The following is a 72,089-nucleotide window of genomic DNA, read 5'->3' on the forward strand; positions in this document are numbered from 1 at the left end:
TGTAATAAAAGTACACAGTAAAAAAACATAGAAAAAGTGAACAGAAAAATACACAATAAAACATGGAAATATAAAATGTCAACTTCTTACAGGAATTACTCAAACACCTGTCTAAAAAGGTGTTTTTTCAGCTGCTTTTTAAATGAATAAGCAGAATCAGCAGATGTTAAGGGTGCACACAGAGCATTCCAAAACTTAGGTGCCTCGAAAAAGCTTGATCATCATGGGTATTAAAGCGGCTGTTTGGAACAGAGAGCAAATTTTGCATGTTTGACCTAAGAGAGCAAGCTGATGTGTATGGGTGTAGCAGATCAGCAACATAGGCAGGAGCCTGACCATGCAGAGCTTTGTATGTATAAGAATGTATGAGAATTTTGAACTGAATCCTAAAAGCAACAGGAAGCCAATGAAGAGTTTTAAGTATAGGTGTAATGTGAGACCGTCTATTTGACCTGGTCAGTAGTCTTGCGGCAGTATTTTGGATTGTCTGCAGACGATCGACAGCAGAGATACTAAGATAGGTAAATAGTGCATTGCAGTAGTCAATGCGAGAAGAAATGAAGGCATGTATAAGCATTTCTAGTTCAACTGTTGAATCTACAGATCTCAGTTTACCAATATTTCTCAAGTGGAAAAAGCAAGACCTGGTAAGCTGCTTTACATGGGTGTCAAACGATGAGGACTGATCAAATATTACCCCTAAAATGCACAGGCTGGATTGGGCAGTGGAGGAAAGAGGCCCAATATTTTTTATGATCACAGAGGCAACCATTTCTTGGGTGAAAACCAGAACCTCTGTCTTATCAGCATTGAGCTGAAGGTAGTTTTCTGCCGTCCAGTTTTTAATAGTATTAAGACAGTCCAGGAGCCTGGATAACCTAAAAGACTCACTAGGTTTGAATGAGAAGTGCAGTTGGATATCGTCAGCATATAAATGACAAGCAACATCAAAACTGCTGATTATCCGTCCCAAGGGTTGCAAATATAGAGAGAATAATAGGGGCCCCAGACACCACAAGAGCGTGGAGAGGATTCACCAATAAGACAGATTAAACAGGAGAATAAAAGTTACAGTGCAGTGTAACTAGGGCTGGGCGATATGACCAAAATCTCATATCCAGATATAGGTCATTTCATATCCCAATAACGATACCTATCCCGATATAGCACATTTTATAGTAACATGCATTAATGGTACATGAATGCATACAGATGGAGAAGAGGAGGAGAAGAGAGGAGGTCAGTGCGTCACTGGAAGTTTTAAGCAAAGATAAATGCATGGACAAATACGTTGACAAGTTTTTCCAAATCCTACTGAGACATAAGACCTTCAATTCTTGATATACTTTTTAGGTGACAGTAGGCTGACTTTGTCTTATGGATGGTTGGAGATCTTTTCTTACCAGAGACTACCTTCACTTTAGTAGGTGCAATGGCATCAATAACATTTGTAATTTTAGAGCTGAAATTATCTACAAGCTCATTGACTGATCCAAGAGAGGGTGGGTGTGGAAGAGAAAGCCTGAATAAATATTTGACTGGTGTTTTCAGTGATATACCGTTTTGTGATTATCTCTGTTTGAACATTTGTGTGCATGGAGATAGCACTCTCAAAGAAAACACAGGAATGATCAGAGAGACCAACATCAGTCACCACAACCTTAGAAATGTTTAGACCCTTGGAGATGAATAAGTCCAGAGTGTGGCCCTTATTGTGTGTGGGCTCCGTCAAATGAGTCAGTCCATAGTAATCAAGAACACAGAACAGTTCTTTAGTCCCGCTGTCCTGGGGGTTGTCAATATGGATGTTAAAATCACCAACAATAACCAAACAGTTAAAATCAATACAGATTATAGACAACAGTTCAGCAAAGTCATCAAAAAGGTAGTGCAGTATTTAGTTGGCCTGTAGATATTTAGAAATATAGTTCAAGAGAAGAAATTCAACTGAAGAGCCACATATTCCAAAGAATCTGAAGAAGATGGAGAAGAGGACGAGAAATCAAAATTTCCATTAAGACATCTGTTTGCATTGGAGGGAATCATTAAACAAAATGGCAACTCCACCTCCTTTCTTATGCATGCCAGCTTCACTCAAGAAACTGAAGTTGTGAAGGGTTGACTCAATAAGAACAGCTGTACTGCTATCTTGCTCTAAACAAGTTTCAGTTAAAAACATAAAATCAAGGTTGTAATTGATTAAAATCATTGATTAAAAATGTTTTTCTTGACAAATACCTGACATTTAATAAAGCTAAATTTAATATGTTAAAAGCATTATCTGACCAATCTTTTGTGACAAACTGTGGCTGACAAGGAATGGATGCTAAATCTGATAAATTTGCAGAACCAGTCGAGTGATTCCTATTTCTTGAACCTTAACCCTTTTTAACCCTTTTCTTTCCTATATCTTCTGTGATTATAGACAGTCGCGGGGTGTACAATTCTTTTACTGTGCTGCTCGTTGCTCTCACAGCATGACTGTACCCACCATTCAATTTTGGAGTATTTCGAAATTCAGCCTCCTTTATAGCAGTAATAATTGTCCCAAAAGTCAACCAGAAATTTAAAACTTTTGCCTGCTACCTTGCAGGGTCATTTCAGGTGTCAACCTTACAATCGCTTACCTTGTCACATTGAGCATTTCTTTAAATCTACTGTGTGTGTTTGCTTGCTTCATTTGGCTATCTCTGTGCTCAGTGTTCTAGGATCATATTTTTTTTATGAAGACCTAAACGTGTCAATTTGCTAACTGTCACTCTCTTATCTGTGCACTATGCCCAAATTACACACCAGATCTTGTTCCATTTAGATTTACTGGACAACATGATGACAAGAGTAACTGAATCTCTTTCCATCCTTGTCTTGTACTGGTAAAGGAACAGTCTACCATTCTCTGACAGACTAGCTCCCATTGTTACCAGTGTTCTCCAGCTTTCAAAAAATCATACCTCTTGCAGTAATTACTCTTCTGTTGTCCCTGAGTTAACAAAGCATCTGTATTGTCAGTGTGGGTGTAACTTGGTAGGCTTCATGTAAAAACACTTCAAAACTTGGTTTGTCTGTGTTTTTGCTCATTAGATACTCTCTTTTTATCTGATGTTTTAATGACTTCTTGAACTAATTATGTTTGTGTTAAAGTCCGTGTTTGTGTGAGTGTTTGTGTTCTCACTATGTCTCTGGTTTTCTGGGTCCTGACCTTTCCCCGACTTCGCATACTGAAAGGAAGGATGTGTGATGATATCGTTCAAAGGAAGAGCTGGCGACGTTTATTAGACGATGGCCATCGGGTCCATTCCATGTACAAAGATGGTCTGGGCAACGTACCACTGTCGGTGCATAGCTTATATAGGGTTACACATCTGTATCTTATCACATGAATAACATAGGTTTTCCATGGGCACTAGGTCAGTTGGGAGCCATCCATCATGTAATTGACAGCTGCCTCACAACATATTATGTGTCACAACATACCACATCTGGAACAGTTCCAAACTTGACCATGGATCCATTGTTTGTATTTCTAAGGTCCCCCTAAAGGGCCATACCATGTTACCTAAGGTGACATGCAGACTCTGAAATGTTTATGTCACATGTCCAACACTCAAAGTCAATAACATACATAGGGTCAGATAAAAATCATACTAACACATACCTTCAATGTCCGCCTTTTTCTTTGTCTTCTGGGTTTGACTGCTTCCCGCGTCTGCCCTGTCCTCCTTGCCTGTAGCCTTGTCCCTTGCCACAGTCATGGGTGTGACTATGTGCTTGGTACATTATCATCACTCCCTGTGACTGACCTTGGAACATGGCCAGCTGCACTATCTGGAGCTTTGCTGCTGTGCCTTCTCTTTCCTTGACCTTTTTCTTTTCATTGTCTCTGAATCTTACTCCAGAATGTACAGCATACTGTATCTCTCCACAGCTGCCAGTCTTCCTGTATAACAACCAATACAAGAGAGAAACAGAGAAGCAGAACAACATATGCAGTAAATAGAGTGAACTTCTTTCTTGCTTTATTTGACATCCCTTCTGCTTTCTTTTTATCCTCCAATTCCTTTTTTCCCATATGCTTTTTTAAATGTTCCAGCTTCTGGAGGAAGACAAAAAGAAACAACAAAACAGCAGGTTAGATTTTATTCCAGAGCTATTCAATAGTCAAATATGTACAAACTGTTTCACAATTTTTAAGCTACTGCAAGTTAGCACAAAAAGTTGAAAAATGATGAGAAAAAATTATTATGACAAAGTTCTATAAAAAAAAATTAAATAAATATTGGATCCTAAAATGTTGTCAACATTCAGAAGTGAAATTCTGATAGTGATAACACCTACACCTCATGTTGGGATAAGTTTACAAATGACTTGGTTCCAGATTGTAAGACCCCTATTAGAAAATGTAAATTGGCCATTTGAACTTTTTGAAGATTTCGGCTGAAGCTGATCCAAATCTTTTTATTATTAGATAGTTTCTCTGCCTGCAATAAAATGTTATTTTTAATTCAAAGTTTTCTACATCTGTATGTATGCAGATTAATGAGTATGTACAGATTTTTTCACAACATGAATATGTTAGTCTTGCAGGTTAGCCAGAAACTCCTCTACTTCTCCACACATTCGGTACCTGTTTCTTTCTCTAATCCTTTCCAGAGTTCTGATACTGTTCTCACATTTTTCATATTCTCAGATAATTGTGGTATCGCTGCTGCCATCATATGACATTTTATTAACTTGTGGCTATCATTTCGAGTGAAGTGTAAATATTTGGCATAGAAGTTGTAAAGTATCTGTCTGTCTGCAGGTTCCAGATCATTTTCTAGCAGTTCCTGGTAAATTTGACCATCGACTCTGCGTGTATGTTTGCAAGAGATGTTTTTATTTTAAGTGAAAAATGAGGGTAAAGAGAGGTCACCTTTTTATGGAGACTGATTGCTCTGTCTATCATGCTTTTCTGCAGGAGACTGTCCTTGTGTAAAAAAATCATCCATTTGTAGCAGACTGCAGCACACCACTTCAGATAATATTCATCTGGATGTCTTTCGAGAGCCTCCTCTGCCAAATCAATAGCCTCATCCATAGATATATAGGTTATGTACAGCCTTAGTAATGGTTTTATGCTGCTGTAGCTTACAGGCTTTCGCAGAACCCTTTTGGCCAACTCACGTGTTCCAAAAAGTACATCTTCAACTTTTCTTCCTTTTTTTGCACATTCCTCAAGGTACAGATGTCACTCGATTCATTTGTCTGCTTTATCGCCGCATTACCACGGTGCTGCCGCTGCAGTAAAAGAGGTGGCTGCACTAGATAACTGTAGACACTAGGTGGCAGCAGAGTGCTTGAATCCTGCTGGCAGCATTTTAGGATAATACCATAGACTGTAAAAAAAATAATGGATGTAGCCCATGGATATAATATAAGAGCTGGAGACCGGACTAAAAATGGTGCCCATTCAGTCCTATAGGAATTGCTCGGCTGGTGCATACGCCAAAAAAAGTTTCTAGCTTCTGATTTTGCTTCTGTGTTGTGCGGTCCACTGAATATGCATAATAGTGTTTCCCCCGCTGGCCCTGCCAGCGAGTTCACACTCAGCCCATAGACTTTACATTGTGATGACGTCACAGATTTTTAAATCGCTTTTCTCGGTTTGTTTGACAAGTTTGACAAATATAAAACCTCTGTGGATCAAAAGTTCATCATAGAAAGAGTCATAATTGACTTTGTTTGCAGTTCGAGGTGTCCTGTCAACAATTTTACAGACGTCTCTTTTACAGTGGTAGTCTATGGGGTACATTTTTTTGGAACCACAGGGGGATTTTTTCCGCTGTAATACCGCGAGTGACCACTGGGAAAAATTGGCTGCAAGGCTGAGCAGCGATGCCCTATCCATCTCTTATAATACATCCATAATGTGGCCTCATAGTTTGTGGACTCAAGTTGGCCATTTTGACCATCGCCATCTTGGAGTTTTGGAGCTATAAGTGATGAGGAGTGATTATATTTAGACAAGAAGGTGGAACTGACCCTAATGCTAACTGCTAGCTTGGTTAGCATGGTGGATTTAGAGTCTATGGTTAACTGTGATAATGCTAATGCCAATATTAAATTTTGCAAGTGAAAAACAGGCTTAAAATCATTAAAACAGAATGTACTGAAGAAGAACTGAAGAAGAAACTAGCAATTGAGATCATAAACTCTTTAGGAAAATGTATAATGAGAGGAACATTTTCAGCTGTGTATATGATCACATTTTACTAGTATGTGTGAAAGCTTTTCAGTAGTTTTTATGAGAGCATTTCAGTTGTGTATGTAAGCATTTTTCAGTTTTTGTGAGAGTGTTTCAGCTGTGTATGTAAAAGCATTTCACTTGTATGTGTGTGTGGTTTTCAGTATAGTATGTGAATGATTTTGGTTTCATATACATAAGTGAGAGGAAAAGTACATGTATATGCATGGTAATTCTGAATAACGTCCCTAACGGCCCCTCATAGAATAATGTCTGTAACGGCCCCTCACACCTGACTCCTACAGTTGGCTTGGAAAGCTCTCTGCAACAACAAAAAGACCTGTATCATCCCCCGTCACCTGTAGCTGGTACAGTGATAGGCCACTAAAACAACAAACTATTTATCACTGTGTTGGTAACAGGGCTACCAAGATCACGTCAAAAAAGACCTTCCGTTAGTAACCTTCTCACAGGTGTATGCAGGAATAAAAGTCAATAACTTCATGGTCACAACAAATTGGAAATGTTGAATGAAAAAATCAAAGATAACAAATCATGTTTTATTTTTAAGATCAGAACAAAATCAAAACAGCAACAGCTGTTATTTGTTTTCTGAAATTTGGATTTATAAATGAATAATGAAATAACAGGTCATTGTTCTCTGATTTTGGATTCTAAATCGGACATAAAATGATTGAATGATATACAGGTACTGTTAGAAATCATTTGGATCACTTGACACAGTTGTGATGGGCCTATCATTGAGAATTGCTTCGACCTAACATAGAGCTGACTGTAGCATGTGATCATCCATAGTTTGCCACTTCAGAACTGAAGAAAATATCTTTTTCACAAGCCTGATGTTTCCCACACTCCTCCAAAGTGGGCTCCAAATGGGGGATTTAACAATCATTTGACTCGATTGGTCAGCAGTGCATCCTGAATCATTTGGTGAAGTAGCTGGCTCAAAGTGTCCTCTAGTTCTTTCTGAGCACCTGTAAAATCGGTACCACAATCTGTTTGAACGCTCAGTACTAGTCCTCTCTGACACAAAAACCACCGTATGGCAGTGATGCAGGAGTCTGTATCTAATGTGTCCACCACTTCCAGATGAACAGCTTAGCTCACCAGGCAGGTAAATATCACTCCCCATCGCTTCACGTGAGCCCGACCTCTTTTAACCTCTAGAGGTCCGAAATAATTATTATTAATTACTATTATTACTAGTTTATTATTACCACATATTTCTATTATTATTATTGTTGCTATTGTCATTATTGTTGTTATTATGCTTCTCCTCTTCCCTCTTTTTTCTCTATCAACCCAACTCGTCAGATGGCTGCCCACCTAGAACCTGGTTCTGCTTGAGGTTTCTTCTTGTTAAAGGGGAGTTTTTCCTCGCCGCTGTTGCCAAGTGCTGCTCATGGGGGAAATGTTGGGTGTCTGTAAATTAAAGAGTACGGTCTTGACCTGCTCTATGTGAAAAGTGCCCTGAGATAACTTTTGTTATGATTTGGAGCTATATAAATAAAATTGAATTGAATAATCAATGCCCACATGAGAGAAGGGTGGCAAATCAGGAGTTATATAATCCTTTGGTAAGGATTATATAACATTTGATTGCAGGCATCTACAAAAAACACCAGACTTGATGATTTTTCTGGCAGATGAGTTGGCAGAAGGTAGCCTGAATTTCTGTCCAAGTCTGGAGAGCATATGGTTCCTTCCTGAGTGCCCAACCTGCTGGTGGATATCACACAATATCAGTTTGGATATATGAGTTTTGGGAGGGATAATCAGGTTTTTCAAGCTCAGTGGCGTGGCTGCTTTACTTATCTGTCCTCCAATCCATAGGATACCTTCATCAACAATCAGATCCAGTTTGCATATGGAACTGTCCATTTTAACTGGTTTACCATTTTCCAAATAACTGAGTTCTGAGTGGAAGTAATGCTGTTGTTCATAGCGAATTATTGCCTTCTATGCTTTGTCCAAGTTCTTTACAGACAAGCCTTGTTCATCTGTAGTGATCGATTATCTTGCTAGTTGCAGCATTCTTTGTGTTTGAACAATTTATAGTGAGGTCTCTTTTTACCTCTGGATCATTTGAAGAGATATGGACAAGAACCTCTGGTAATTCAGGCCATTCAGGTCATTCAGTTTCAGGGCCATTCAATCATCTAGTGGAATTTAAGAATGGTTCTATATGTAGTCCATGTGACACATCATCAGTATGGATGTACTGTCTGTTCAGAAAGTAAATCTCCTTCTGTAGCACACAGAGATACACACACACACAACTACACATTCAGTGATGTGCACGCATACATGTGAAAAAAAGTATCTCTTACATACTACTAATAAACAAACTACAAGATCTCAAAAGAGTACAATCTACTAAAAAGCTGCTCAAAAACTCCAGAAAAGTAAAAAAAAACTATCAGAAATCTATACGCTATACATTTAAATTCAAAGCATTTCATTGGTTATATGTAAGCAGATAATACTAAAAAAAGGATATTAAAACAAAATATATGAATAACAACAAGGGACTTAATGAAGTCTTGACCTCTGCTCTCCACCAGCAATAACCTCAGCCTTACTTTTAATATTTGGAAACTGCGGAGGAGTTGAAGGACTGTATGTGTGGTAGGACGGCAGGATCACACTAGTTAGTCAGTAAAAACACACAGAGCAGGATTCAGAGTTTTAACTTTAATCAAGAAAATCAGATTGACATGGCCAGGCCCCCCCCATCAGAATTAGGGGAGCCTTGTCGGACAATTTCTGTAACTTTATTAAATCAACAAACTGACATTTGTACAACACTGTAAATTTCTCAAAGAACTTTAGCACAAAGTCAAGAGGTTGATATATGTAGCATAACAAGCTAGTGGCGTCTGCTGTACAAGGAACTCTCCTGAGACTGAAACTGTGATCACTGTTATTAGTCTTTGAAGCAGTTTCCAACAACTGTGACCATGTCACCCAGTGCAGCGGTGTGGCTCACTGACATGTTTTTAATAGTTTTTGGACAACGGAGGTCTACGGCACAGAGGAATAAGATGTATTCGGTTTTGGATACACACACATAATACTTGTAAATAGGATGAATCCATTGTTGGTTTGGCTCTGCTCATGAAATTTGTTGATAAGAAAAATATAGGAAATAGTCAGCCTTATCCTTTAAAGCTGAAGTAAAGGTTTGATCTTTGTAATGTTCCTTTGTTGGAAAAAGCAGGACTGAGATTTAACATGGATATCACACTAGATTTAAAATTCTGGGCAAGCAGGCGACTAAATTTAAATAATCTTGCATAACAGTATCTGGACAAAGAAAAATAATTTTGTTGTCAAAGTTAAGTTGTAGAAATATTTGAGACATTGATTATTTTATTGTACTAAGGCAGTTTTGGATTGTGTCTAACTTCATAGAGTTATTGTGATTAAAAGAGAGATGCAGCTGTCTCGTTAACATAACACTGATAAATGATATCAAAGCAAGAAATGATGCAGCAGAGAACAGGATTGAACCAAGAACTGAACCAATATACTCATTAATTAGGAGTTTTCATGAAGTTACTAACTACTCAAAGAATCTTCACTGATTAGATATTCTTTCCATCTGCACTGCAAGCACTTATTTTGATGGGTACTTTTACTTCTAAATTTACTTGTTACTTCCCATAAAGTAACAACATTACTGTTTTGGGTTACTTCAAATAACTCTAGTAAGGAAGTTTATCATTTTGTAAATAAACGTATTTGTAACTGAACCAGACAGGATTATCATTAGCTAGCTTTTTTACTGGGATGCTCCGGTTATGATTAAAATACTTATTTACAGAGTGAAAACATTCAACATGTTCAAGATATCTCACTGTGTAAATGAGAAGATGATAGACGTATTTGGCTTATTCACACACACTACACATGTCCTTGGCTATTTTTTGTTAGTTTCTCTTTGTTCTAGTAGATGATAAGAGTAAAGAGTCCAAACAGCAAAGGGATCACATTCAGTTTGACAGACCAGGCTGAGTTACAGAAGCTGCTTCCACAACATTTTGGTCCACTGAGGGATTTAGAATCCTTAATCGGACGAGACAGGTACTTCAAGAAAGGAGCAACTTCACAGAGGTTTGCAGAGACACATCCAAAGGTATGAAATGTTTTGCCCTCCGTATCTACCCCTGTTGATGACAAAATCATTGTAAGACCACAGTTTTTAAAAGTTTTTTGTTTTTTTTTAAATTTAATCAGCAGGAAATGGTCACTTTGAAGGCAGCAATAATGTGTTTTGAGGCACAAAATGATCATGAGGGCTCACCAGTCCCATTAAAGCAGCGGTCCTGCTCTCCCAGACACTTAAATGCCTTGTTACACACAGCAGATGATCGATCGTTACAGGTGAAACACTTTAGGTTGTTTTGCTTCCAATCAGGGTCTGAAACAGAACAGGAGACATGGCAGAAACTGTACAAGACACAAAGTGACTTATTGTTCTTCACTGTGACCAACATTAGACTGATACTACATGTGAATGTGATTTTGTGTCTTTTAAAAGGGAAACCTTTCTCTTTACTTACAAGGAATCGCTTGATCATTGCAGCCATCTGTGTTGCACACATGAACAGATTCAGACCTAGCTTCAAAACCAGCATAGTATGAAAATGTGTGCTTTCCTTCACTAAAAAGGGAGGATGGCAAACACGACCTGCTGGTGTTTATAGTTGTTTTCCCATTCTCATATACTGTGAAGTGAAACACAGACCAAACACTGTAATGTAGAAATCCAATTTAAAACTGAATAAGTGAATGACATTAAGGTAAAATCAGATTTATTTTTATACTTTTCACAGATACCTTGAAAGATAACAGTTGCACACAGCTCATCAGAGTCACATGGAAGTAAGGCCTGTTGCTTTGTGTCAAACCCTCGACCATGCCAACACTTAACTGCTTCAGCTGCAATTTATGAAATAAATCAGGGTGAGTTGAACAATCAACATGAATCCTGTTTGTCATATAAACACAGGTACAGTATGCAAAGTTAATCTAATGAGAGACAACCCCAAATTACAACACACTATGACAGAATGATATTTAAGCCAAAGTAAATCCAATAAGTTCTTCTTAACAAATACATAAAATCAGGCATCAAATTAAATGGCTGCAGCCTTTAGATGTACAGTTTTCTGTCATGGCGATGCCTGCATTATCTCTCTTTCTAAAAATGTTTAAAGAATGAAACGGCACTATGTAAAATGATGGTAACTGGAACATTTCTGGGGCCAATAAAGAAAAACTAATGTTTGGGGAAAGATTGTGGTTTTATTTCAATATTGAAAAAGTAAACATGTCCTGTTCTTCAAGTCTGTGTTGATGTTTTTATTATTTAACCAAGACCATCATCTTTCCTTTATCTTAACAAAGTACTTTGAGTCCCTAAACAACTATAACTATGTTACTATAAAAATATTAATCATGCTTTAGTTGACATGAGTGAATATTGTAGGAAAAACACATTAAATATATTGACAGTGAACTTTTTGTAACTTGATAGCTCCATAAAAGATGTTTCTTCATTATGCTGATAAAAAAACAAAATCTCTGCAGCATGAAGTTTCTCTCTACACATATTTGCTGTTGCAAATTAATCTTTTTAGTGTTTTATATTCATTTGTAGATTTCTGTGGTTGCTAGATGGTATAAAAAGAAAAACATAAATGATGATGATAAACATGAGCAAACTACCTGACATGACAGGTACCTGCAGAAATGCTGTTTTAAGAGTGAGTCAGGTTACCTGTGCTGGAGAGTGTCCAGATGAGAGTGAGAGACAGGATCAGTTTCATCATGATGAGTAAATCTGCAGATTACAGGAAATATTTTATATAGTGAACCTGTGTTTACAAAGAGGATGTTGCAGGAAATGATTAAATATCAAAGGAACTGTATTCCTTCACTTTCAAACCAGCTAAATTAATGAACTTTCTTGCTTTAAACAGCTGCAATACACAGTTCAACAAGCCATCAACTCCTCGTCTTTTTCACTTGCAGTAATGTTTGGATGAATACATATATAAATTATTATCATTTACTATATTATTGTTATAGCACGTCATATAATTATTATATGTAATTATAGCACTATAATTTCTTTAAAAATAAACAATATTTTGAACTATTGGAAAATAAAAAATTGTAAAATAAATGACACAGTAAAAAAAATCACAACAAAACGGCTGGTTAGATTTTATATTCCAGAGGTATTAGTATGTCCAAACTGTTTCACAATTTTTAAGCTACTGTAAGTTAGCACAGTAAGTTGTATGATGATGAGAAAAAATTATTATGACAACAAAGTTCCATAAATAAATATTGGATCATAAAACATTGTCAACATTCAGAAGTGAAAGTCTGATACTGATAACAGCTACACCTCAGTACAGAAATGAGACGACAGATCAAGGCCTTCAAGGCATCAAAATGAACATCAGCATTGAACGTCATATCAATAATATTTCAGAATTATTTTAATAAAACTCACCCAGTTAAAATTCAACACACCCAGTTTGTCAACAGAAAAAGGAAAACTTATAAAAATGTGTTGACTTTGTTGTTAAATGTCTCCAAGATAATCATTACTCTAAACTGAAAATTGTCCCAGAAGAAAAGTCTGTTGTTCTTCTCTGGTCAGAATGAAACTAACACTTCTAAACCTGTTTCACTTATACCTCCCCCAATGACGTCTCAACTTCTTCACTGTTTTTTCACAGCCCAAAGACACAGTTTCATTTCTCTACATGCTGACAGTTAATAGTTTCTGGTCACACACAACTTACATAGCAAAAAGTGTTACTAAAAATACAGGTCTTTGTGTGAGAGTTGGAGAGTGTATGTAAAAACAAAATAAAGAGAGAAAAAAATTGTACCAAGAAGAGGCATAATAAGTGATGTTCATATGAACAATTGTTACACAATGTTTAAAGTGGAAGCAGGAAGTCGTGTGAAATCAACCAGCTTCAACAAGCTACACAACCTTTCACTGATCTTTACTTTCTGTTTCACTACTTCCTGAATTGTCATTGTAAATATTAACTATATACATTTATTCATATTACGTTGCTATGGAAACAGCTTGGAGTCAGGTTTACTGAATGTCAACGGCTGACAGCACTGGCAACAACTGTTTGTCTGAACATTCCCAGTGATTTAAGATGTCTGAGTAACCCGATCATCAGACTAAAATGTGTGGCTCGTTTTCACATCATTATTCAAATGTTGACATACTCACTGTTTTTGTTTGTTTGTTGATTTGCAAAATATTGAAATAGAAGAATATACAATGTTACATAAAAAATGAAAACAGATTAAAACAAAAGGAAATATTCATAATATCACCAGAGATGTGCAGGCTGAGCCAATAAAGCTCCCTTAGAAGAGAATCAAATCTCACGAGGAGAAAAATATGTAAATAACATTCATGTGCTCACCTGTGTACAGATAGTGTGATGGTGTGAAAGATACTAAAAGTTGTGGGCAGGCCTCCTTCTCCCTCGTTCTGTTCAAAGGTCAACTTCGCATTCAAATAAATAAATATGAGTCAGCACTCAAATAATTCCAAAACAGTTCTTGACACATGTTTTTGGTGTGGAAATCATTCCACTGTGTTTTGTTGAACAAATACACATTTGTTGCATCTTTGTTAAGACAATAAGGTGCTAACATCTTCTTATTAAGTGCAGTTCAGATCTTCAGAAAGTTCAATGAAGGCAAAACAAACAAACAAACAAAAAACTTGAGTGCAGAAACCTATTGTGGAGTAAGTTTAAAATTGGTTTGGAACTTGGCTCTGTATTTTAAGCCAGGATTAGGTTGCCAGTAATCCTGAAACCAAACTGAAATAAAATAAATTAAATTAAAGTTTTAATTTCCACAGTGTTGTTCACCACTCCCCACCTGCTTTTGATTGTCATTGTTTATGTTACTGATTTCATATTTTTCATTTTCTCATTATTTTGTATTTCAGTAACTTAACATTTATTATTTGTTTTGGTATGGACCATTCAACGAACGCACTTTGAGTTGCTCCAAGTATTTTTGTTTTTGAGTTCACCAAATCTTACTGTCCGGCTAACTGTTCCTGTACAAGCATGCTGAAGGTGACACACTGAATGAAGTAAACCCTGATGACATTAACTATTGGTAAGATACACTTAGTAAAGCATTGCTTTCTAAAACTATGTACACACTGGCATTATGTTGACGGATCATAATGTGACCTCTTACTTCATATTTTTTTGACAAAGCGGAGCCTTTATCAATCTGATAAACCTTGAATTTCAACAATAAATTATGCTTAAATGTTGTTTAATACACTTTTATCCTTGTCTGTCATAAGTGTTATTCTTAAAAAACAAGCAACTCATCATTTAGATTTAATTTCATCTGCAAAACTTTTTCTGACTCCGTGATGTGACACTGTAAACATCCATATAAATTTTCATTTGTAGAAATCTGGGATATGAGGACAACTCCTCGTATGGAAGTGAAGGAGGTCACCTTTAGCATACTTGTACAGAAACAAAGGCAAGCTCAACTGTTAAATATTGTATATTTGTAGTGCTTAGTGAATGATTTGTAATAATAGTCCTCTAGCACCACAATCAGGTCTAGATTTACACATGTAAGCGAGAAATATAGAAATCCAATTCGCCATGAAATTTCCTACATAATTTTATCTACCTCTTGGGGACATCTGTTTTTATTTCGGAGCGTCCATACGCTTTACTCTTATGTCAGGCCAAAATGTCAGTATTGTATAACTTTATTGTGACTGAGCTGATTGCCACTGTATCTGCTGAGCACAGTGATGCTCCACACTTGCATAGGATAAATATAGGACAAGATATAAAATTTACTGTTTTATTATACACTACTTAAAAAGTGTGTTTTTTCATGTATGTGCAATGTGAAATTGTTTTTCTCTGCTGTTGTCCTCTTCTGTCTCTTCTGCTCTCTTGTGTGCTGCTTTGTGTTTCTTCTCATGCTCCTCCTGACTTCTATTCTCACAGATTCCACTGATGCTGTATTAATGTTGATAATATTAGTTTTAGTCAGCCTATTCAACAAAGGACATTGTATGTTAAAGTAAGTAATAATTCAGTCATTGCATTTAGTCTGTGGGAAAAGTATAACAAGGCAGGTTATGCATCAATAATTTAAGAGAGACAATTCTTAATAATGAGCTCTTTTGCTTTTGATGCTTGGTCCATTTTGCTGTAGACTTAAAATTGTGAATGTTGAACTTTTTACTTTAAGTTTTTACTTTTTCTTTCATTCAGATAAAGGATTTAAGTACTTCTTCCACTGTGTCCAAGTGGATTGTAAGAAACTGACTACTGACTTTGTGCTACTTAATTTACCCTAAGTTGCTCTGTTGGGAATATACTCACCATAATTGATTGGGGAAACACTGTAAATTCATTGATGTATTCCATGGCGTCTTCTGAAAGACCCTTCTAATGGGGTCGATATCTGGCAGACTCTATCTAACCTTTGAATGCATAACCCACGTGACCTCAAGCTCCAATGCATATATCATTCACCTGCATTTGTGGTAGACTGAAGAATTTCACCAACAACTCTGTTCAGCTTGTCATTTGATAATGTTGCATGTCAGTGGCTGAATGCCTAGCTGCTGTCTGTGCCTGTAGAGAGTCCGACAGCTTACCCCTAAACATGTTGCAATGCTTTGCCAGTTCATTCCAAGTGATACTAAATGAGAGATTTGCTCTCCTGAAATGCTGTATCGAAGTCTGCCTTGATGTCAGGAAATACATAAAATAAAATACAAAATACATGCATGTGAGTGTCAAGCATATACATATGTGAACATTACAATATATGTATGTGAGAATATGGTATATGCTTATACATGTGAGAATGGAAAAAATGTCTGTGTATGAGTTAGAATGTATGCATGTGAGAGTAAAGAATACATTTATGTGTGTAAGTGTAAACATATGTAAGCTGTAAGTGAGTGTTAAGATACATGTATGTGTTGAAAAGTATATATATACATATATATATATATGCACACACACACACACACATATTTATACATACATATGTGGGTAGAAATATATCTATGTGAAAGTAAAATATATGTATGTGAGATGGCCAGAATGAACTTTAGACTCTCATACAGGCTGGGAACCTGCAGACCTGTGGTTGGGATGTGGTTTACAATTGCAGAACAGCAAGAGAAGAAGATCAACCACTCTTGTTTCTCACAGTGTAGAATAGTTTCTGTTTTACAGACGTTTGACCACACTTCTTCTCTATTGTTCAGATGCATGGCTTTCAGGCATGTAGCTACTGTTGAGGACACCGAGTTCATGACCTCAGTATTTCTAGAATCCTGCCTACAACCCTTATTGCTTTCCGTTGTGTTCTAAAGCTGCAAATGCCCTGATGCAGTGATCAGAACTAACAATTAGAGAATGGGTGAAAAATCACTAAAATCTGACCCTGTCTTGGGATGTGAAAAACAGTGAAGAGGTTGAGACCTCATTTGTGGAGGTAAGTAGGTTTAGAAGCAGTAGTTTCATTCTGACCAGAGAGGAAGAACAGACATTTCTTCTGGAACAATTTTCAGTTTAGAGTAACACAATAAATTCAACACATTTTTACAAGTGTTTCTTTTTCTGTTGATAAACTGCGTGTGTTGAATTTTGACTCTGAAATTCTACTGATATAACACTCAGGGTTGATGTTCATTTTGATGTCTTGAAGGCACTGATGTTATCATTATAGTAATTTATTGTCACGGGTTCGCTTTCAAGGAGGTACCAATGATGGCTCAGACGACGAGAAAACTTCAGTGTGGTGAGTTTTTATTCACACCAAGTTCCCAAACAAGAGTGGCAAAAATATTTACAGTGCAGAGGTGGAAAAAAACCAATAACAAAAAAAAGTATTTACAGGACAGGTTTCACACTGGCAGCTCGTCACCCACATTGCTACTCGGCCAAGAACCAAAAAACCAACAACCCTAAATGAGCAGAGCTCCCCTTATATAATCTTAGCCCCTCCCCTGGGCAAACCAATTAACAAATTATAGCGTCCTACAGTCAAATTTAGCAACACAACAAACATAAATTCAGAAATCAATGATACACTTCGCATAAAGGAAAAATGGCACTAATCGCCCTCCATACAGCTATGGCCAAATACCCCCAAACCAGAATAAATCATAAAATATCAGTCCATTCAATGTTAATGGTATGGTCCACGGTCACATGACCCTCTTAAGCGTGCCACCAAGCGCTATTTATGGTGTGTCCAGGAAGTGCCTCAGTTTGGCCCATGCCCGGAGGCAACCAGAGGCAGCGGCAGCAGGTAAGTGTGTATGTGTGTGTGTCGCGTCAGCACTGAGTGTGCACCCTCGAATGCCTAGTGTGAAGAAAAGAGTTCGGACAGTGGGGAAAAGTTTGTGAAAGTGCAGGACCGCGGGACACAAGTGCGGGCCTGCAAGAAACAGTTTTAACCGGAGCATGGCTCTGCAGGAACAGTGGGAGCGCTGTGCACTGTGCGCTCCTGGCACCGGCGCTCTCTCTCCGGCCAAGAGAGAGAGAAACGCACGCCAGTTAGGGCATGACGGAGCGTTCACCGGCGCCCCGTCACATTTATGATAGTTATTTAATAATATAGTTGCATTCGATTCTTTTCAGGTTAACTCAAATTCTGATCTGTATCATGTCGTCTCATTTCTATATTGAGGTTGTAGTGGCTAATCAGCTAAACTTATTTTAACCACCAGAGGTTAGGTGGAGTAACTGACACATACACACACTGAGATATAAACTTTAAATAACTGACATTATATTTATTAAGTTATATACTTATATATATACTGGTTGACTTTTCAAATGAAACAATAAGATTGAACACAAGATTCTTCAATGATTACAACTTATGTGCGCAGTCAGAAACCTGTTGCTCTCCGTGATCTAACCTGACAGCCAAAAAATCTGTGACCTACTTGAAGACTGCCAGAGCAGGAGGAACACCTACATAGGTGAGTATCAGGTAATCATCCAAATCACCCATATTCTGTTTAAGGCTCCTTATAGCCAGTTTTCTTAAATTCATATTAATATTTCATAATTCAGAATAACATGATTCAAAATCAAACTCAAAATACTGCATCCTACAGATTTTTCTTACTTAAATTCAAAACTCTAATTATGGCTCCAACATACCGGCCCCTAATTGTTGACACCATAGCAACAATTACAAAAACAACATTCAATGGAGTCAGAATATGCATAAACAGATGAAATATACAAATATACCAAATCAGATATCATGCAATCATACCACATTTTCATTCATCCATATGTCAATGTACATTCTACATCTCATTTTCTTGAGTCCCACATGCAACCCCCCCCCCCACCTCCCCAGCCCCCCCCCCCCCCCCCCCCCCCCCCCCAAGACACACAGTTCATTGAGAAGACCATGAAGTGTAAATGTAGTGTGAAGCTGTGAAGTCCATTTATGTAAGGATATGTGAATGTGTTGGCATGTACAGGGGCATGTGTGTCAGTCATGTTTATGAATGTATTCATATGGGTAAGGGTCTTAGGATTTCCGCTCAGTTTTTAGCTTCCAGGAGTAAACAGAGTTTGTCTATGGGCCTTTGCAGAACTTTAGTCTTAGTTTTAATCAAAACACTCCAAACAAGACCTTTGGGCCCCAGTAAGGTCTGTATCACACGCCCTAGGGGCCATGAGTTCCTGGGTGCAGTTTCATCCTCTATGACAACTACATCATTGACTTTGAGATTTTGTTGTGTTTTGATCCACTTTTGCATGAATGATAGGTATTCTTTTGTCCACCTTTGCCATAACAGGTCAGCAAGGTACTGCACCAATTTCCATCTCTTTCTGATGTAAAGGTCCTCTTTGTGAGGTCCAGGTAGCAAGAGGGTCTCAGTCTTTAGCTGCAGCAGGTGGTTTGGCATTTGGATCACTTGACACAGTTGTGATGGGCCTATCATGGAGAATTGCTTCGACCTAACATAGAGCTGTCTGTAGCATGTCATCATCCACAGTTTGCTGCTTCAGAACTGAAGAAAGAATCTTTTTCACAAGCCTGATCAATCTCTCCCACACTCCTCCAAAGTGGGCTCCAAATGAGGGATTTAACAATCATTTGACTCGATTGGTCAGCAGTGCATCCTGAATCATTTGATGAAGTAGCTGGCTCCAAGTGTCCTCTAGTTCTTTCTGAGCACCTACAAAATTGGTACCACAATCTGTTTGAATGCTCAGTACTAGCCGACACAAAAACTGCCTTATGGCATTGATGCAGGAGTCTGTATCTGATGTGTTTACCGCTTCCAGATGAGCCCAACCTCTTTTAACTTCTATAAGTCCAAAATAATTCTTATTAATTACTATTATTACTAGTCATATTTCTATTATTATTATTGCTATTGTTATTATTGTTGTTATTGTACTTCACTGTGTCTCTCTCTCCCCTCTCCCACTTGCTTCTTTTTTCTCTATCAACCCAACTGGTCAAGACAGATGGCTGCCTACCTAGAACCTGGTTCTGCTTGAGGTTTCTTCTTGTTAAAGGGGAGTTTTTCATTGCCGCTGTTGCCAAATGCTGCTCATGGGGTAAATGTTGGGTGTCCGTAAATTAAGGAGTACGGTCTTAACCTGCTCTATGTGAAAAGTGCCCTGAGATAACTTTTGTTATGATTTGGAGATATATAAATAAAATTGAATTGAATTGAATAATCAATGCCCGCATGAGAGAGGGGTGGCAAATCAGGAGTTATATAATCCTTTGGTAAATCGGCCATTTTCTGCTCCTCAACGTTTGATTGCAGGCATCTACAAAAAACACTAGACTTGATGATTCTTCTGGCAGATGAGTTGGCAGAAGGTAGCCAGAATTTCTGTCCAAGTCTGGAGAGCATATGGTTCCTTCCCTAGTGCCCAACCTGCTGGTGGATATCACACAATATCAGTTTGGATATATGAGTTTTGGGAAGGGTAATCAGCTTTTTCAAGCTCACTGGCATGGCTGCTTTACTTATCCGTCCTCCAATCCTTAGGATACCTTCATCAACAATCAGATCCAGTTTGCATATGGAACTGTCCACTTTAACTGGTTGACCATTTTCCAAATAACTGAGTTCTGAGTGAAAGTAATGCTTTTGTTTATAGCGAATTATTACCTTCTATGCTTTGTCCAAGTTCTCTACAGACAAGCCTTGTTCATCTGTCAGTTTTAAGCATGTCATAGGAACCTTTAGCTTTGCCCTCTGACTTCAAAGCATCAGGAATTTTTTAAGCTTCAACAACCAACAGCTCTTGGCAATTTCTCCATGATAAGTAGTGTTCAATTATCTTGCTAGTTGCAGCATTCTTTGTGTTTGAACAATTTACAGTGAGGTCTCTTTTTACCTCTGGATCATTTGAAGAGATATGGCCAAGAACCTCTGGTAATTCAGGCCATTCAGGTCATTCAGTTTCAGGGCCATTCAATCATCTGGTGGAATTTAAGAATGGTTCTATATGTAGTCCACATGGAACAAATAATCTTAGAGTAAATAACATTTAATGTTTGATGGCATAACCCTTGCTTGCAATAACTGCCTCAAGCCTGTGACCCATCGATATCACCAAACTGTTGCATTCTTCATTTGTGATGCTATTCCAGGCTTTTACCGCAGCTTCTTTCAGTTCTTGTTTGTTTCGTCCGTTGTTTTGTTGGCAGTGTGCTTTGGGTCATTGTCCTGCTGCATGATAAAATTCCTCCCGATTAGTTTGGATGCATTTCTTGGCAGACAAAATGTTTCTGTACACTTCGGAATTCATTCTGCTGCTACCATCATCAGTTACATCATCAATAAATATTAATGAGCCTGTTCCAGAAGCGGCCATGCACGCCCAAGCCATGACATTACCTCCACCATGCTTCACAGATAGCTTGTATGCTTCGGATCATAAGCAGTTCCTTTCTTTCTCCACACGTTGGCCTTTCCATCACTTTGGTAGAGATTAATCTTGGTCTCATCAGTCCATAAGATTGTGTTGCAGAACTTTTGTGGCTCATCTCTGTACTTCTTTGCAAATTTCAATCTGGCCTTCCAATTCTTACTGCTGATGAGTGGTTTGCATCTTGTGGTATGGCCTCTATATTTCTGCTCTCGGAGTCTTCTTCGAACAGTGGACAGTCGAACTGTGGAGGTCGTTGGTGATGTGACTTACTGATGTTTTGGGGTTTTTCTTTGCAGCTCTCACAATATTTCTGTCATCAACTACTGTTGTTTTCCTTGGCCGACCTGTTCGACATCTGTTGCTCAGTACACCAGTAGTTTCTTTCTTTTTCAGGACATTCCAAATCGTTGTGCTTGCTATGCCCAATGTTTGTCCAATGGCTCTGATTGATTTTCCTTCTTTTCTCAGCTTCAAAATGACTTGCTTTTCTCCCATGGACAGCTCTCTGGTCTTTCTGTTGGTTTATCCTCTTTAACAAGAAAGGCAGTCTTTATAGGTTTAAACCCCAAAAAGTAGACTAGTCATGCAGAGCTATTTAATATTTGAACAATCAACCTTAAAGACAACACCTGGTCAACAAGAAACACCTGTCAGTCACATGTTCCAATAGTTTTGCTCACTTGAAAAATGGGTGGGTTCAAACAAAGGGTGGTATGTCCTGAGTTGTTTAACACATCTAGATGTAAATACGAGGAAATAAAAGCTGACATTCTGAACTCTTGTCTCATACTCATCTTTTGATCTTAAACCCAAATGTCTTCAATGAACAACAAAAACAAGGGAATTTGCCTTGCTGTTCCAATACGTTTGGAGGGGACTGTAGGTCCAAAACTTTCAGACTTTATGCACCTGTCCACTTCAGATCTGCTTAGTTGATCTAATTCTGTGATCCATTTTTGCCATAGCTTTGATAGCTCCTCTGGGATAATGTCATCCCATCTACATTTTTCAACACAGAGCCTCTGTAGGATTTGCTTGGCTTTGAGGATAAAGGGTGAAAGCTAACCCAGTGGGTCATAGATGGAAATGACTATAGAAATGATTGCTCGTCTTGTAGGAGCTCTGCTTTTGACAGTAACCTTGAAGGTCAAATTTGTCTCTTTGGATATTTCACTGGATACCCAGCACTCTTTCAAGAGGTGGTTTCTCTTTGTCCAAATCAGGCTGGCTGTGTGTCTTTCAGGAACAGTTATGAGTTCTTCACAGCTGTTGCTCACCCATTTGCCTAGAGTAAAGCCTCCTTGAGAGCATGCTTCCCTGAGGTCCGTTGTCAGCTTGATCGCTTGACTCACAGAAGCAACAGACTTGAGACAATCATCAACAAAGAAGCTATGTTTAATAATGTCAAGTACCTCCATGCTGCACTTGTCTGAGTTATCTTTTCCTGTTTGCAGCAAGGCGAAGCTACTTGGAGATGATACAGCACCAAAAAGATGAACATTCATCTAGTAGACTTCCAGTGGTTTAGTAACATCCCCTTTAGGCCACCACAAAAACCCAAGGATGTCATAGTGGTCTTCATGTACTTGTACTTGGTAATACATAGCTTTAGTTTCTACCATTATTGGAATTCACTCCTGACAGAACCTGAGCAGGACACCAAGAAGTGGGTGAGCCAAATCTGGACCTTGGAGAAGCTCTGTGTTGAGAGATTTACTTCCATATGATGTGGAACAGTCAAACACAACTCTGAGTTTCTTCTTTTGCTTATGGTAAACCCACTGATGAGGTATATACCACACATGACCATCATTCCTTTGCAGCTGCTCTTGTGGCAGTTTTTGGGGAATTAAAAGATCAAAATACATCTTATTACCCTTACACCATGTTTTAATACTGTGGGGAAATACAAATGAATCTATAGAATGAGGAAAGGGGGAGATTTGATTTTCCCCTGATAATTCCTGTTAGAGAGAATAAATATCACCTCTCTATTCGCAACCCTATATTAGCTGTGTGGAAATAAGGGGATGAAAAACATGATAACTCATGACACTTACATGCTAGAAAAACACAATCAACACCTCTATTTATATGATTCTCACTCCTATAATTTAACAAACTGTTGTATCCCATGGAAAGTCAATTCAGGTCTATAAAAGCAAAAATTTAAAACAAAATATAAATAAAAACTTGTGAAAAAACACAAAACTATAATAACTCTGTAGGGGACACAGTCTACATCAAACAAAATCATGTTTAACACTGCAGGAAAAGGAGTGCCACCTCTCTCTCTATTCAGCCATTGCTAATCACAAAACTATATTAGCTGCAGGAAAAAGGGGATGATAAATCACATTTTTCACATTTCCCTGCCAGAAAAAAAACAAAAATTAAAAACAAAATAAAAAATGAAAACTAATGAAAAAACACAAAACTATAATAACTCCTTGGAATTAAAGTCAAATGGTGTTTTATTACCCCTAAACTCATGACCCTTCCCTGCTAGAAAAACATGGTTGACACCTCTCTATTCATTTCATCCAATACACAGATTACAACGAACAAAATCACTCCTATAATTTAACAAACTTTCATGCCCATATATGGTCAAGACAGCTGCAAATGGCCGAGAAAGGAAGAGGGATGAAAGAGGAAGGAAGGAGGGGGGCTTTCTTGACAGCCGTGTTTTACAACATACACACACACACACACACACACTCATACTGAAATATACACACACAGAACTACACACTCAGCGACATGTGCATGCATGTGAAAAAAAGTGTTTTTTACATACTACTAACAAGCAAACTACAAGATCTCAAAAGAGTACAATTTAATAAGCTAAAAAGCTGCTCAAAAACTCCAGAAAAAGTAAAAAAAAACTCACAAAAACCTGAACTCTCCTCAGAATTACATCTTTAATACAGCTGCAGCTGAGGGAGGTCTTCACAATTTTTGTCCTATCAGAAATCTACACGTGATATACATTTTAAATTCAAAGCATTTCATTGGTTATATGTAAGCGGATAATATCAAAAAAGGATATTAAAACAAAATATATAAATAACAACAAGGGCTAGTAACAATTGAGGCTATTCTAACAATACATGAAGCATGTGACCTACTTAGCAAAGATCCTGTTCTTTGAGAATCTATCAAGTATATCTGCACCCTCATTAATCAATAGCTCTAACTGACAAAGTGAAGAATAATACATCACACAGCGGCACCCAAGCAACCGTTCTCAACAACAGTAACCACAACACATCACATATGTGCTTATATTTAAGTCTCAGATCTCAAGTGGTTTTACTTTCTGTGAAGAAGAGCCACCATCTTCTCAGTTCTTCTCTCTCTTTCTCTCCTTAGCTGGGCAGAATGAACTCTTGACCCCTGCTCTCCCCCAACAATAGCTTTAGCCTTACTTTTAATATTTGGAAACTGTGTGTAAGGAGTTAAAGGACTGTATGTTTGGTGGGAAGGCAGGGGTCAGGGTCAGTAAAAACACACAGAGCAGGATTCAGGGTTTTAACTTTAATCAAGAAAATCAGAATTACAGCATTACAGGAAATTCAATAGCGCCACTCTTTTCAGTAAATGCTTACTTCTCATCATTTAGGTGGATATGATGAGCTGAACTGGACTTATTTTGATGGGTACATTTACCTCTAAATATACTTGTTACTTACCTAGTAGTAGATAAGTCATGACACTACTGTTTTGGGTTACTTCAAATAACTCTAGTAAGGAAGTTAACATTTTGTAAATAGATGTATTTGTTACTGTCCACAAACTAGACAGGATTAACATTAGATAACTTTTTTTTACTGGGATCTTGCAGTTATGGTTAAAATAATTATGTATCAAGCTAAAACATTCAAAATGTTAAAGACATCTCACTATGTAAATGAATGAAAAGATGATAGACGTATTTGGCTTATTCACACACATCATTCTAATAGTTGATAACAGTAATGAGTCCAAACAGCAAAGGGATCACATTCAGTTTGACAGACCAGGCTGAGTTACAGAAGCTGCTTCCACAACATTTTGGTGCATGAAGGATTTTAGAACCCTTAATCGGAGCAGACGTGACCTTCAAGAAAGGAGCAATTTCACAGAGGTTTGCAGAGACACATCCAAAGGTATGAGGTGTTTTGCCCTCTGTATCTACCCCTGTTGATGACAAAATCATTGTTAGACCACATTTTTAAAAATATTTTTTTTAATTATTTAACCAGCAGGAAATGGCCACTTTGAAGGCAGCAATAATGTGTTTTGAGGCACAAAATGATCATGAGGGCTCACTTGTCGCATTAATGCAGTGGTCCTGCTCTCCCAGACACTGTACTGCCTTGTTACACACAGCAGAATATGGATAATCACAGCCGAAACACTGTAGATTGTTTTTTGTCAGATTAAGAGAGTCTGAAACAGAGAACAGGAGACATGGCAGAAACTGTACAAGACACAAAGTGACTTATTGTTCTTCACTGTGACCAACATTAGACTGATAGTACATGTGAATGTGATTTTGTGTCTTTAAAAAGGGAAACCTTTCTCTTTACTTACAAGGAATGACTTGACTGTTGCAGCGATCTGTGTTGCACACATGAACAGATGCAGACTCATTTTCAAAACCAACATTGAATGAAAATGTGTGCTTTCCTTCACTGAAAATGGAGGAATTCAAACACATCCTGACGGTGTTCTTTGCGACTTCCCCATTCCTATTTACTGTAAAGTGAAACACAGACCAAACACTGTAATGCAGAAATCCCATTTAAAACTGAATAAGTGAATGACATTAAGGAAAAATCTGATTTATTTTTATGCTTTTTACAAATACCTTGTACGGCAAAAGTTGCACACATCTCAGTAGGGTCACACTGACGTATGTACTTTGGCTTTATGTCAACCCCATCACCAACATAACACTCAAGAGCTTCAGCTGCAATTTATGAAATAAATCAGGGTGAGTTGAACAATCAACATGAATCCTGTTTGTCATATAAACACAGATACAGTATGCGAAGTTAATCTGATGAGAGACAACCCTAAATTACAACACACAATGACAGAATGATATTTAAACCAAAGTAAATCCAATAAATTCTTCTTAACAAATATACTAAATATCAGAAATCAGTCATTAAATTAAATGGCTGCAGCCTTTAGGTGTAAAGTTTTCTGTCATGGTGACGCCTGCATTATCTCTCTTTCTAAAAATGTTTAAAGAATGAAACGACACTATGTAAAATGATGTTAACTGGAACGTTTCTGGGGCCAATAAAGAAAAACTTATATTTGGGGAAAGATTGTGGTTGTTTCAATATTGAAAAAGTAAACATGTCCTGTTCTTCAAGTCTGTGTTGATGTTGTTATTATTTAACCAAGACCATCATCTGTCCCTTATCTTAACAAAGTGCTTTGAGTCCCTAAACATAACTATAACTATGTTACTATAAAAATATTAATCATGCTTTAGATGACATCAGTGAATATTGTAGGAAAAACACATTAAATATATTGACAGTGAACTCTTTGTAACTTGATAGCTCCATAAAAGATGTTTCTTCATTATGCTGATAAAAAACAAAATCTCTGCAGCATGAAGTTTCTCTCTACACATATCTGCTGTTGCAAATTAGTCTTTTTAGTGTTTTTATATTTGTTTGTAGATTTCTGTGGTTGCTAGATGGTATAAAAAGAAAAACATAAATGATGATAAACATGAGCAAACTACCTGACATGACAGGTACCTGCAGAAATGCTGTTTTAAGAGTGAGTGAGGTTACCTGTGCTGGAGAGTGTCCAGATGAGAGTGAGAGACAGGATCAGCTTCATCATGATGAGTAAATCTGCAGATTACAGGAAATATTTTATATAGTGAACCTGTGTTTACAAAGAGGATGTTGCAGGAAATGATTAAATATCAAAGGAACTGTATTCCTTCACTTTCAAACCAGCTAAATTAATGAACTTTCTTGCTGTAAACAGCTGCAATACACAGTTCAACAAGCCATCAACTCCTCGTCTTTTTTACCTGCAGTAATGTTTGGATGAATACGTATATACATTATTATTATTTACTATATAATTGTTATAACACGTCATATAATTATTATATGTAATTATATGTAATTATAGCACTATAATTTCATTAAAAATAAACAATATTTTGAACAATTGGAAAATGAAAAATTGTAAAATAAATGACACAGTAAAAAAAATCACAACAAAACGGCTGGTTAGATTTTATATTCCAGAGCTTTTAGTATGTCCAAACTGTTTCACAATTTTTAAGCTACTGTAAGTTAGCACAGTAAGTTGTATGATGATGAGAAAAAATTATTATGACAACAAAGTTCCATAAATAAATATTGGATCATAAAACATTGTCAACATTCAGAAGTGAAAGTCTGATACTGATAACAGCTACACCTCAGTACAGAAATGAGACGACAGATCAAGGCCTTCAAGGCATCAAAATGAACATCAGCATTGAACGTCATATCAATAATATTTCAGAATTATTTTAATAAAACTCACCCAGTTAAAATTCAACTCACCCAGTTGTCAACAGAAAAAGGAAAACTTATAAAAATGTGTTGACTTTGTTGTTAAATGTCTCCAAGATAATCATTACTCTAAACTGAAAATTGTCCCAGAAGAAAAGTCTGTTGTTCTTCTCTGGTCAGAATGAAACTAACACTTCTAAACCTGTTTCACTTATACCTCCACCAATGACGTCTCAACTTCTTCACTGTTTTTTCACAGCCCAAAGACACAGTTTCACTTCTCTACATGCTGACAGTTAATAGTTTCTAGTCACACACAACTTACTGAGCAAGAAGTGTTACTAAAAATGCAGGTCCGCCCCCCCCCCCCCACATGCATTTTTTGTGTGAGAGCTGGAGAATGCATGTAAAAACAAAATAAAGAGAGAAAAAATTGTACCAAGAAGAGGCATAATAAGTGATGTTTATATGAACAATTGTTACACAATGTTTAAAGTGGAAGCAGGAAGTCGTGTGAAATCAACCAGCTTCAACAAGCTACACAACCTTTCACTGATCTTTACTTTCCACTTCACTACTTCCTGAACTGTCATTGAGGTAAATCATCTGCAAAGCACTCGCTGCTGGGAATTTTGTTTCTTGTGAGCACATGGTAATAATGGAAGGTAATCGATACAGGTGAACATATTAACATTTTAAGCAGTTCAGATCTTCTTTCATCTGTATTTTTCTGTCTGGACTGTGGGATGATTTTTATGTAAAACTATAAAAGTGAGATATTGAAAAGAGCAAATTACACCCTTGACCTTATCAGTGTTGCCATAGAAGCTGATGTCTGTTAACTAACCAGTGATCTTACACACTGCTCCTAAGATCAGACATTGCATCAGTATGAAGTGATCAGTCAATAACTGCTTGTAATTAATAGCTATATACATTTATTCATATCACATTGCTATGGAAACAGCTTGGGGTCAAGTTTACTGGCCGTCAACTGCTGACAACATGTGCTTTGCTTGTATGTGTTTACCTGAAGATTCCCAGTGATTTAAGATGTCTGAGTAACCCGATCATCAGACTGAAATGCTGTTTTCGTTTGCACGTCACTATTAAAGTTAACAATGAGGTAAAACATGTGGGGATAAGTTTACAAATGACTGAGAACTGCATTCCAGATTGTAGGACTCCTATTAGAAAATGTAAATTGGCCGTATGAACTTCTCGAATATTTGGGCCGAAGCTGATGAACAAAAGATCCAAATCTTTTTATTATTAGATAGTTTCTATGCCTGCAATAAAATGTTATTTTCAATTCAAAATTTTATCTAAACCAGCATTGTGCTTTGAAAAATGGTCAGTACAAAGAGAAATAAAAACAGCTGAAACATCCCAAATTTTCCACAAGTCGTCCACATCTGTGTGTATGCAGATTATTTGTACAGATTTTTTCACAACATAAATATCTACATTTTTCTGCATTTTGACACAATGTTGGTACAACAAATGCTCCGTTGAAGTGCAGTTGTAACGGGTATAGAATGGACCCACTTGCAGCACAAATGACACCAGTATATATTTTACAGTCTTTATTCCACACAATGTCAAGACAATAGTAGCATGGTCAGAGAAACACAGTTCTGATGAGTATGGCTCAACCTGGAATCGAACCCTAATCTTCCACTCCCAAGGCAGACAAACCACAGCACTGGTAACAGTCCAACAGTTCTTAGGCAGGCTAGATCGGTGATGAAGAGGGAAAGACGCAACACTGCACAAGAGCAGTCTCTAGTCCAGAGCTCCGGGGGAAGCAGTAGTGTGCGGGGGGGGGGTACTCACTGCTGGAAAGCAGTAGGCAGGGCGTCGTGGACTGGGCTGCTTCAGCAGCAGGTAAACAGGCAGCAGAGCAGATGTAACCAGAGAAGATTCTCCATCATCTGTTGCTTCCCCCAAGGAAGGGTCCCCTAGAGACTGGTCTGGTGGAGGCAAAGCGCAGGCTCCCCAATGGGCAGGCATCTTAGCTGGCTGGTCAGGATGACGCCAATGAAAATCAGCGATGAGGTTGGAGTTGACGATGAAACAAGCAGGAACCCAGGATCTCTCCTCTGGGCCATACCCCTCCCAGTCCACCAAGTACTGAAGGCCTCTCCCCCGCCGGCGGGAGCGTATCAGGTGATGCACTGTGTAGACCAGACCCCCGTCAACAATGCGTGGAGGAGGTGGTGGCGGTGCTGCAGGGACCAAGGGACTGTCATGGACCGGCTTCACCTTGGAGACATGGAAGGTTGGATGGACGTGCATACAGTGTGGGAGCTTCAACCATACTGCAACGGCATTGATGACATTCTGTATTGTGAAGGGTCCAATGTGTTTGGGTGCCATCTTCCTGGATTCCACGTGGAGGGGCAGGTCTCAGGAGGAGAGCCACACTCACTGACCCGCTTGGCAAGTAGGTGCAGGGGTGTGGCGGCGTTAAGCGGCTGCAGTGTAGTGGTCCACAGGCCGAAGGAAAATGGAATGGGCCCAGAGCCAGGTTCTGCGGCAGCGGCGGATGAAAGTTTGGACAGATGGGCAGGAAACCTCCTTCTCCTGGATGGGGAACAACGGAGGTTGATAGCCATAGGCACATTGGAAAGGAGAGAGGCCGGTGGCAGAGCAGATGAGGGAGTTGTGGGCATATTCTACCCACAACAGCTGTGAGGACCAGGAGGAGGAGTTCTGGGAGGCCATGCACCGCAGGGCCATTTCCAACTCCTGGTTCATGCACTCCGTTTGCCCATTGGTCTGAGGGTGGAAGCTGGAGGACAGACTGGCGGTGGCACCCAGGAGACTGCAGAACTGAGTCCAAAAAACAGAGGCAAATTGAGGCCCACAGTCCGACACCACATCAACAGGGAGGCCATGAAGACGGAATATGTGGAGCAGGACCAACTGAGCAGTTCTCTTGGCTGAAGGGAGCTTGGGCAGAGGCACGAAGTGGGCCATTTTACTGAAGCGGTCCACAATGGTCAGGATGACAGACACATGGCCTTCAGAAGAGGGAAGGCCCGTCACAAAGTCCATGGAGATGTGGGGAACAGGAAGAGGCTGCAGAAGTCCCGCCGGGGCCTGGCGGGAGGTCTTATGTTGATTATAGACTGGGCACGCTTTGACAAAGTCCTGGGTGTCCTCTTTCAAACTGGGCCACCAGAAGTGCTGGAGAAGGGCGTGCTGTGTCCGTTGAGCACCAGGGTGGCAGGAGAGCTTGGAGGAGTGGGCCCACCGCAGCACCTCTGACCTCAAGGTGGAGGGACGAACAAGCAGTTTGGCGGGCAGGAGCTGGGACCAGGCTGTCCCTCAGCTGCTGCTTTCACCCTCTCCTCGATGTCCCAGGTCACCGCAGTGATAAGACAGGCTCTGGCCTCTTTCCAGATTCCTCCGCTTTTGGAATTGCCAGGACAGGGCATCGGGCTTGGCATTACGAGACCCAGGGTGGTAGGAGAGGGTAAAGTTGAACCGGGCAAAGAACAGGCACCAACGGGCTTGGCGGGAATTCAGTCTTTTAGCAGATTGGATGTACTCCAAGTTCTTGTGGTCAGTCCAGACAAGAAAAGGTTCTTTGGTACCCTCCAACCAATGACGCCACTCTTCGAGAGCCATCTTCACCGCCAGCAGCTCCCTGTTGCCAACATCAGAATTCCTCTCGGCAGGAGAAGAAGGCACATGGGTGGAGCTTCTGGTCGGTGGCAGAGCGCTGGGACAGGACAGCCCCTACCCCCACATCAGAGGCATCCACCTCCACAACAAACTGGCGATTAGGGTTGGGCATCTGAAGGATGGGTGCTGAGGTGAACCGTGTCCTGAGAGTTTGGAAGGCTTTGTCATTGGAGGGTGACCACTGAAAAGGCACCTTGGAGGAGGTCAGGGCGGTGAAAGGAGCTGCGACAGAGCTGTAATTGCGGTGGAAGTGGCGGTAGAAATTGGCAAAACCCAGGAAGCACTGAAGCTGTTTGCGGGTCTCAGGAACAGGCCAGGAGGTGACGGCGGAGACTTTAGCTGGGTCCATCTGTACACTGTCTTGTGCAACTATGTACCCCAGGAAGGACACTGAGGAGGCATGGAACTCACACTTTGACAAACAGGGAACTCTCAAGGAGGCGCTGGAGGACGGCTTGGACATGGTGAATGTGTTCCTCTCTGGATTGGGAGAAGATGAGAATGTCATCCAGGTAGACAAAGACGAACCGGTTGAGCATATCTCAAAGAACGTCATTTACCAGGGCCTGGAAGATGGCGGGGGCGTTGGTGAGGCCGAATGGCATGACAAGGTACTCGTAGTGCCCTGTCGGGGTGTTGAAGGCCGTCTTCCACTCATCTCCCTCTCTGATGCGGACAAGGTGGTAGGCATTGCGCAGGTTGAGCTTGGTGAAAATGGTGGCCCCCGGAGCAGCTCGAAGGCGGAGATGATGAGTGGCAGCAGGTACCTGTTCTTGATAGTAATGTCATTTAGCCCTCGGTAGTCGATGCAGGGTCTCAGGGTCTTGTCCTTCTTCTCCACGAAGAAAAAACCCACCCCAGCAGGAGAGGAAGAAGGACGGATGAGACCCACAGCCAGAGAGTCATTGATGTAAGTCTCCATGGCCTTTCTCTCAGGCTCAGACAGGGCGTACAGGCGCCCCTTGGGGGATGAAGTCCCAGGCAAGAGGTCAATAGCGCAGTCGTAGGGGTGGTGCGGAGGCAGAGATGTGGCTTTGGCTTTACTGAAGACCAGTAAGGAGCTGAGGTGAGGAGCTGATGCTGGGGAAGTGAAGTGGCGAGGCTTGCTGCAGGCACCTAAGATGACAGGAGGGGCTCCACTCCCAAATGGCCCCCATGACCCAGTCGATGTGAGAGTTGTGAAGACGGAACCAAGGATACCCCAGGATGAGAGGCAGATGGAGTGAGCTCAGGATGTGAAACTGGATTGTTTCGTGGTGGTTGCTAGAGAGCAGCAGATGGACAGGGGAGGTTTGGTGTGTGACGTTGCCCAAGATGTGTCCATCTAGGGCTCTAGCGGGAACCGGTTGTGGCAAGGGAACCCGCCCGAGCCCCAACTGATGGGCCAGCTCCTCGTCAATAATACAGGCATCAGCCCCAGAGTCAATGAAGGTTGCCATGGTGTGGGGACCGTCCGGAAGGAGGAGCTGGGCCTGGGGCAGAGCTCTTTGGGGATGGGGAGACACTAGGGAAGTTGGGCTCACCAGGATCTCCCCCATTACTGATGAGCCCTGGCTTTTGCTGGACATCTTGAGATGAAGTGCCCTGCTGCGTGACAGTAAAGGCAGAGGTTGGCCTTACGCCGATGCTCCTTCTTCTCTAGGGTGAGGGAGGTGCGTCCCAGCTGCATAGGCTCAGGGTCCCCTATCTGCAGAACTGAAGAGGAGGCAGAGTTGGCTGCAAAGGCACCCCCATGGGAGCGGGACAGCAGAGGGCGATGGGCTCCCCCATGACGCTTCTCTCGTCGCCGGGTCTGAATGCGGAGGTCAATGCAGGTGGCCAACTCAATCACCCCATCCAACGTGGTGGGCATGTCATGAGAAACCAGTTCATTTTTGATGTAGTTGGCTAACCCGTCGAGGAATGCGTTGCAGAGGGCCGACTTGTTCCACTTGCTTCGGCTGGCTCTGGTGCGAAAGTCTATGAAATAGTCTGCCACCGTTCTCTCGACCTGTTTCAGTCCAATCAGGCCTCCGATTGCCTCAGGACCACAGGTATTCAAGCCAAACACCTTGCGAAGCTCTGTTGCAAACGGGTCAAAGGAAGCACAGGCTGGTGACCATCTCTCCCACTCAGCTGTCCCCCATAACCGAGCTCTGCCCATCAGATGGTTGATGACGAATGCAACCTTCGCTCCCTCAGTGGCGAAGGTACGGGGCTGCAGAGCAAACAAGAGAGAGCAGTTGGCGAGGAAATGGCCACAGGTCTCTCGGTCACCCTCGTAGTGCTCCGGGATTCCCACCCAGGGCTCAGGGGCATCCATTGGTGGCAAAGGGGCTGGAGCAGGTGCAGGAGCTATAGCAGGAGGAGCAGGAGGAGAAGCAGCCCCAGAGGCTTGAGGGCAGCAGAGCAGATGTAACCAGAGAAGATGGCAGGGCAGGAATCGGAAGGTCTCAACCACAAGCAGACAAAGACCAGGGAACAGGCAGGCAGAACTCAGAGTCAGGGACAGAAGGCTGGTGGGTTTACCGGGGCAGAGACAAGGAGCCATGGTCAGAGACGAGCCGATCAGGAACCAGGAAGGCAGTCGAGGCAAGACGACTTAGCATAGTAGCATAGACAATCTGACAAAGAGGGAGTGGGCCGAGGCAGCTTATATACTGGCTTGATTGGAGATGATGAGCAGGTGGGAGCGCCAGGTGAAAGTGGTTGAACTAATGAGGGGTGTGGCAGAGCAGAGAGTTAGTCTTGCAAGTTAGCCAGAAACTCCTCTACTTCTCCACACATTTGGTTTTTGTTTCTTTCTCTAATTCTCTCCAGAGTTGTGATACTGTTCTCACGTTTTTCACGTTCTCAGATTGTTGTGGTATCTCTGCTGCCATCATGTGATATCCTATTGACTTGTAGCTCTCATTTCAAGTGAAGTGTAAATATTTGGCATAAAAGTTGTAATCAGATCATTTTCTAGCAGTTCCAGGTAAATTTGCTCAGTTTCAGCCTGGCCGTGATTTGACTTTGCGTGCATGTTTGCAAGAGATGTTTTTATTTTAATGAGGGCAAAGAGAGATCACTTCTTTATGAAGACTGATTGCTTTATCATGCTTTTCTGTAGGATTATCCTTGTGTAAAAAAAAATCATCCATTTGTAGCAGATTACAGCACAACACCTCAGATGATGTTCATCTGGATGTATTTCCAGAACTTGGATTTTTGGAGCTGGAAGTGATGAGAAGTGATCATATTTAGATGGGAAGGTGGAGCTGACCCTAATGCTAGCTGCTAGCTTGGTTGGCATGGTGGATTTAGAGTCTATGTTTAACTGTGATGATGCTAATGCCAATCCTAAATTTTGCGAGTGAAAAACAGGCTTAAAATTATTAACACAATATGTACTTACCAGAAAAACTGAAGAAGACTTGACACTAGCGATTGAGACCAATAGGACTAACCACACAATAGGACTTCTTTTTGGAGCCAGTGGAGTTGCCCCCTGCTGGTCATCAGAGAGAATGCAAGTTTAAGGGACTTCTGTATTGGCTTCACTTTTCAGACCCTGACTACAATGTAGTTGCAATGGCAGAGTGGCGCTGTCCATATTTCCGTTTTCCGATAACTCCAACAGAAGTGAAGCAACTGCAGAAGAAACTGACTGACAGCAGTGAGCTATCTTTCTTGTAGCTTAGCACTGCACATACTGTAGTCATGTGTGGCACTTTGTGTTCATCATTTCTTAATTCAGGGCTCCTTTGTCATGTTGTTTGTTTTGAACAAACAAACAGCATGCCAAGGGACAAGATAATTAGAGTTCTTATAATTAGAATTAAAATAAGTTCTCCTCAAATCAAACATCCCAAGATATGAGTGGAAAGTATTGTTCTTGCATCTGCATTTATAACCTTTTTTTGACTCAAACGTAGCTTAACCATGTCATGGGATGCTACTTCAGTACACTTTACCAGCAAATATTACTGGGACCAATACAGCAAATTGCAGATGAGCATTTAATATTCAGGAATTCACATTATAGACACTAATACTGACTATCCCTGTAACAAGTCGGCCACAATTTCACACATTGACCATACACGGTCCTGCCATATACTAGGTTTTGACCTAATGCTGTTTGAAGTTATCACTGCAAAACTCTTACAGAGACTTTCAAGAAAACATGGACCTTGCATTGGGTAATACTCATGGTTTTGGCACAGCTTAATTTGTGGGCAGGCCTCCTTCTCAATATTCTGCTTAAAGGTCAAATTCATATTCAAATAAATAAATATGAGTCAGCACTCAAATAATCCCAAAACAGCTCTTGACACATTTGTTTAAACACACTTTGTTAAAGCTATAATATGTAATTATTCCAAATTAAAATGTCTAGAAACTACTAGACCTATGTTATATATTTTGTTAAGTTATGTACTTACATTATCCCAAATGTTTCCAACAATTTTCAAACCCAGAGAAATCATTAATTTCAATCAAGGTAACGGTCTGGTTCATTTGGTCGCCTGTCAGTGGTGGCATACCCCCTCTAAGACTATACGTGCACTAGATACATGCGTCAGCATTGTGGTTGTCTGTCACAACAGCGTGTACCAAAGAGTATACACCTACAAGATAATACGTCGTGTGGCTATCATAAATTGACTTTTATTCAGCTGTAAGCCACATTTTTACAATAAATCTTTGACCTCAAACAACAAAGATCGTTTTTATGGTTGAAAACAATCTTAGTCATTTTTAACTAGATCTTTTAACCTGATGGAAGATTTTAGTCATCGGACATCTGGATCTTAAGTTATCAGAGAAACAAACTGAGCAAAGGTTAGCAGCATCTCAGCTAGCAGCCCATCCAGGACATATGGATATGAGGACAACTCCTCATATAGAAGTGGAGGAGGTCACCTTTAGCATACTTGTACAGAAACAAAGGCAAGTTCAAGTTAAATATTGTATATTTGTAATACTTAGTGAATGATTTGTAATGATTGTCCTTTAGCACCACAATCAGGACCTGATTTACACATGTAAGCAAGATATATAAAAATCCAATTCTTCATGAAATTTCCTACATAATTTTATTTCCCTCTTGAGGACACATCCTTTTATTTTGGAGTGTCCATACGCTTTACTCTTATGTCAGGCCAAAATGTCAGTATTGCATAACTTTATTGCCACTGAGCCTATTGCCACCGAATCTGCTGAGCACAGTGATGCTCCACACTTTCATAGTCCTAGTAATGGAAAAGTTCTAAGACTAATAAAATGTGCGGCTGATTTAGACTCTCCTGAATTGTCAGTTTTAGTAAACAATTGAGTCTAAAGTTTGTTTTTTTTAATCAAGATTTAAAATTGTTACTGTTTTCATATACACTACTGAAAAAGTGTGTTTTTTCATGTATGTGCAATGTGAAATAATTTTTTTCTGCTGTTGTCCTCTTCTGTCTCTTCTGCTCTCTTGTGTGCTGCTTTGTGTTTCTTCTCATGCTCCTCCTGACTTCTATTCTCACAGATTCCACTGATGCTGTATTAATGTTGATAATATTAGTTTTAGTCAGCCTATTCAACAAAGGACATTGTATGTAAGTAAGTAAGTAAGTAATAGTTCAGTCATTTAATATAGTGTGTGGGAAAAGTATAACAAGGCAGGTTATGCATCAATAATTTAAAAGAGACAATTCTTAATAATGAGCTGTTTTGCTTTTAATGCATGTATGATGTGAGATGGCCAGAATGAACTAGCTTGTACGGTCCCTCATACAGGGCTGGGAACCTGCACACCTGTAGTTGGGATGTGGTTTACAATTGCAGAACAGCAAGAGAAGATCAACCATTCTTGTTTCTCATGGAGTAGAATAGTTCCTGTTTTGTAGACTTTTGACTACACTACTTCTCTATTGTTCAGATGCATGGCTTTCAGGCATATATATATATATATATATATATATATATATATATATATATATATATATATATATATATATATATATATATATATATATATATATATATATATATATATATACACACACACACACATATATATATATACACACACACACACACACACACACACACACACACACACACACACATATATATATATATATATATATATATATATATATATATATATATATATATATATATATATATATATATATTCATTCTCACATGTATAAGCATATACCATAAAAATTTTCAGCTGTATAGTATAGTATGTGAATGATTTTGGTTTCAAATGTGTATGTGAGAGGAAAAGTACATGTATATGCATGGTCATTTTGAATAACGTCCCTAACGGCCCCTCATACCTGACTGCTGAGATCCTCCAGTTGGATGGAAAAGCTCTCAGCAACAACAAAAAGACCTGTATCATCCCCCGTCACTCGTAGCTGGTACAGTGATAGGCCACCATGGCCACACTAGAACAACAAGCTATTTATCACTGTGTTGGTAACAGGGCTACCAAGATCCACATCGAAAAAGACCTTCCGTTAGTGACCTTCTGACAGGTGCATGCAGGAATAAAAGTCAATAAGTTCATGGTCACAACAAATTGGAAATGTCAAATGAAAATATCAAATACAACAAATATCCCATTTTCTCATGTTCTATTTTCAAGATCAGAACAAAATCAAAAGTGTAAAACAGCTGTCATTTGTTTTCTGAATTTGGATTTGTAAACGAATAATGAAATAACAGTTCATTGTTCGTTTTCAGATTTTGGATTCTATATCAGATATGAAATGATCGAATGATATACGGATACTGTTAGAACAGAAAATATTTTGTTAGAGCAGAAAACCTCATAACTACCAACTGTTAGATTGTTGACAGAAAAAGGTATTCACCCAGGCTGTGGTATAAACATCAATAATTTAACACTAAAAGAAACTATTCTTAATAATGAGCTCTTTTGCTTTTGATGCTTGGTCCATTTTGCCGTAGACTTAAAATTGTGAATGCAGAACTTATATTTGTAATCAAGTGTTTTTACTTTTACTTTCATTCAAATAAAGGATTTAAGTACTTCTTCCACCGTGTCCAAGTGTATTGTAAGAAACTGACTACTGACTTTGTGCTACTTGATTTACCTTAAGTTGTTCTGTTGGGCATTGATTCAACATATTTGATTGGGGGTTGATAGGGTAGATATCTGGCAGACTCTGTCTAACACACCACCTTTGAATGTGTAACCCACGTGACCTCAAGCTCCAATGCTCATTCATTCACCTGCATTTGTGGTAGACTGAAGAATTTCACCAACAACTCTGTTCAGGTTGTCATTTGATAATGTTGCATTTGTCAGTGGCTGAATGCCTAGCTGCTGTCTGTGCCTGTAGAGAGTCCGACAGCTTACCCCTAAACATGTTGCAATGCTTTGCCAGTTCATTCCAAGTGATACTAAATGAGAGATTTGCTCTCCTGAAATGCTGTATCGAAGTCTGCCTTGATGTCACAAAATACATAAAATAAAATCCAAAATACATGCATGTGAGTGTCAAGTATATGCATATGTGAATGTGACAATATATGTATGTGAGTAAATTGATGTTAAATGTAAGATGTATATGTATGTGAGAATATGGTATGTCTTTATACATGTGAGAATGAAAATATATATATGTGTAAGTTAGAATGAATGTATGTTAGAATACATAATACATGTATGTGTGTGTGTGTGTATATATGTGTGTGTATATATATTTCAACACATACATATATTTTCATGCTAACTTACAAATATATATATTTTTACACTTACACACACACACACACACACACACACACACACACATATATATATATATATATATATATATATATATATATATATATATATATATACACACACACACACACACATATGGGCGTAGAAATATATGTATGTCAAAGGAGAATGTATGTATGTGAGATGGCCAGAATGAACTTTAGACTCTCATACAGGCTGGGAACCTGCAGACCTGTGGTTGGGATGTGGTTTACAATCGCAGAACAGCAAGAGAAGAAGATCAACCACTCTTGTTTCTCATAGTGTAGATTAGTTTCTGTTTTACAGACTTTTGACTACACTACTTCTCTATTGTTCAGATGCATGGCTTTCAAGCACGTAGCTACCATTGAGGACACCAAGTTCATGACTTCAGTATTTCTATAATCCCGCCAACGGCCCTTATTGTTTTCCGTTGTGTTCTAAAGCTGCAAATGCACTGACACAGTGATCAAAACTTCAAAATGATCAACATGCATTCACTTAACTTTGAAAGATTTCTGGTTCTCTTCACATATAGTTCTTTTTATCTGTCACTCAGCTGTCACATTACAACCACAGTTTGCATGTTTCTGTGTCAGCTCATTCAGTCTGTGAGACTGTAACTTTCCATATTTGTATATGTATTTATATATATGTATACGTATATGGGAGTAGAAATATATATATATATATATATATATATATATAATGTCAAAGGAAAATGTTTGTATGTGAGATGGCCAGAATGAACTTTAGACCCTCATACAGGCTGGGGATCTGCACGCCTGTGGATGGGATGTGATTTACAATCGCAGAACAGCAAGAGAAGAAGGTCAACCACTCTCGTTTCTCATGGAGTAAAATAGTTTCTGTTTTATAGACTTTTGACTACACTGCTTCTGTATTTTTTAGTTGCATGGCTTTCAGGAATGTAGCTACCATTAAGGACATCAAGTTTATGACCTCAGTAGACAGTCATAGAAATCATGTTTGTGTGTCTGAACAGTATGTTCCTGTGTGAAAGAGAAACAAAAGAACATCTCTTCATGCTGCAGCATATCCTGTGATAAAATAGTCAATAACTTCATGGTCACAACAAATTGGTAATGACAAAATATCAGTGTATCATTCAATCATTTCATATCCGATTTAGAATCCAAAATGAGAAAAAAAACTCAAAATGGCTCTTTTTCGTTGTTTTGATTTGGTTCTGAAGTTAAAACATACAAAACCCTTACTGGGCTAGGACCAAGCTACATTTCTAACTCCCTTGTTAACTATTTGCCTTCAAGAACACTGTGATCATCTGCTGCTGGTTTATTGGAGATTCCAGCAACAGCTGAAAGAAAATCGGGGTTTCAGCCTTTGTCAATTACACCCCAAAACTATGGAACAACACTACCGATAGATATCAGGGAAGCCAGCTTGCTAAATATTTTTAAAAGAAAGTTAAAAACTTATCTCTTTACTTTAGCCTTTAACTAGCTATGACTTTCCTGAGAAGCACTTAGTGCATGTCATTTCTTTTTTGTAAAGCTCTTTGAGCTGCATTTCCTGTATGAAAGGTAGTGTTACTTTCATTCTGACTAGAGAGGAAGAACAGACATTTCCTCTGGGACAATTTTCAGTTTAGAGGTGTGAATATCTTGGAGTCATTTAACAACAAATTCAACTCATTTTTATAAATGTTCTTTTTTCTGTTGACGAACTGGGTGTGTTGAATTTTGTCTGGTTGAATTTTATTAAGATAATTCAGAAATTTTATTGATATGCTGCTCAATGCTGATGTTCATTTTGATGCCTTGAAGGCCTCAATGTTTCATTATAATCATTTATGATAGTTATTTAATAACGTTATTTTTGCATTAGATTCTATTCAACTTAACTTCTGATCTGTATCATGTTGTTTCATTTCTGTACTGAGGTGTAGCTGTTATCAGTATCAGACTTTCACTTCTGAATGTTGACAACATTTTATGATCCAATATTTTTTTTACATGTTTTATGGACCTGAACTTTTTAAAAATATTTTGTCATAATAATTTTACTGTGCTAACTTACAGTAACAGCAACTCACAGCAATTTGGACATATTTTACCACTGAATAGCTCTAGATTACAAAATGTAACCTGCTGTTTTGTTGTTGTTGATTTTTTTTGTACAGTGTCATTTATTTCACCATTTCTCATTTTCCAATTTTTCAAAATATGTTTTTTTTAAAAGAAATTACAGTAATATAATTAACAATTATATTACAAATGATGACATTACTGCAGGTGAAAAAGACGAGGAGTTGATGACTTGTTGAACTGTGTAGCTGATTAAAGCAAGAAAGTTCAATAATTTTGCTGCTTTGAAAGTGAAGGAATACAGTTCCTTTGGTATTAAAGTGTGTCCAATAGCTTCCTCTTTTTCACTCTTGATCCTGACCTCATCTTTGACAATCATATCAGCAACGTTACTAAAACATCACAAGAGTCAGACCCTACCTCTCCCTAGAGGATGCTGAAAAACTAACTCATGCCTTTGTACTCTCACGGTTAGATTATTGCAAAGCACTCTATACCGGTGTTCCAAAAAAAAAAAACTATTGATCAGCTGCAACTCATCCAAAACTCAGCAGCAAGAATTCTAACAAACACCAGTAAAAAAGGTCACATTACTCCTGTGTTAGCATCTTTGCACTGGCTCCCAGCAACATCGAGGATAGATTTTAAAATTATTTTACTTGTTTTTAAAGCTCTGAATGGGCTAGCACCTTCCTACCAAATTGTCTGTCGGAGTATGTTCCAAATCGCTCCCTCAGATCGCACAGTGCCTGTCTGCAGAGAATGCCACTGACTAACAGCAAGAGGTATGGCGATGCTGCCTTCAGTTGTTATGCACCAAGGATTTGGAACATGCTCCCTCCTCATATTAGACAAGCAGTTTTAAGACAGTTTTAAGAAGCAGCTCAAAACCTACTTCTATGACCTTGCCTTTAATTGATTATGTTTTACCTCTATGATTTTATCCCTTCTCCAGGATTTTATTGTCTTTTACTATGTCTTAATTGATGTATGCAAGTATGCATATATATGTATGTGTGTATATATATATATATATATATATATATACACAGTACAGACCAAAAGTTTGGACACACCTTCTCATTCAAAGAGTTTTCTTTATTTTCATGACTATGAAAATTGTAGATTCACACTGAAGGCATCAAAACTATGAATTAACACATGTGGAATTATATACTTAACAAAAAAGTGTGAAACAACTGAAAATATGTCTTATATTCTAGTTTCTTCAAAGTAGCCACCTTTTGCTTTGATTACTGCTTCGCACACTCTTGGCATTCTCTTGATGAGCTTCAAGAGGTAGTCACCTGAAATGGTCTTCCAACAGTCTTGAAGGAGTTCCCAGAGATGCTTAGCACTTGTTGGCCCTTTTGCCTTCACTCTGCGGTCCAGCTCACCCCAAACCATCTCGATTGGGTTCAGGTCCGGTGACTGTGGAGGCCAGGTCATCTGGCGCAGCACCCCATCACTCTCCTTCTTGGTCAAATAGCCCTTACACAGCCTGGAGGTGTGTTTGGGGTCATTGTCCTGTTGAAAAATAAATGATGGTCCAACTAAACGCAAACTGGATGGAATAGCATGCCGCTGCAAGATGCTGTGGTAGCCATGCTGGTTCAGTATGCCTTCAATTTGGAATAAATCCCCAACAGTGTCACCAGCAAAGCACCCCCACACCATCACACCTCCTCCTCCATGCTTCACGGTGGGAACCAGGCATGTAGAGTCCATCCGTTCACCTTTTCTGCGTTGCACAAAGACACGGTGGTTGGAACCAAAGATCTCAAATTTGGACTCATCAGACCAAAGCACAGATTTCCACTGGTTTAATGTCCATTCCTTGTGTTCTTTAGCCCAAACAAGTCTCTTCTGCTTGTTGCCTGTCCTTAGCAGTGGTTTCCTAGCAGCTATTACTACCATGAAGGCCTGATTCACACAGTCTCCTCTTAACAGTTGTTCTAGAGATGTGTCTGCTGCTAGAACTCTGTGTGGCATTGACCTGGTCTCTAATCTGAGCTGCTGTTAACCTGCGATGTCTGAGGCTGGTGACTCGGATGAACTTATCCTCCGCAGCAGAGGTGACTCTTGGTCTTCCTTTCCTGGGGCGGTCCTCATGTGAGCCAGTTTCTTTGTAGCGCTTGATGGTTTTTGCGACTGCACTTGGAGACACTTTCAAAGTTTTCCCAATTTTTCGGACTGACTGACCTTCAGTTCTTAAAGTAATGATGGCCACTCGTTTTTCTTTACTTAGCTGCTTTTTTCTTGCCATAATACAAATTCTAACAGTCTATTCAGTAGGACTATCAGCTGTGTATCCACCTGACTTCTGCACAACACAACTGATGGTCCCAACCCCATTTATAAGGCAAGAAATCCCACTTATTAAACCTGACAGGGCACACCTGTGAAGTGAAAACCATTTCAGGTGACTACCTCTTGAAGCTCATCAAGAGAATGCAGAGTGTGTGCAAAGCAGTAATCAGAGCAAAAGGTGGCTACTTTGAAGAAACTAGAATATAAGGCGTATTTTCAGTTGTTTTACACTTTTTTGTTAAGTACATATTTCCACATGTGTTAATTCATAGTTTTGATGCCTTCAGTGTGAATCTACAATGTCAATAGTCATGAAAAGAAAGGAAACTCATTGAATGAGAAGGTGTGTCCAAACTTTTGGTCTGTACTGTATATATATATATATATATATATATATATATATATATATATATATATATATATATATATATATATATATATATATGTGTGTGTGTGTGTGTGATTTTTCTTTTCTAAAGCACTTTGAGCTAAATTTTATGTCATGCAAGGTGCTCTATAAATGAAGCTTATTATTATTATTATTATTAACACAGGTTCACTATATAAAGTATTTCCACTGTAATCCGCACATTTACTCATCATGATGAAGCTGATCCTGTCTCTCACGCTCATCTGGACGCTGTCCAGCACAGGTGCTGTGATTTTCCAGTGAAACTGAATATTTGAGCGGTGTACAGTTACAAGAGGGATTTAGATCAAATCCTTTGCGTTTGATTGGACTGCTAAAAAGTAGGCGGGCTGGGAACTTTAGAGAGAAACAGATCTGCAGAGGACTGTTGGCTCCACACACACCTCCCTCACATGTTGTTAGATCAGGAGGAGGACAAGGGAGAGATGAATGAATTAGACTTCAACCACATTGTTCTGCAAATCAAAGAAAGGACCCATAACTGTCAGCTAGCTCGTAGGTTCTGTACGCCAGTCGGTAACTAGAAGAATTTATAGTCATGGGAGAGGAACATGAAAATGTGAGAAAACAAACAAAATTAGTATACGCCCCTGAGTGCAGGATGAGTCATCACTATTTTTTCATTATTTTGCAGGAAATGACAAACACTAAAGTTCCATCAAGAATCAAGTTATCAAGTTACAAAAAGTTACTGTTACAGTTTCAATAAGCCATTACAGGTATCAGAGTGTCTAATTTAACATGGCAATGTAAGAATGTAATTTGAGTTGAGGGGAGGACATGGGAAATACATGTATCTCAAAATGTTCTCCAAAACAGAATACAAACTCAAAATACACTTACTCAGAGTTGAGGTTATAAAAATGGAAATTACATCTAAAAACTAGAATTTAAAACTATTGTTACCCATCAAATTGAGTAATAAATCTAATGCTTCATATCACTAAATGACTCAAACATGCAGACAGAACTCACTAAACATAAGCCTTACTTTATTGGCCACAATAAGTAAGAAATAATGTAATGTAAAATCCTTTTAAATGGTGCTGTTCTATTCTTTAAACAACATTATTAGAAAGAGAGATAATGCAGGCATCACCATGAATTATCACCTTAATATATTTATTGATAAATAATTCATTGGATTTACATTTGACTCTCATCAGATGAACTTTGCATATTGTATCTGTGTTAATATGACAAACAGGATTCATGCTGATTGTTATGGCCTATGTTTTTGTTTGTTTGTTTGTTTGTTTTTTTATCAGAGCAAAAGAGGTAGCAGGAACCATGATTTATTTGTACTTTTGTTTGCTTGCTGGTTTTAATAAAAAAAACTCTCCACAGGATTCCAAAACTGTCAGTGTGTGATGACAGGAAGAGACCTGCATTTAATCTTAAAATGACAAAACATTATTTAAATGAAAAATGTATTTGCTTTGTTACATTTATGGTTTACATATCAAAAACTGTGCTAATTAATCAAACCTCTAAAGACTTATTGTTCAGGAAACAAGGAAATCATTCTTTGCAAAATATGCATCAACAGTCATAAATAAATATCCCTATAATATAATTTGTAAATAAACAAACATTTGTATAAATACATTGTCATATTTGTACTCAAACATCCCTACCATTTATAATTTCCACTGCAGCCTCCTTGATCACTGACCAGGAAAGAGGCAGAAAAAAGGTACATAGAGGTTTATATATATATATATATATATATATATAAACCTTAAGAAATGCAACATTTTGCATCGACGATTGACTTTTGCCTGTGTACACCACATGCCCATGGTGTGTCAGTGGCTCATTGATGAGTTTGTCATATCAACAGAGGTCTACGGCACAGAGGAATGAGATATATCAGTATAACAGTAGGAGGAGATCATTGTTGGTTCTGCTCTGCACATGAGATTTGTTGACAATAAGAAAAATATAGAAAATTGCCAGATATATCCTTTAAACTTTCAAGAATCTTCCTCTGCTTTATGCATGTAACTACAGTGATTGTGTATTGTATTGTGTTGCTCTAATGTGCTAATGTGCTGCTTTCACTACACAGCCTGTATATCCGTTGTTAATAAAACTCTCCAAGAGATTCCAAAACTGTCCTGTTCTATCAGTTCATTTTCTGAGTAATTGCAATAAAAAATATTCTGCACACTGTTGGCCACTTGTACTTTATTACATTTTAACTAAATAAAATGAGTTCAAGTGAACACGAGTGTGCAGGATTTCTGGTTCCTTTTCAGTTTGAAGAATCTTTGGTCTTAGGCACCTGTCTACAAAAACTTGCATTGTTAACAGTGCAAGTTTATTTTTCTGTTATGATAAACAGGAAAAATAAAATGTACAATTGTTTTGTTTTTTTCTTACAAAATATTGTTGACTTTGTTGTGAAATTATTCCCGGCTCTGTACAGCTGCTACCTCCGCCAGTGATGTGTTTTTTCTGTCAGACCTCTTCCTTTTTTCATTATTTGAGCACTGAGAGTCACTCACAGCTCAACACCGCCCCTCAACACCGGGTTAAGGTCACCTTATTATAGGATAAACAAGATCAGTCTCCTGGTCATGTGAAACTTACTCGTGTAAAGGTCAGCACTGAAAATGTGACAATTTCACAATAATATGTCTTAATCATGAAACACCAATAATATACAAACGATAACAGAGTCATCATCATGTTTGACAGATGACGCGGCAAAATTCGGGTCATGAGCTGTTCCTTTTTTTCTCTACACTTTCCTCTTTCCATCATTTTGATAGAGGTTGACTTTTGTTTCATCAGTCCATAAAACTTTGTTCCAGAACTCTACAGCTTTTTTTTGCCAACTGCAACCTGCCTTCCTGTTTTTGAGTCTGACTAGTGGGTTTGCACATTGTGGTGAATCCTCTGAGGTTATGGTCATGAAGTCTCTTGCTGATCATTGACAAGGAAACATTTATACCTAGCATAAGCATCTTGACTTGTGACTTGTGCAATCATAAAGGGCTTTTTCTTCACCATGCAACTGATTTTCTGCTCATCCACAAAACCTGTTCCCATCAGTCCACCAGCTCGTTTGCCATTTTCTAGTTTTTCTGGGTGCACCTGCTTTTTTAAAGTGTACCCGACTGTTGTTTTTGTTTACACCTCATATTGACAGACAACTCCACCTCAATCTAAATGGCAACTCTAAAAAATGTGTAACTGTCCAAATAAGCACTGTCTGGACTGTATTGTAACTATATGTTTGGTGTATTTTGACTGTATATTCGCAGCAAGTACTTTGTCTGGAATTCTGCCAAATTTCAGATTTATATTAACTACATTGACTCTTTTGCACACTTTTATTTCATTTTTTTGTTTTTTTGAAACAAGATCAATACTATGAAAAACTAAAGATGCAATACCAATAAATATTTTCTCAATCCTTTTTTAAACTGTGGACTCTTGGACTTGGAAAAAGGTGATGACACATACAATACTTGGCACAAAATCTGATTGGTTGTGTGCTTACATAGCCAGGCCACTGTCAATCAAATGGACAAGATAGGTTTTTCACTTCAAACTCTTAATAAATAATATTTGTGTTTGTCTAAACTTTGATGGTTTCATATTTAGTCATGGATGGATTAAATCTGAGAAGATGAAACTGGTCCTAATTCAAATGGTCTAACTACTTTCATTATCGTTATTTTGTTCAATAAAGTCTACGTTATAAAATGTAAATAATGCGGCAGACTGAAGCCAGAAATATACTTGCAAGTAGACGTGTACATGGACAGCTGTGGACACCATGGTTGCATTTTAGTTCGGTTTATACCACTTCCTGGAGTCCACTTGGAGAATGCTTTCCACATATGTATGTATGTATGTAAGTACTTATGTTGGACGATATATTGTCCCAGAAATAACTGCGATAACTGCGTTTTATACCACTGATATGTAATGATAATGTAATAGCATCATAATGCAAGTACACCCTTTCAAAGTGCAATCAACTTGTAATTCTTAAGAATATTCAGACATTTGAATTGGAATGTGAAAAAAATCTTTTCTCTGAGCTGCAAGGTTAGTCAGGATAACCTGCACACAGCTCCCACCTCCAACTCATGTAAACACGGAAGTGGCCGGACAGTAATGGCGGCGGCTTTTGGTGAGTTTGGGAGGGTGTAGCAGCTCAACCTCGACCCGCTTATTCACCGGGGTGACATGGGACGGGGGGGACTGGGTTTATCAAAATGTTGAAACCTTCTGGAAACAACCTGCTGAAACAGGCAGACAGATTAAATGAATCAACTAAAACAAGAACAGCGGAAATGAAATAGGATGAAATTAAAAATTTTAAATGTCCAAACGATGAAAATGGGGTAAGCTTTAGATTGTTCTGCATATTATTCCATGTTAAATTACTTACACTTACTTACATTACTTTTTTCCTTTTTGCTTTTATTTAAGGGTCAAAAGTGGGAGAAGGGAGAGGAACAGGAACAGGAAATATCCCCATATTTCCTGTTTCTCAAACATTCAAAACACTGTAAAGAGAAGGGCTACGAAAAGGGGCCAGAAAATAAAATCAATCTGCTAAAATGAATTATAAATGTAATATAAATAAGGTATTGCACAAGATATCAAAGAAACTAGTGCAGACATGAAAAAGTCTATAAATATAATATAAACTATATTACAGAAACCTCAGTGCAAACTGTCCATTTTCCTCCTGTGGCTGGTTGGAAGAGGCTGTTTTAATTGGTAAATACCACCCTAATAAAGCTTTTCTGATATATATGAATGAATGAATGAATTAAATTTTTATCATTGTGTCATGCATACAACCGTATACCCAGCCCCCATAAATTCCAACAAGCCAGGACCAGAGTACAACGCATATATTGTAAAAGGAAAATCTTTCACCTTCAAATCTAGAGACCATCATTAAATAGTACACATATTCTAATTTACTGTATATGTATATATGAATTAAACAGTTCCTGATTTATCTCTGCTTTTATTGAACTCTGTGGTGTTTTGTGATGCGTGTTGCAGGATGATGTTTCTTATTTTCAGGAGAGTGTCATGGTTCTGTCCCAGTCTGGCTCTGTGTCCCTCCACCAGTCCACCAGGTGCCCTCAGACTTTTTCCCTGTTTGTTGAACTGGACTGAGTGGCAGTAGGCCCTTAAAGTTGATACTGAAGTTTGCTTTCACACTATGAATCACTATTACTATTACTATCACTATTATGAAATGTGACTAAGGAGTTTGACACACCCAGTTAAACGTCATAGATGCAGCAATTTATACACCAGGCAGTTCATTCCAGTTCTTCTGTATTTCTTATATTTATCAGATGTTCTTATCCAGAGACTGACAGATGTTTGTTCAATGGCTGGACTCTCTGTAACTCATCCTCAACACATTAATTTGCGTTTACAGCCTCTGTGTGCCATGTGAACAGAACTGCATCATCATGAAGTTGTAAATAATGAATTTTCTGGTTTCTTGGTTTTCTGCTGTTCTGGGTTTTTCTTGTGTCTGTTCTGCTTTTTCCTCCACACCTGCCCTGCATCATTCTCGTTAGCCCTGCCCTTTTCCCAGTGTTCTCCACAGCCTATCAGCTTCTTTCCTGTTCTCTTGTTTCATCTCCTCATTCCCCTCACTTGAGTTTCTCCGCCCTTCTCCCCACTTGCACCTCATCTCCCCATTAGTTCAGTTAGTATTTCAGTCCTGTGTTTCAGTTCAGTCTGGTTGGATCCTTTGTTTTGCTGCACCATGCCTGAATCTTTATTAAAGAGACATTATTCATTCTCCTGCTTCTCCCTTGACAGGGAGCAGTTTATGAATACAACTGCAGGCCATTTATAGCAACAAATGGGCTTTATTAGTGTAAACAGGACTAAAAGAAGTTTCCTTAATAATTATCATAGTATTTGTGTCACTGTGACTGGTGGGATGAGCACACGTGAAGACACATAACACAACGTATTTCTTTTCTAAATGTGACACATTTAAAGTTCTTGAAAGGCTCATTTCAAATTTTCAATATCAATTTATCCCCTCAAATCTTCTCACCTTGCAGCAGTGATGAAGACATGCACTTCAGGGTGTGTCAGTACACCGTGACATCACTGACGTGGTTACAATAAAGCACATTTCTGACTACACCCATCAGTGCTGCTAGGTGGTCAGAGGTGCAGCAGACTAGTGATGTTACACTAAAAGCAGACTACTTGACACAGTATCAACCTTTCAAGGCAAAGGCTGCAAAATGTTTCGATCATCAATCACAAGACCTCTCTAAACTGTGTCTTGTTATGTCACACAGAGGTCGTGCTGGTTTTGAATATGAGATGTGCTTCTCAGTCTGCCACAGTATTTAAAAGCAGAACTGTGGACTGTTTAAAAGTTTTATAATATAAACTTTATTCAACAAAATAACAATGAAAGCAGTTAGACTACTGTTTCATCACGGTCTCAGATTTAATCCATACACGTGTAATGTCAACAATTGTCCAGCAGATGTTGCCATTTTGACTATAACAAATTCTTCCAAACAGTGAACCATTTTCAACACAATTGCTTCACATTGATTCAGTGTCTCAGAAAGCTTTGTTTACTCCACCACTGCAGACTGGAAACTTTTATCTAGACAAGCAGAAACACTTTCAGCCCGGTATGAAGCTACTCTTTAAATACAACTCTAACAATGAATAATTATGACTTAATAAGCATCAAAGTTCAGACAAACATAGATATTAATAATTAAAAAGAATTTGTGGAACGCATCCTCCAAGTGGACTCCAGGAAGTGGTATAAACCGAACTAAAATGCAACCGTGGCGTCCATAGCTGTCCATGTACACGTCCACTCTTAAGTATATCTGTGGCTTCAGTCTGCCACAGTATTCACATTTTATAATGTAGACTTTATTGAACAAAATAACGATAATGAAAGTAGTTAGACCATTTGAATTAGGAGCTTCATCTTCTCAGATTTAATCCATTCATACAAATGAAATGCCAAAAATTGTCCAGCAGATGTCGCCATCATGACTGCATCAGTGCATCCAAACAGTGAACCATTTTCAACACAATTGCTTCACATTGATTCAGTGTCTCAGAAAGCTTTGTTTACTCCACCACTGCAGACTGGAAACTTTTATCTAGACAAGCAGAAACACTTTCAGCCCGGTATGAAGCTACTCTTTAAATACAACTCTAACAATGAATAATTATGACTTAATAAGCATCAAAGTTCAGACAAACATAGATATTAATAATTAAAAAGAATTTACAGTCAAAAACTTATCTTGTACATTTGATTGACAGTGGCCGGGCAATGTAAGCACACAACCAATCATCAGATTTTGAGCCAAATATTATATGTGTCATCAACTTTTTCCAGCTGAGCCCACAGTTTAAACCAAAGAAAAAGATTACGATTAAGAACACAAATCTTCTATTTGTGGGTTCTTTATTTGTCTTTTGCCAGTATTGCATCTTTAGTTTTTCTCAGTATTTTGTGCCTTGTTTCAAGAAAAGAAATAAAATTGTGCAAAAGAGTTTGGGATTCAGGGAATTTGTACAAAACTGTATTCTACATAAATCCAAAATATGGCAGAATTCGAGTCAAAATACTTTGAAATTGTACACATACACAGTCGAATGCACCAAAACTACAGTAAAAATACAGTCCAGATAGTATGTAATTGGACAGTTGAACATTTTTGAGAGTTTTCATTTAGATTGAGGTGGAGTTGTCAATGTGAAGGGTAAAGAGGTGACCATGCAAGTGAAGAAGATCATAATGAGGCTGGAAAAAAAGGCAAATGACTGTCAAAGAGATATCAAAGGTAGTTGGTTTGCCAAAATCAACTGTCAGGTGAGCACAGGAAAACTAGAAACGAGCTGGTAGACTGAGGAGCACTGCACTGCAAGTACATATTTGATGGCTACTTCTTCTTCTACTACTTCTACTTCTAAATAATTATTTACTTGTTACTTACATATAAAGTAACAACACTACTGCTTTGGGTTACTTCAAATAACTCTAGTAAGAATGTTATCATTATGTAAATAGACATATTTGTTACTGAACCAGACAGGATTATCATTAGCTAACTTTTTTTAATGGGATGCTGCAGTTATGGTTAAAATAATTATTTACCAAGCTAAAACATTCAAAATGTAAAAGACACACTGTGTAAATGAGAAGATGATAGAAGTATTTGGCTTATTCACACACACTATACATGTCCTTTGCTATTTTATCTTTGTTCTAAGAGACAATAAGAGTAATGAGTCCAAATAGCAAAGGGATCACATTCAGTTTGACAGATGAGGCTGAGTTACAGAAGCTGCTTCCACAACATTTTGGTTCACTAAGTGATTTAAAAGGCCAATGAGGCAGGAGCTCCAAGCGAGAAGCAATGTCACAGAGGTTTGCAGAGGCACAACCAAAGGCATAAGCTGTTTGGTCCCTGTTATATGCATATCCACCTGTGGATGACAAAATCATTGTTAGACCACAGTTTTTATTTACTTATTATTTATTCAGCAGGAAATGGCCACTTTGAAGGCAGAAATAATGTGTTTTGAGGCAAAATATGATCATGAGGGCTCACCAGTCCAACTAATGCAGCGGTCCTCCGTTCCCACACACTGAACTGTCTCATTACACACAGCAGAAAAAAGATAATTACAGGTGAAACACTGCAGGTTGTTTTTCTTCTGAATACCAGGGTCTGAAACAGAACAGGAGACATGGCAGAAACTGTACAAGACACAAAGTGACTTATTGTTCGTCACTGTGACCAACATTAGACTGATAGTACATGTGAATGTGATTTTGTGTCTTTAAAAAGGGAAACTTTTCTCTTTACTTACGAGGAATGACTTGACTGTTGCAGCGATCTGTGTTGCACACATGAACAGATGCAGCCTTACTTTCAAAACCAACATTGAATGAATATGTGTGCTTTCCTTCACTGATAACGGAGGATGGCAAACACAACCTGGTGGTGTCCTGTGAGAAATATCCAATCTTTTTTTCTGTAAAGTGAAACACAGAACGAACAGTGTAATGCAGAATTTAAAACTGAATAAGTGACTGACATTAAGGAAAAATCTGTTTTTTTTAATACTTTTTACAGATACCTTGAAAGGCAACAGTTGCACACAGGCCAGTAGAGTTACGTAAGGTCTGTTGCTTCATGTCAGTCCCTTGACCAGTCCAACACTCAAGAGCTTCAGCTGCAATTTATGAAATAAATAAGTATGAGTTGAACAATCAACATGAATCCTGTTTGTCATATAAACACAGATACAGTATGCAAAGTTAATCTGATGAGAGACAACCCCAAATTACAACAAACAATGACAGAATGGTATTTAAGACAAAAAAAAAAACAATAAATAGTTCTCAACAACTAAAATACTAACTAAAATATCAGAAATCAGTCATCAAATTAAATGGCTGCAGCCTTTAGATGTACAGTTTTCTGCCATGGTGACGTCTGCATTATCTCTCTTTCTAAAAATGTTTAAAGAATGAAACGGCACTATGTAAAATGATGTTAACTGGGACATTTCTGTGGCCAACAAAGAAAAACTTATTTTTTGGGAAAGATTGTGGTTTTGTTTCAATATTGAAAAAGTAAACATGTCCTGTTCTTCAAGTCTATGTTGATGTTTTTATTATTTAACCAAGACTATCATCCTTCCCTTATCTTAACAGTGCTTAAAGTGCTTGGCGTCCCTAAACATAACTATAATTATGTTACTATAAAAATATTAATCATGTGTTAGTTGACATGAGTGAATATTGTAGGGAAAAAATATATATATATTGACAGTGAACTTTTTGTAACTTGATAGCGCCATAAAAGATGTTTCTTCATTATGCTGATAAAAATCAAAATCTCTGCAGCATGAAGTTTCTCTCTACACATATTTGCTGTTGCAAATTAGTCTTTTTAGTGTTTTATATTATTTTGTAGATTTCTGTGGTTGCTATACAGATGATATAACAAACAAAATATAAATGATGATGATGATGGTAAACATGAACAAAGGTTAACACCTGGTAGACAAACAGCAGGGTAAAAAATTAGTAGAATTATGAACTACCTGACATGACAGGTACCTGCAGAAATGCTGTTTTAAGAGTGAGTGAGGTTACCTGTGCTGGAGAGTGTCCAGATGAGAGTGAGAGTCAGGATCAGTTTCATCATGATGAGTAAATCTGCAGATTACAGGAAATATTTTATATAGTGAGCCTGTGTTTAAAAAGAGGAAGTTACAGGAAATGATTAAATAGCAAAGGAACTGTATTCCTTCACTTTAAAAGCAACAAAATTAATGAACTCTCTTGCTGTAAACAAGCCATCAACTCCTCATCTTTTTCACCTGCAGTAATGTCTGAATACATATATAAATTATCATTTATAATATAATTGTTAATCATAGCAGTTTAATTTCTTTAAAAAGAACAATATTTTGAAAAAAAAAAGTGAAAAAAGTGGTAAAAATAAATGACACTGTACAAAAAATGCAACAAAACAGCAGGTTAGATTTTATATTCCAGAGCTATTCAGTGGTAAAATATGTCAAAATTGTCCACGATTTTTAAGCTACTGTAAGTAAGCACAGTAAGTTGTATAATGATGAGAGAAAATTATTATGACAAAAAAGTTCCATAAAAAATTCCATAAATAAATATCGGATCATAAAATGTCATCAACATTCAGAGGTGAAAATCTGATACTGATAACACCAAGGCTACACCTCAGTACAGAAACTAAACAACATGATTCACATCAGAAGTTAAGTTGAATAGAATTAAATGCAACTATAATATTATTAAATAACTGTCATAAATTATTATAATGAAAACATCAATGCGTTCAAGGCATCAAAATGAACATTAGCCTTGAGCATCATATCAATACAATTTCAGAATTATTTTAATAAAACTCACCCAGTCGAAAATTCAACACACCCAGTTAATCAATAGAAAAAGGAAAACTTTTAAAAATGGGTTGAATTTGTTGTGAAATGTATCCAAGATAATCGTTAACTGAAAATTGTCCCAGAAGAAATGTCTCTTCTTCTCTGGTCAGAATGACACTAACGCTTCTAACACTGTTCCATTTATACTTCCACCAGTGACGTATCAACTTCTTCACTGTTTTTTTCACAGCGTGAGGGCACAGTTTCACTTCTCTACATGATACTGACAACATAATATTAGTGTTTCTGGTCACACACAACTTACTGAGTAAAAAGTGTCACTAAAAATGCAGGTCACCCCCCTGCATGCGTTTGTTGTGTGAGAGTTGGAGAGTGTATGTAAAAACAAAAGAAAAAAAGAAAAAATTGTACCAAGAAGAGGCGTAATAAGTGATGTTCATATGCACAATTGTTCCACAATGTTTAAAGTGGCAGCAGGAAGTCATGTGATATCAACCATCTTCAACAACCTACACAACCGCTTCACTACTTCCTGAACTGTCATTGAAGTAAATCATCTGCAAAGCATTCGCTGATGGGAAGTTTGTTTCTTGTGAGCACACAGTAATAATGGAAAGTAATCGATACAAATGAACATTTTAACATTTTAATCAGCTCAGATTTTCTTTCATCTGGATTTTTCTGTCTGGACTGTGGGACGATTTTAATGTAAAACTATATAAGTGAGATACTGAAAAGAGGAAATTATACTCTTGACCTTATCAGTGTTGCCATAGAAGCTGTCTGTTAACCTACCAGTGTGATCTTACACACTGCTAGTAAGATCAGACACTGCATCAGTATGAAGTGATCAGTCAATAATTGCTAGTAATTATTAGCTATATACATTTATTCATATTACGTTGCTATGGAAACATCTTGGGGTCAAGTTTACTGGCTGTCAACTGCTGACAGCACTGACAACAAGATGTGCTTTGTTTGTATATGTTTGTCTGAACATTCCCAGTGATTTAAGATGTCTGAGTAACCTGATCATCAGACTGAAATGTGAAGTTCGTTTTTACTTCATTATTCAAATGTTGACATACACACTGTTTAAGTTTGTTTATTTGCACAATTATTAAATAGAAGGCAGAATATAAAATGGGATATTTATACTATCACAAGAGATGTGCAGGCAGAGCCAATAAAGCTCCCCTAGAAGATAATCAAATCTCATCAGGAGCAAAATATATAAATAAAATCAACATTCATGCGCTTATCTGTGCAAACCAGAATCTACAATATTGTTAAATATAGGAAGGTACTAAAAGTTAACAATGAGGGGATGAGTTTACAAAATTACTGAGACTTAAATTCCAGATTGTTGGACTCCTGTTAGAAAATATAAATTGGCCGTTTGAAGCTCTTGAAGATTTGGGCCGAACCTGATGAACAAAAGATCCAAATCTTTTCATTATTAGATAGTTTCTCTGCCTGCAATAAAATAACACTCCACTGAAGTGCAGTAAATGGGAAGGTGGAGCTGACCCTAATGCTAGCTGCTAGCTTGGTTAGCATTGTGGATTTAGAGTCTATAGTTAACTGTGATGATGCTAATGCCAATGCTAAATTTCGCAAGTGAAAAACAGGCTTGAAATTATTAACACAAAATGTACTTACCAGAAAAACTGAGAAAGACTTGAAACTAGCGATTAAGATCATAAACTCATTAGGAAAATGTTTACTGAGGTAATAAGTCAAGTGAGAAGTAGGGTCATTTTCTCATAGACTTCACACAATCGGACTTCTTTTTGGAGCCAGTGGAGTTGCCCCCTGATGGCCATTAGAGAGAATGCAGGTTTAAGAGACTTCTGTATTGGCTTCACTCATGGATGTATTATAAGAGCTGGATAGGGCTCCGCAACTGAGCCTTGCAGTCAATTCTTCCCAGTGGCCACTCACGGTATTGCAGCGAATAATCCCTCTGCAGCCCAAAAAGCATTTTCCCTTATAGACCCCCATTGTAAAGGAGATATCTGTAAAATGGGACACTTTGAACCGCAAACAACTACAATTGTGTCTGTCTTTTATGAACTTTTGATCCATGGGGGTTTTATATGTGTAAAACTTTCCTTGAGCTGAGAAAAGCAATTTAAAAATCTGTGACGTCATCACAATGTAAAGTCTATGGGCCGAGCGAGAACTCACGGGCAGGGCCAGCAGGGAAACACTACTGCACATATGCAGTGGGCCACACAATGCAGAAGCAAACCTGGAAGCTAGAAACTTTTTTGGTGTATGCGCCAGCAGAGCAATTCCTGTAGGATTGAATGGGCATCATTTTTAGTCCGGTATCCAGCTCTTATTATACATCCATAGCTTCACTTTTCAGACCAGGAACGACCGGCTTGGATAATACCCCTTCTGACCACAATGTAGTTGCAATGGCAGAGTGGTGCTATCAGTATTTCCGCTCGATAACTCCACTGGAAGTGAAGCAACTGCAGAAGAAACTGACAGCAGTGAGCTATCTTTCTTGTAACTTAGCACTACACATACTGTAGTTATGTGTGGCATTTTGTGTTCATCGTGTCTTAATCCAAGGTTCCCTTGTCATTCTGTTTGTTTGGAAATGCTCCTGTTACAGCTTAAAAGTTATTATTGGTTCATAAAGACCATTTTGTGTGCACATCTAAAAACTGTAGTTAAATAGTGTAACTCCAACTCTGCTAGCTTTGACATTGTCCTGTGGGATTTCCCATTGTATAAATATGTTGTTGGCATCGTGCTAAATGTTCTGTAAGCCAGTTAAGTTTGTGACTTTAAGTGTCATGTTGTGAAACAACTTTATGAAAGTAAAAGTCCTGCATTCAAAATGTATATTACAGTAAACAATTTTTAATTGGTTAAATGTAGTTTAAATATCATAATATGAAGTCTTCAACTGTTTTCCTACTGTTGGAGGAAAACCTCTGTTAAAATGTTGTTTAATTTAACAGAGCTGAGCTAACTGGTAAACATCTCCTCCTCCTAAAAGAAAATGTATGATTTCTCATGACTCATAAACATACACTAACTCATTAAGTGAACATTAAACATAGTTTGGTATTAATTTTTTATCCATGTAAAGTCAAGAAACATGATGTTTTCCAGATAATGCTCGTCTGCCTCAAAAACACAGTTTAAACATTTTCATAACTGCTGCTTTAGCAAAAGACCTCAGTAATATATAAAAAGTCTATTTTAACAGGTAATAAACATGATCAGTGTCTGATAACCAATAATGACACACTGCCATTATTTATGTTTGGGCATTCTGATTGGGCTACCTCTGTCGTCTTTTGCCTGTAATATCTTGTATTTTGATGTGCTTGTTGTTGTGAATGCTGGAAAGCAGGCAGAAATGAGCCTCCTGAATTTACACCCAAAATGCTGTCAATCCTTTTTATAATTTCCACCGAAGCCTCCTTGATCATCGACCAAGATAGAGGCAGAAAAAAGGTGCACAGAGGCATGAGGGAGAGCGCACAGTTAAACCACCCCTCACTCTGACAAAACTATCAATGCAAAGTGAAAAACAAGAGGCATCCACGGAGTAAAACAGATGAAAGAGCAGGGGGAGTTAACAGATGATTAGAGTAGTTATAATTAGAATTAAAGCTGCAAGCAGTGTTGAACGGGCCCTCGCGCCTCCGTGCACGTCGGGCTGCAGTGCAATTGAAGGGCTTCTGTCATGGGCATGTAGATGTCTTCAGACCCCGGGCTGTTTTCAGACAGTGCAAGAAGGAGATAAACATCACTTCCTTTGTCCACTATTTTGCCTGCTGCTGGGTCTGCTTCGCTGAAATTTGGTAGGAGGCGCTATTCAGTCAGTTTGCATCACTGATGGAATATTGTCATGTAGACGTGTTCACGCCGGGACTCTTATCAAACATATAAAGTTTGGTGCAGACTGGAGCATTTACAATAAAGTTATAGCAACTTCCTCTGTCATGGCAAAACATGAAATCTCAATGGTGCGGGGATGCTTATACCACGGTGAATACCTTTTTCTGTCAACCATCTAACAGTTGATAGTTATGAGGTTTTCTGTTCTAACAAAATATTTTCTGTTCCGTATATCATTTGATCATTTCATATCTGATATAGAATCCAAAATCTGAAAACCGACAATGAACTGTTATTTTATTATTCGTTTACAAATCCAAATTCAGAAAACAAATGACAGCTGTTTTTTGCTGTTTTGATTTTGTTCTGATCTTAAAAATAGAACATGAGAAAATAGGATATTTGTTGTCTTTGATTTAACATTTGATTTAACATGTTGTCTTTCATTTAACATTTCCAATTTGTTGTGACCATGAAGTTACTGACTTTTATTCCCACATACACCTGTGAGAAGGTCACTAACGGAAGGTCTTTTTCGATGTGGATCTTGGTAGCCCTGTTATCAACACAGTGATAAAGAGCTTGTTGTTCTAGTGTGGCCATAGTGGCCTATCACTGTACCAGCTACAGGTGACGGGGGATGATACAGGTCTTTTTACTGTTGCTGAGAGCTTTTCCAGCCAACTGGAGGATCTCAGCAGTCAAGTATGAGGGGCCGTTGGGGACGTTATTCAGAATGACCATGCATATACATGTACTTTTCCTCTCACATACATATACGAAACCAAATGGTATGCTTATATGGTATATGCTTATACATGTGAGAATGAAAAAATATATATGTAAGAGTTAGAATGTATGTATGTGTGTAAGTGTAAATATATGTAAATGAGTGTGAAGATACATGTATGAAAAGTAAAGTGTGTATATAAGTTTATTTAGTATTGCACCTTTCACAGAAATGAAATTCACAAAGTGTTTCACAGGAACAAGAGTTGAAAATAAGACCATAAAAACATACATAGTGTAAAAACATGTGCCACAAGTTAGAATTAAATAAAATAAAAATAAATAAATAAATAAAAATAAAAATAAAAAAAGGGTTAGCAGTCTTGTAACCGCATTTTGGACCGTTTGTAGCCGGTTCACAGATGCTTTGCTGAGACAAGTGAAAATGGGAATGGAATTACAATAGTCCAAACGGGATGATATGAACACATGGATGATCATTTCTAGTTCCGGTTGTGAGACGATGGACTTGAGTTTAGCGATATTTCGTAGATGGAAAAAACATGTACGGGTCAATGATTTAACATGCTGATCAAAATGCATAGCCTGGTCAAATATGACACCAAGATTTCTTAAGTTTGACCTAACAGCTGATGAAAGGGATCCAATACTCTTAGCTACCTTGGGAGCTATACTGTCAGAAGCAATAATGAGAACCTCTGTCTTGTCAGTATTAAGCTGTAGGAAGTTGTTTGACATCCAGTACTTAATAGCAGTCAGACAGTTGTGCAGCACAGACAGTTTATCAGAGTTATCAGGCTTAAAAGATACATAGAGCTGAATATTGTTGGCATATCAATGATAGGAAACATCACTAAATTTGCTGATAACCTGACCTAGGGGGAGCATATATAAGACAAAGAGAATAGGACCCGGAATGGAGCCTTGCAGCACACCACAGGAAAGAGCAGCAGTTTCGGATGAGTAAGGAGTAAGTGAGACAGAAAAACTCCTATCTGCGAGGTAGGAGGAGAACCAGTCCAGGGTGCTCCCTGAGACACCCACATATTGCCTGAGCCTTTCAGTCATTATTCTGTGATCAACAGTGTCAAAAGCTGTGCTAAGATCCAGCAGCATTAAAATGGAGCACTCACCCACATCTGATGACATCAGTATATCATTGGAAACTCTGAGAAGAGCAGTATCACTTAGCATTTTTTAACCTTTCAGAAGTCCACACAAGCATGTATACATATTCATACAATAATTTCCCTCACAGGTACAGGTATATATCAGGTTACATCCAACTGTGGTGCATACACACCATTGCTTAATGAAAGTTAGAAATTTTCTCAGCATGGCTATGGAAAGTTACACTTTCTCACAGACTGAATGAGCTGACACAGAAACATGCAAACTGTGTATACTGTGACAGTTGTGTGAAAGGTAAAAAGAACTATATGTGAAGAGAACCAGAAATCTCTCAAAGTTAAGTGAATGCATTTTGATCATTTTGAAATTCTGATCACTGCATCAGGGCATTTGTAGCTTTAGAACACAACGGAAAGCAATAAGGGCCGAAGGCAGGATTTTAGAAATACTGAGGTCATAAACTCAGTGTCCTCAATGGTGGATACATGCCTGAAAGCCATGCCACATATATATGTGTGTGTGTGTGTGTGTGTGTGTGTGTGTGTGTGTGTGTGTATATATATATATATATATATATATATGTCAAAGGAAAATGTTTGTATGTGAGATGGCCAGAATGACTTTTAGCTTGTACAGCCCCCTCATACAGGCTGGGGATCTGCACGCCTGTGGTTGGGATGTGGTTTACAATCGCAGAACAGCAAGAGAAGAAGGTCAACCACTCGTTTCTCTTGGAGTAAAATAGTTTCTGTTTTATAGACTTTTGACTACACTGCTTCTCTATTGTTTAGTTGCATGGCTTTCAGGCACGTAGCTACCATTAAGGACATCGAGTTTATTACCTCAGTAGACAGTCATAGAAATCGTGTTTGTGTGTCTTAACAGTATGTTCCTGTGTGAAAGAGAAACAATAGAATATCTGTTCATGCTGCAGCATATCCTGCGACAAAATAATCAATAACTTCATGGTCACAACAAATCGGTAATGACAAAATCTCTGTGTATCATTTGATCATTTCATATTCGATTTAGAATCCAAAATCAGAAAACAAACAACGGCTCTTTTTCGTTGTTTTGATTTGGTTCTAAAGTTAAAAGTAGAACATGAGAAAATGATATGGTTTGTTGTCTTCAAAAATGAAGGAATATAGTTCCTGTGCTATTTAAGTGTTTCCAATAACTTCCTCTTTTTTAACACAGGTTCACAAATATTTCCTGTAATCTGCACATTTACTCATCATGATGAAGCTGACTCTGTCTCTCACTCTCATCTGGACACTCTCCATCACAGGTAACCTCACTCACTCATGAAGTTAAACAGTTAAACGGAAGTTAGAGCATCTTTGGTTTCTGTGCTGTGACGTATTTTCCAGTGAAACTGAATCTTTGAGCGGTTTGTTTAAATCAAATCCTTTGCATTTGATTGGACTGTTAAAGAAGTAGGCGAGCTGGGAGCTTTAGAGAGAAACAGATCTGCAGAGGACTGTTGGCTCCACACACACCTCCCTCACATGTTGTTAGATCAAGAGAAGGACGAGGGAGAGATGAATGAATTAGACCTAAACCACATTGTTCTGCATAACTGTCAGCTAACTCGTAGGTTCTGTACGCTGGTCGGTAACTGGCAGAATTTATAGTCATGGGAGAGGAACATAAAAATGCGACAAATCCTTTGATTGGACACAAAATTAGTATACGTCCCCGAGTGCAGGATGAGTCATCACTATTTTTTCAGCGTTTTGCAGGAAATGACAAACACTAAACTACCATCAAGAATCAAGTTATCAAGTTACAAAAAGTTATAAAAACTGATGGTTTTGGGTAATTAATATAAACGCTACCATAGACTTGAAGAGCAGAACTTTCAAAAACATTTTCAATATTGAAATAAAACCATAATCTTTCTCTAAACTTCTCAAACTCACTAACCCCGAACAGGATCTGTGTAGCACAAAAAGAAAAGCAATTATTTTCTTTCAAAAAACAAATTAGTCATATAATATTATTTTTTGGGAGTCTCTGTTAGAGTCTAATATGTGCAACTTCCTGCCTTTTCCAGCATTTATTACCTCTCATCATCACCTGTCCTCCACACCCACCTGTGAACCTGCTCCCACTCCACTCATCAACCCCTCAGTATTAACTCCCTACAGTATATATCTATATCTATATATCTATATCTATATCTATATCTATATCTATATCTATGTATACCCTTTTCCCCTTAGTGCATCTAATGTGCAACCCAGCCAAAGCTTCTTACCAAATGTTACTTTTGGTCTTCAAAAAGTCCTCCAAGTCCTCTATCTGTTTTAATAAACCATTACAGGTAGCAGAGTGACTAATTCAACATGGCAATGTAATGTTTTTCCCTGAGTCCAGGGTGGTGCCCTGTTATTATTATTTCTTATTAATCATTTTATTGATTTTAATAATTAACGATTATCTTTGATAATCGTTAATTATTGCTGATAGCCAAACTTGTAGCCAAGGCCCTATATATATATATATTTTTTTTTCAACACATACATATATCTTCACGCTAACTTATATATATATATATATATATATATATATATATATATATATCAAAGGAAAATGTTTGTATGTGAGATGGCCAGAATGACTTTTAGCTTGTACAGCCCCCTCATACAGGCTGGGGATCTGCACGCCTGTGGTTGGGATGTGGTTTACAATCGCAGAACAGCAAGAGAAGAAGGTCAACCACTCTTGTTTCTCTTGGAGTAAAATAGTTTCTGTTTTATAGACTTTTGACTACACTACTTCTCTATTGTTTAGTTAACAAACACTAAAGTACCATCAAGAATCAAGTTATCAAGTTACAAAAACTGATGGTTTTGGTTAAATCATATAAATGCTACCACAGACTTGAAGAACAGAACTTGCTTACATGGTTTTGCTTTCAAAAATATTTTCAATATTGAAATAAAACCATAATCTTTCTCTAAACTTCTCAAACTCACTAACCCAGAACAGGATCTGTGTAGCACAAAAAGAAAAGCAATTATTGTTTTCTTTCAAAAAACATATTAGGAGGTATATAATGTAATTTTTTGGTAGTCTCTGTTGCTCTTGTGTCATTTCCAAGTCTGCAACTCCCTCCCTTTTCCAGTGTTTCTCACCTCTCATCATCACCTGTCCTCCACACCCACCTGTGTACCTGCTCACACTCCACTCATCAATCCTTCACAATCCCTCAGTATTAATGCTACCAGTGCAAGAAGATTCAATTCCAAGTGTAGTATTCCCTACAGTGTGTATATATATATATATATATATATATATATATACACACATAACAAATCTTGCCAATTTGTTATGTATGTAATTCAACATGGCAATGTAAGAATGTAATTTAAAGAAGTTGAAGGGAGGACATGGGAAATACATGTATCTTCTCCAAAACAGAATACAAACTCAAAATACACTCACTCAGAGTTGTGGTTCTAAAAATGGAAAAAACATCGAAAAACTAGAATTTAAAACTATTGTTACCCATTAAATTGGGTAATAAATCTAATGACTCTCAGACTTTGGATACACAAGTAATCCATGTAAGTAGGATGAGTCACTGTTGGTTTGGCTCTGCACATGAGATTTGTTGACAATAAGAAAGATATAGAAAATTGCCAGATATATCCTGTAAACTTAAAGTATTTTGCTCTTTTTTATGCACGTAAAGTTTGTGTACTGGGCATTGAAGGTGCTGCCGTGGCTATAATCTGCTAATGTGCTGCTTTCACTACACAGCCTGTGTATATGTTGTGTTGTTAAAACTCTCCACGGGATTCCAAAACTGTCAGTGCATGATGACAGGAAGAGACCTGCATTTAATCTTAAAATTACAAAATATTATTTTAATGAGAAATGTCTTTGCTTTGTTACATTTATGGTTTACATGTTAAATCAAGCCAACGCCAAAAACTGTGCTTATTAATTGAACCTCTAAAGACTTATTGTTCAGGAAATAAGGAAATCATTCTTTGCACAGTCATAGTTTGTTGTTTAACACACAGTTTCCTACAGTACACAAGTTTTATGTGGTTTTAAACTGGAGCTGCAATGAGACACAGTGCAGATTGATCAGGTCACACCTGTTCCAGAATAATTTAAGAAAAACTAAAGTCACTAATAAAAAAAATCCCCAACAAAACTCTCTCATGAAACATGGTGCACACTCAGTATCAACCGGGTTCTTGGAAACTCATTTTACTGGCTTGTCTCAAGTTCTTCATACTTTTCCCTGCTGATTTCCATACTGCAGTAAAATGAAATGAAACTGATACCTTCCTGAAAAAAGGTAATCAATCTTTATGACTTCATTGTCTAATTTGATAATGAACAATGAGAAGTCTATAAAGTTTGTAGTTAATGGGGTCAATATCGAAAATCAGTGGTTTTTGGCAGCAGCATATATTCTGACCCTGTACCTGCTGAACGTCTGGATACCTTTAATTGTTTGCATTTTTTTTTTTTTGTTTAATTCAATGAATATGGCAAAGCAGGAAGGAGAGAGAGGATATCCTTTCCTGGTTGTTTTTTTCTGCATCCAGTGGTAAACTGGTAACTGCTGTTAACCCCAACCCGAAAGTCTGAAAAGAGCATATCTCACACTTTCTCACAGGAACTGTGTTTAGGCTTTAAATTGTCTTTTGAAAACCACATCCTACCAACTAGAGGTTGCTCACTGCCTTCACCGCTCGAAAACCACAGATGTTCTATCAGTTCATTTTCTGAATAATTTCAATTAAAAAAAAATTTGCATACTGTTGGCAACTTGTACTTTATTACATTTTAATTAAAAAAAATGAGTTCAAGTGAACAACAGTGTGCAGGATTTCTGGTTCCTTTTCAGTTTGCAGAGTCTTTGGTCCTGTCAGAAAGATTTTATGGTGTACATAAACTTTCATTGTTAACAGTGCTAGTGTTATGGTTAACAGAAAAAATAAAATGTACAATTGTTTTTTTTACAAAAAAATGTTGTCTTTGTTGTGAAATTATTCCCAGCTTTGTACAGCTGCTACCTCCGCCAGTGATGTGTTTTTCTGTTAGACCTCTTCCTTTTTTCATTAATTGAGCACTGAGAGTCACTCATAGCTCACCACCACTGTTCCACCTTATTACAGGATAAAAAAGATCTCCTGGTCATGTGAAACTTACTCATGTAAAGGTCAGCACTGAAAATGTGACAATTTCACAATAATATGTCTTAATCATGAAACACCAATAATATACAAACGATAACAGAGTCATCATCATGTTTGACAGATGACGCGGCAAAATTCGGGTCATGAGCTGTTCCTTTTTTTACCTACATTTTCCTCTTTCCATCATTTTGATAGAGGTTGACTTTTGTTTCATCAGTTCATAAAACTTTGTTCTAGAACTCTACAGCTTTTTTTTGCCAACTGCAACCTGCCTTCCTGTTTTTGAGTCTGACTAGGGGGTTTGCACATTGTGGTGAATCCTCTGAGGTTATGGTCATGAAGTCTTCTGTGGATCGTTAAAAGGAAACATGTACACCTACTGCAGCATAAGCATCTTGACTTGTGACTTGTGCAATCATTAAGGGCTTTTTCTTCAGTCCGTCCACCAGCTCGTTTGTCATTCTCTAGTTTTTATTGGCGTTTCTGTACTTCACTGTTGGTTTTGTTTACTCCACATATTGGCAAATAACTCCACCTCAATCTAAATGGCAACTCTAAAAAAATGTGTTCAAAACTGTTCAAATAAGCACTATCTGGACTGCATTGTAACTATATGTTTGGTGTATTTTGACCGTATATTCACAGCAAGTATTTTGTCTGGAATTCCATATTTTGGATTTACATTAACTACATTGATTGCACAAATTCTCTCAATAACAAGCTCTTTTTCACACTTTTATTTCATTTTTTGTTTTCTTGAAATAAGATCAATACTATGAAAAACTGAAGATGCAATACCACTAACATATTTTCTCAATCCTATTTTAAACTGTGGACTCTTGGACTTGGAAAAAGGTTATGACACATACAATATTTAGCACAAAATCTGATTGGTTGTGTGCTTACATAGCCAGGCCACTGTCAATCAAATGGACAAGATAGGTTTTTCACTTCAAACTCTTAAAAAATAATATCTGCGTTTGTCTGAACTTGGATGGTTTCATATTAAAGGGGAGGTATTATTCTTTTCCTTATTTTCAGACATATATATAATGTCACAATGTTGGATGTTCATGTTAAAAGTGGCCGATGTGTCAAATAACGAGGTAAACGTATGTAGCAGTAATCCCTGTGAGCAAAAAGCAGCAGTTTCAGACTGCTCTGAACGCTTGTTTTTTTTTTTCCTACTTTCAGCCCGAGGTGATGTCAGTTTGTGACGGATTTCTTTATATGGACATCTGCTACGTGCACAGCGCACAATTTCGCTGCTGCGCTTAGGGAGCCACGACGCTCCAAATAGCTTCATACGTTGTTGTTTCTACCATTTTTTAGCGCCGCTAACGAAGCTCCGCTAAGCCATGTTTTTACTTCCTGTAAATTCTTCACAATAAAAGTCTCCCATTAGTTAGTCATTTAAAAGCTTTTTTGAAGCAATTTGAAGCAGTAGGGCAGGAAATGTTTTCTTTGCAATGACGGTGAAGTTACACAACGCTGATACGTAAAGCTGGCCAATCAGAACAGAGTGGGCTCATCAGGAGGGGGGCCTTGAAGAGACAGGAGCTAAAACGGAGTGTAAGAGAAACTGTGTATATTGAGGGGCTGCATAAAGGGCAGTATAAGATAAATAAAGAGTTTTTTAACTTTGAATCATGCAGAGCTACTCTAGTGGAGTCCAAGAATAAAAATTTAGAGCTGAAATGAGCATAATAGATCTTCTTTAAGTCATAATTATTTATTGTTATTGAGAAGTACTTAAAGTGTGGCTTGATACCAGGCTGAAAAACAATGTTTCTACCTGTCTAGATAAAAGTTTCCAGTGTGCAGTGGTGAAGGAAACAAAGCTTTCTGAAGCACCGAATCAATGTGAAGCAGTTTTGTTGAAAATGGTTCACTGTTTGGATGCACTGATACAGTCATGATGGCGACATCTGCTGGACAATTTTTGGCATTTCATTTGTATGAATGGATTAAATCTGAGAAGATGAAACTGCTCGTAATTCAAATGGTCTAACTACTTTCATTATCGTTATTTTGTTCAGTAAACATTATAAAATGTGAATACTGTGGCAGACTGAAGCCACAGATATACTTAAGAGTGGACATGTACATGGACAGCTGTGGACGCCACGGTTGCATTTCAGTTTGGTTTATACCACTTCCTTGAGTCCACTTGGAGGATGCGTTCCACACATGTAGGCCTGTCACAATAAATACTAATGTTGGACGATATATTGTCCCAGAAATAACTGCGATAAATGATATTATTGTCATTATAAGACCGTTTTATGCTACTGATATGTAATGATAATGTAATAGCATAATAGTGCAAGTACACCCTTTCAAAGAGCAATCAACTTTTAATTCTTAAGAATATTCAGACATTTGAATTGGAATGTGAAAAAAATCTTTTCTCTGAGCTGCAAGGTTAGTCAGGATAACCTGCACACAGCTCCCACCTCCAACTTCTCATGTAAACACAGAAGTGGCTGGACAGTAATGGCGGCGGCTTTTGGTGAGTTTGGGAGGGTGTAGCAACTCAACCTTGACCTGCTTATTCACCGGGGAGACATGGGGCGGGGGGGGACTGGGTTTATCAAAATGCTGAAACCTTCTGGAAACAACCTGCTGAAACAGGCAGACAGATAAAAGAATCAACTAAAACAAGAACAGTGGAAATGAAATAGGATGAAATTAAAAATTTTAAATGTCCAAACGATGAAAATGAGGTAAGCTTTAGATTGTTCTGCATATTATTCCATGTTAAAGATTACTTTTTTGATATTAAAGAAACTAGTGCAGACATGAAAAAGTCTATAAATATAATATAAACAATATTACAGAAACCTCAGTGCAGTCTATTTTCCTCCTGTGGCTGGTGGGAAGAGGCTGTTTTAATTAGTAAATACCACCTTAATAAAGCTTTTCTGATATATATGAATGAATGAATTAAATTTTTATTATTGTGGCATGCATACAACCGTATGCCCAGCCCACATGGGCTTACAAGACACCATAAATTCCAACAAGCCAAGACCTTTCACCTTCAAGTCTAGAGACCATCATTAAATAGTACAAATATTCTAATTTTCTGTATATGTATATATGAATTAAACAGTTCCTGATTTATCTCAGCTTTTATTGAACTCTGTGGTGTTTTGTGATGCTTGTTGCAGGATGATGTTTCTTATTTTCAGGAGTGTGTCATGGTTCTGTCCCAGTCTGGCTCTGTGTCCCCCCACCAGTCCAGGTGCCCTCAGACTTTTTTCTTGTTTGTTGAACTGGACTGAGTGGCAGTAGGCCCTTAAAGTTGATACTTAAATTTGCTTTCACACTAGTTATGAAATGTGACTGAGGAGTTTGACACACCCAGTTAAACGTCATAGATACAGCAATTTATACACCAGGCAGTTCATTCTAGTTCTTCTGTATTTTTTATATTTATCAGATGTTTTTATCAGAGACTGACAGATGTTTGTTCAATGGCTGGACTCTCTGTAACTCATCCTCAACACATTATGAAGAAGGAGTTTGTTTGGCATTTGTTTCGGTAGATTTGAATAATTTGCGTTTACAGCCTCTCTGTGCCATGTGAACAGAACTGCATCATCATGAAATTGTAAATAAGAGTTTACAGATTACAGTGTACTTGTGTATTGAAGTTTATTCATGTATATTCTTAGACGAGTTTATGTATTTCGGTTTATTATGAAGAGGATTATGTTTTCTGGTTTCTTGGTTTTCTGCTGTTTTGGGTTTTTCTTGTGTCTGTTCTGCTTTTTCCTCCACACCTGCCCTGCATCATTCTCGTTAGCCCTGCCCTTTCCCCAGTGTTCTCCACAGCCTATCAGCTTCTTTCCTGTTCTCTTGTTTCATCTCCTCATTCCCCTCACTTGGGTTTCTCCGCCCTTCTCCCCACTTGCACCTCATCTCCTCGTTAGTTCAGTTAGTATTTCAGTCCTGTGTTTCAGTTCAGTCTGGTTGGATCCTTTGTTTTGCTGCGTCTGCATGCCTTTCTTCATTTCATTCTGGCTTCTTTTTTTTCCTGCATTTCAGTCCATCTGCTACTCCCTTGACAGGGAGCAGTTTATGAATACAACTGCAGGCCATTTATAGCAACAAATGGGTTTTATAAAGTGTAAACAGGACTAAAAGAAGTTTCCTTAATAATTATCATAGTATTTGTGTCACTGTGACTGGTGGGATGAGCACATGTGAAGACACATAACACAATGTATTTCTTTTCTAAATGTGACACATTTAAAGTTCTTGAAAGGCTCATTTCAAATTTTAAATATCAATTTATCCCCTCAAAACTTCTCACCTTGCAGCAGTGATGAAGACGCATTTCAGGGTGTGTTAGTACACCGTGACATCACTGACGTGGTTACAATAAAGCACATTTCTGACTACACCCATCAGTGCTGCTAGGTGGTCAGAGGTGCAGCAGACTAGTGATGTTACACTTAAAGCAGACTACTTGACACAGTATCAACCTTTCAAGGCAAAGGCTGCAAAATGTTTCGATCATCAATCACAAGACCTCTCTAAACTGTGTCTTGTTATGTCATACAGAGGTCGTGCTGGTTTTGAATATGAGATGTGCTTCTCAGTCTGCCACAGTATTTAAAAGCAGAAGTGTGGACTGTTTAAAAGTTTTATAATATAAACTTTATTCAATAAAATAACAATGAAAGCAGTTAGACTACTGTTTCATTACGGTCTCAGATTTAATCCATACACATGTAATGTCAACAATTGTCCAGCAGATGTCGCCAGTTTGACCATAACAAATTCTTCCAAACAGTGAACCATTTTCAACACATTGATTTGGTGCTTCAGAAAGCTTTGTTTCCTCCACCACTGCAGACTGGAAACTTTTATCTAGACGGGCAGAAACACTTTCAGCCCGGTATGAAGCTACTCTTTAAATACAACTCTAACAATGAATTATTATGACTTAATAAACAACCATCAAAGTTCAGACAAACATAGATATTAATAATTAAAAAGAATTTACAGTCAAAAACTTGTCTTGTACATTCGATTGACAGTGGCCGGGCAATGTAAGCACACAACCAATCATCAGATTTTGAGCCAAATATTGTATGTATCATCACCTTTTTCCAGCTGAGCCCACAGTTTAAACCAAAGAAAAAAAAAAAAAAAAGATTACGATTAAGAACACAAATCTTCTATTTGTGGGTTCTTTATTTGTCTTTTGCCAGTATTGCATCTTTAGTTTTTCTCAGTATGTTGTGCCTTGTTTCAAGAAAAGAAATAAAATTTTGCAAAAGAGTTTGGGATTCAGGGAATTTGTACAAAACTGTATTCCACATAAATCCAAAATATGGCAGAATTCGAGTCAAAATGCTTGTATAATACTTGTAAATTGTACACATACACAGTCAAATGCACCAAAACTACAGTAAAAATACAGTCCAGATAGTATGTAATTGGACAATTGAACATTTTTGAGAGTTTCCATTTAGATTGAGGTGGAGTTGTCAATATGAAGGGTAAAGAGGTGCATGCAAGTGAAAAAGATAATTATGAGGCTGGAAAAAAAGGCAAATGTCTGTCAAAGAGATATCAAAGGTAGTTGGTTTGCCAAAATCAACAGTCAGATGAGCACAGGAAACCTAGAGACGAGCTGGTAGACTGAGGAGCACAAGTCTTGTGGATGGCCAGAAAATCATCTGCGTGGTGAAGAGAAAGCCCTTTATGACTGCACAGCAAGTCAAGAATGCTCTCCAGGATGTGGGCGGACATGTTTCCTTCACCATATTCACTACAAGGTGCAAACACCTGGTAAGCCTCAAAAACAGACAGGTTGCAGTTGGCAAAAACATACAAAAAGAAACCAGTAGACTTCTGGAACGAAGTTCTATAGAATGATGATGATGATGATGACGATAACAATGATGAAGAAAAGAATAAAGTGTGGAGAAAGAAAGGAACAGCTCATGAGCCTACCACCTCATCTGTCAAACATGGTGGTGCTTCTGTTATGGCCTGGGCATGTTGGGCTGTCAGTGGCACTGGCACACTGGCATTTATTATATTTACTGCCAACAGAATCAACAGAATGAATACAGAGGTATACAGGAGCATTCTGTGTGCTCACATTCAGCCAAATGCATCAAAACTCATTGGAGCACATTTCATCATTCAGCAGGACAACCATCCTAAACA

The 72,089-nt window shown here is 38.1% G+C and overlaps 2 protein-coding genes and 1 pseudogene across 5 annotated transcripts; all 3 read right to left on the reverse strand.

Annotated features, from left to right (window-relative positions):
* Positions 1–4,601: 4,601 nt before the first annotated feature.
* Positions 4,602–5,227, reverse strand: LOC121900613 (annotated as a pseudogene).
* A 19,555-nt stretch (positions 5,228–24,782) lies between these two features.
* On the reverse strand, positions 24,783–34,906 carry LOC121900818 (phospholipase A2 inhibitor and Ly6/PLAUR domain-containing protein-like). Of its 4 annotated transcripts, none has more exons than XM_042417366.1 (6): positions 34,846–34,906; positions 27,054–27,116; positions 26,105–26,206; positions 25,828–25,992; positions 25,564–25,683; positions 24,783–25,431 (listed from the first exon to the last, which is right to left on the reverse strand). In XM_042417366.1, exons 2-6 carry the CDS (start codon positions 27,103–27,105, stop codon positions 25,211–25,213), a joined length of 660 nt encoding a protein of 219 aa, XP_042273300.1. In that variant the 5' UTR covers positions 27,106–27,116; positions 34,846–34,906; the 3' UTR covers positions 24,783–25,210. The 4 variants fall into 4 exon arrangements, with proteins under 4 accessions (XP_042273300.1, XP_042273301.1, XP_042273299.1 ...); XM_042417367.1 differs by lacking the exon at positions 34,846–34,906 and adding an exon at positions 27,828–27,980; XM_042417365.1 differs by lacking the exon at positions 34,846–34,906 and adding an exon at positions 27,808–27,980.
* Positions 34,907–51,166: 16,260 nt separating this feature from the next.
* Positions 51,167–56,678, reverse strand: LOC121900819 (phospholipase A2 inhibitor gamma subunit B-like). Its single transcript, XM_042417368.1, has 6 exons — positions 56,641–56,678; positions 54,188–54,250; positions 53,164–53,259; positions 52,894–53,058; positions 52,632–52,751; positions 51,167–52,506 (listed from the first exon to the last, which is right to left on the reverse strand). Exons 2-6 carry the CDS (start codon positions 54,237–54,239, stop codon positions 52,286–52,288), a joined length of 654 nt encoding a protein of 217 aa, XP_042273302.1. The 5' UTR covers positions 54,240–54,250; positions 56,641–56,678; the 3' UTR covers positions 51,167–52,285.
* Between the last annotated feature and the right edge of the window lie 15,411 nt (positions 56,679–72,089).

Source organism: Thunnus maccoyii, chromosome 7 (genome assembly GCF_910596095.1).
Source record: "Thunnus maccoyii chromosome 7, fThuMac1.1, whole genome shotgun sequence".
NCBI classification, from domain to species: domain Eukaryota; kingdom Metazoa; phylum Chordata; class Actinopteri; order Scombriformes; family Scombridae; genus Thunnus; species Thunnus maccoyii.

Coding starts and splice junctions, on each gene's coding strand:
- LOC121900818 (XM_042417366.1), bottom strand. CDS start 27,105: ATGATGAAGCTGATCCTGTCTCTCACTCTCATCTGGACACTCTCCAGC. Junction 26,207..27,053: donor CTGGACACTCTCCAGCACAG/GTAACCTCACTC, acceptor CATAAATTGCAG/CTGAAGCTCTTGAGTGTTAT. Junction 25,432..25,563: donor CCACTGCATTAATGCGACAA/GTGAGCCCTCAT, acceptor TGTCATCAACAG/GGGTAGATACAGAGGGCAAA.
- LOC121900819 (XM_042417368.1), bottom strand. CDS start 54,239: ATGATGAAACTGATCCTGACTCTCACTCTCATCTGGACACTCTCCAGC. Junction 52,752..52,893: donor CAACAGTCAAGTCATTCCTC/GTAAGTAAAGAG, acceptor GTTCTGTTTCAG/ACCCTGGTATTCAGAAGAAA. Junction 52,507..52,631: donor CCGCTGCATTAGTTGGACTG/GTGAGCCCTCAT, acceptor TGTCATCCACAG/GTGGATATGCATATAACAGG.